The sequence below is a fragment of the Seriola dumerili genome, unplaced genomic scaffold (assembly GCF_002260705.1).
Source record: "Seriola dumerili isolate Sdu_G_001 unplaced genomic scaffold, Sdu_1.0 BDQW01000538.1, whole genome shotgun sequence".
Lineage (NCBI taxonomy): Eukaryota > Metazoa > Chordata > Actinopteri > Carangiformes > Carangidae > Seriola > Seriola dumerili.
This window is the reverse complement of record NW_019174793.1, coordinates 832,548-904,636: the sequence shown is the minus strand read 5'-3', so window position 1 is coordinate 904,636 and position 72,089 is coordinate 832,548. Positions and strand designations below refer to the sequence as shown.

At 42.0% G+C, this 72,089-nt stretch overlaps 1 protein-coding gene across 1 annotated transcript; it reads left to right on the top strand.

Annotated features, from left to right (window-relative positions):
- The first annotated feature begins 37,142 nt into the window (after positions 1–37,142).
- On the top strand, positions 37,143–42,107 carry LOC111235870 (protein phosphatase 1 regulatory subunit 29-like). The gene is made up of 6 exons (XM_022764440.1): positions 37,143–37,346; positions 38,365–38,514; positions 39,035–40,026; positions 40,514–41,150; positions 41,256–41,627; positions 41,697–42,107. The coding sequence occupies exons 1-6, from the start codon at positions 37,143–37,145 to the stop codon at positions 42,105–42,107; spliced, it is 2,766 nt and encodes a 921-aa protein (XP_022620161.1).
- Positions 42,108–72,089: the final 29,982 nt, after the last annotated feature.

Here is a 72,089-nt window from a genome sequence, read left to right as displayed (position 1 = left end):
GAGAATCCTTAAGGTTCCATCTCTGTTCCCTCTGTTTCTTTATCTCCCCCATCCATCTGTCTGTGCTTCCACTCTCCCTCCCTTTCACTTTCTCTTTCTCAAGGGCAGCTAGCAAACACAGGTAAACACATGTACTATGAGCTACTACAGAATTTGGCTGCCACGTCGTCCATGCTGGGATATTCCCAGATGGCACTCGCTCGTATTTAAAGATGAACATGTTCCACTCCAAAGCTTTTCACACTTCTACCACTTTGTCCAAGGTGAGAGAGAAAGGGAAGCTGAGCAGAGATCGTGGGAGGGAAACACAAAGCAGAGCGAAGGTTCAAGTGAAACCTAACATCACTGAACTTGTGAGTGTCTGTTTTCACATACGGTTGTCATCGGGTGAAAACCTTTGTTTGTCCAGAATGTCATCTGTTCAGGAAACAACTCCTGAGACCACATGGCTCAGTTAAAACACAACCCTCCCAAAAAAATAAGGTTTTGAAAGTGTTGTTTGATCCTCAGCATGCACGTTCTCACAAATTATACATCACACCTTTCATCATCATACATTGGGTTAAAAACAGGATTTTCAGCTCTTTTTAAGTTATGATAAAGCCTCATCTCATGTCAGCAAAAAAGCAGATGCAGCTGAAAATATTTGCTGTGTAGCATAATTTTTTCATCTTAGTTTTTGTATTTTACCCTGGGATTAGAAAGCAATATTTGCCCTTGTGCAAAACAGTTACTGAAAATCCAGATTAAGGTGATATAAAATTAATGAACCCTAATGAAGCCGCTGCTTAAATTGTTTTGATAAGCCTGACTTGGAGCTGTACTAACAATCTGTTCCTTGCACACGAAAACATTCCCTCGTGTTTCACTTCTGTGGATGATTCACACCACTAGCCTGTGTTTTTTTTTCTTTTTTTTTTCTTTCATTATCTTGCATCATGCTTTGAATCATCTGCAGAAATTAAACACCAGAGATTGCCAGTCAGCTCAAGTAGAACTGATGTGCGTTGTGTATTGGATGAGCGGTGAAGTGTCTTCAGGCTTTTCCTGTGCCTTAAAGACAGGTTCCAGCCGTGTTTCCCTGGATGGTTCACAGTCTGCAGGTTTTAATTCTGACTGATCACGTTAGCAGGTGATTTCCACTGATGAGGTCCTGCCCTCTACTTGTGAAGGAGTATTAAGCAGTAAAACCACATGGTGGGGGTTCTGGTTGGATGAAACCCTGCAGATTGTTGGCTCTCCATGGTGTATGCATGCCCCTATCTGACTTAAAGGGACACCCACATTGCAAATGCCTTGCTTCCCCAATGGCGTCGTCAATATGCTGCAGCCCTTTCTCTTAGACCCGTGGCTCCCAACCTTGTCTGACTCATAGCCATCTTGAAAATCTCAAAAATGTTTGCAGCCCACATCCCACCATGTAACAATACAGAGGCCACGTAATGTGTTCTCAAAGCACTTTTTATTCAAATGATAATGATTGAATATTCAGGACTGAGCTGAAAGCAGGGGAAGCTCTATCCGCATGGATCAGCGGTATATGTGCTGTGCAGGTGTTGTATGTGCAAAAGATGATACCAAAAATAACAGAAATGAGCAGTTGGAAGAGGAGAGCAAGTGAACACCTTTACAGTGTCGAAGGCCCAGGTGAACTGCATCAGCTCACCACCCTCTAATGTCAACCAGTCTCTCCTGAGGTTGGCCAGGACAACCTCCAAGACAGTGGGAGGGGCGTCACACCTCCTGTTGCTAACTAGCTATCCTTTTTTGATACTCCAGATGGATGTAATCTTTCCGCGTGCTATCAGACTGAGATAGCAAACAATAAAAGTTCCTATCATTCATTTATCACAGTGATAGCCCTCAATACAAGAGAGAGAAAAAAAGAGAGACAGTTAAATTTGGGGGGGGGGGGTGACATACTACATACAGCAGTGGTTTGTACTCGAACCCAGGCCACTGCAGTAAGGACTGAGTCCCAGTGGTACATGCTCTACCAGCTGAGCCTCCGAGGTGCCCCCCCAAAATTGTAGGCCTGCTGTTTTGCAAAATATTGGTATCAGCAAAATATTCATTGTCTATGTATTTCATTTGTTTTCCTACCAAGCAGCACCTGGTCGGGCAGGTACAAAGCCCTGCAGCACAGCGGCTCTCGAGGCCCGGCGGGACGCAGAATGCAACACCGACACCAACACAGGCGCCAGTCGGAAAAACTTCACAGCTCCCTCTCGAACGATTTTCTCCTCGTGAATGCGTGTTTGATCGGAGTGCTGGATTCGCCCACTTCTCTCTCCCCCGTCATGTTGTCTGAGAGCTCATTAATGACTGAGGCGCTCATTAGCAGACACTTGTGCTCTGTATACAGAAAAGACAGCGTTACTTTCAAACAGCAAAATCATTTATTTTCGCCTCATTAAACCAGGGTCCAAGTCTGTTATCTCAAATCTGATTATCCACCCATCCCTGCTGACTATTAGAAAATTAGGTAATCAGGTTGGGTTATAAAATGAAAACATAAAAGGATTAGACTTTGTTTTCAAAAATGCTTCTATGACATCCATAGTGATGTAGCTGTTTATTAAAGCTTCTTAAAGAAAGCTTTCCAGCGTTTCATGACTGCGAAGCTGTCAAGAGAAATGAAGATATGACATCTTTTTCTCTTTTTTTTTTTTTTTATTGCATAATTTGAGATTGCTGGGAGAATAGTTGTACAAAGTCTCTCCGACATGCTCTGCACGCCTTTCAGAATAAAGAATATGACGCTTTAATTATCTGGAGACTATTTCAGAACACACTTACCTCATGTCCTCAGCATGATTTTTGATTTGTAAGTAGCGGTCTAAAGTGGCCAAAACTCAGTGACTGCAACCTCTGACGCACATCAGCTGACAAGCTTATTTGAAACTTTTGTGGCTCACTGCAGGTGACGGATTTGAAGCCTCAGAACCGGAGCACTCGCAGAGGAAAGCAATATCCTGAAATAAGGTCGCCTCCTCCCTTTTTTCTTTTACTCTCGTAGAGCAGTTTTTATTTGGAAACCAGCGTGTGACGGTCGAGTTCTGAGCATTGAGTTGTGGTTCGGAACGTTTCACGTTGCGTTTCAGTTTTGTCTCCTCAAATGAATCTCTGTTGTTGTTTGGTTTTTGATGTTCTGACAGCACAGTGTGAGTGCAGCGCCACTCAGCAGTCGCAGATATGGGAGGTAATGCCCCTGAAATCAAACCAAGAGAGACGCATCAAACCCTCCACCGGACACTCCTGCATGCATTTCACCACTGCGTTAAACACAAATGTCTGACTTTATTGCACGTTTCTGGCTGAAACAACCTGACGATATCTGGTACCTCATTCTACTCAACCTCCCTTCGGTCGCCCTCATCCTGTCCCAGAGGAGTGAGCCGAGACGCCGCGAAGGAAACTCATTTCAGCTCCTCTGTTCTTTTTTTTTTTTGTTCCACACCCAGAGATCATTTCTGTGGATCAGCAGCAGAACATGGATTGACTTGTAAACACAGAGCGCGATCTAAAGGCAGAAGTCTCGGTTGAGTTATGAATATGACGCTATTTAAAATCTGCTTCAGTCTCACTATTGTATCTGTCTTAAAACAACATTCACATCCATATACATTCACTGAAATAGTTTTTGCTTGCTGTAATTATTACTCCTGTTCATATTGGCCATGAAAGGAACTGTACGTCCAATGAAAAAGATGGGGGGCTGAAAATCGAAAAAAAAGTTCTGGTTTTGTGCAAAAATGTAAAGTTTATTCTGAAGGTATCAACATTTCAGCAGTTTGAGATCATTAGCTACTTGTGTTTCTGTTTACGTAGCTGAAGAAACAACCTAAATGACTTTTCCTAAAAAAAAATCAATGTGGTTTGAAAATATTATCGATTAGAATTGGTTTTAATTAAACCTACAAGAGTGCAGGAGTTTCAGCCCAATATAACCCTGATTCATCCATGTTTAATGTTCAGGATTTTAAATCGGAAAGGTTACAATTGTGATTACCAGTCCCGGAGCAGCTGATGGTGTTGCCGAGCAACGGTAAACATTCTAGCCCTTCAGGCTAATGTTAGCTAGCATACTACTGTTGACAGGTTTTTAAAATCTCATCTCCAGTTCTCGCTGAAGAAGAGACAACCCATGTTGGTGACGTCTCCCTAAACATTTTTTCTCATCCAGGCTTCGTTTACGCTCCTGCTTTTTGTCTTTTGTCACTGTAAAATATTAATACCCCTTACAGGAAGTTGTTGCACTACAGGCTCCATTTTTGTTTACATCTGCTTCCCTGTGAAAGCACGCAAGGCGGTGCATCGCTGATTGCTTCCACGATAATCTTAATATCCTGTAGTGTGTGATGGGCCATTATTTTTCAAATCTCCAAAGTCATGTGTTCATGTTTGGGGTGAGTTTTTGATTTCTCCTTATGTGTGTGATGCAGCCTGATTTCAAAATCAGTCAGGATTTTTTAAAACTGACCCCGGCCTCAACAACAACAGCAGCAGATGTTTGTGCGCGCACCTGTTGAGCAGTCACGTGTTTGTGGGTACACTGCTGTGCAGTATGTGTTGATAACTACGTCTGTAGATCCATTAGTGCTCGCCGAGTGGGTGTCTGCGCATATGGAGGCATTGATGTGGACTGTACATGCGTAAAACTGTAACACACGACTAAAATAGTATGTGTGTCAGAATAGCTGATTTGATGCAGTTGCGGTTTCACTGAATGTGACAAAAACTCCTGTGGAAATATGGATGAGAGTGAGAAATTTAGAGTGAGTAAATGAAAGCACAAGTGCCTGTGCTTTTGTGCGAGTGCGTGCGCAGGCAGGCGAGCCTGGGGAAGGGTGGATGAATGAATGGATGGATGTGTGGGTGACTGATGAATTGTAAATATGGAAACTGACAGAGATACATGGAGATTTAATAGGCTACTGAGATGGATGGATAAACAGATGTTTAGCTCACCGCAGGGATGAAAGATGGATGGTTGAATGCAGGGACAGATAGATGGCTGTGTGATGATGCTGAGACAGACGCATATGGTGTTTTTGAGTTTGAATTTACAGTAGAGGAGAGTTTGTGTGACATGAAAAGAGGTGTGTAGTTTTGTGTGTGTGTGTGTGTGTGTGTATGTTGACAAGAAATCTAAAAACTTATGATGCAAGATGTTTTGAGATGAAGTTGAGGAAGACATGGACGAAGTATCAAAGAGCAAGGTAAAAAAAAAAAAGCATGAATGTTGCAAGATAAAGTGAGACTAGTAGAAGAGACCGTTGGTTTAAAGGAGGAGGTTAGCACTGTTGGTAAACCTGCAGCGGATTAACTGCAATTCAGTTTTACCTTTGTCTCTTGCAGCCAGACTCATAAAAACGAGCACAAATATACAAAAGAATATTAAACAGAGAACAGGATGCCAAGTCATAACTTTAAAAAACATCATCATCCATACGAACATATTAAAATGAATAACTGGCATCTTCTCTATACTCTAATAAATAAATTAATCAGAGTGAATTGAGTTAATGGCACTGGAAATAAACAGGTTCCTGGTCTTTTAGCTGCCAAAAGCACAAACCTCAAGTTTCCCATTAAGTTAATGAAGGAAAAAACTCATCATGCCCTGGCTTTGCTGACTTGTCAGTATAAATTGACCGTCAACAATTTTAAGAAGTAGTTGGCTTGACATTATACAAGTTCATCTACAATGAGCCCACCCTGCAACAGATTCGCAACTTTTTAAAATCTATATATAGGCACTGTGACCTTGATTCCCGAAGGCCAAACCAACCGACGGAGCTCTGCCCGCCCTTCTCGCTGTGTTGCAAAGCACCGCTCCTGTCGCCTTGAAAACACCTAACTTTTTTTTTCACTTGAGGTTTTAAGGCCTTTGGTTTTAACAGTTGTACTGTTAGCTTTTGAACTGAGCTGAAACCCAACACTTACATTTAAACGTGTAATCCTCAGGCTCTCTCTCTCTCTCTCTCTCTCTCTCGGTTGCTTGCTGCCATGTTTTCATTACCAATGTGCAATGAATCTTGGGATAGGTTGGGCCATGAAGGATCAACCCATCGGAGCCTTTGTTGCCCAGGAAAAATGAAGGCTACATTTTCCTCCACGTTTGAAGGGGCCTTCGAAATGCGACAGCAATCGGTCTCCCCCCCCCAATCGATTTTATTCATCGATGCTTCAAATAAAGTTTATCAAAACAAAAGGACCGCCTCAAAATTAGCTTGTGGTAGTTAATTAGGTGTTTAAATCGGGCTTTAAAAATAAGACCGAAAGGGAGCAGAAAGGCAGACGGGAGGGAGGGAGGGACGGAGAGTAATGGAGCAAGATGAAATGGTGACAGAGTTGAGGTATGCAGGCTGTACAGCAGCGGGAGCAGAGTGATGTGCACAGGGCATTAATGTTGGAGGAAAGCTAACAAGAGAGTAAGAGTGAGAAGAATGAAGAGCAGAGTACCACCTTTCTCTAAGCCTCTCAGCGTGTCTCTCTCTCCTGAAACCATATTCATGCAAAATAGATTTGATGTTCAGGCTTGATGGTGGGGAAAAATAAATTGGCGGCGAGAGGTGACTAGAAACACAGCAGGCTCATTTTTACCAACCTGGATTCAAATCACTCGGTAAACACATTTTCTGATTACACTTTTATTCTTTGATTTGTCACTCACTGGTTTTAATTGGGAAAATTATGAATTTATGGCATATCAATTAGACGGCACAGGTTTTTCTTTTTTCAGATTTCATTTGACAGGATAGTTTTAAGAAAAAATAATTCCCTTCTACGCTTCTAAAACAAACGTTGCCATTCACTGTCTGTATTTGCATATGATATGTATATATCATGATATATATCATATACTGTATATGATATATATGATATATCATATGATATATATATATATCATATATATCTTATGCCAATACACACACAGTGAATGGCAACGTTTGTTGTAGAAGTGCAGACGGGAATTATTTCTTCTTAAAACTATATAGTATATATATATGTGTGTGTGTGTGTGTGTGTGTGTGTGTGTGTGTGTGTGTGTGTGTGTGTGTGTGAAAAAGACTGTGACACACAGCTTCCTGGTCGCTCGTTCACATCTCCTTTAATGAGCCAGATAAAAGCGTACATGGAGCCTGATGAATTCTACCCTCCCCGTCACATGTGTCTCTCCATGAGCATGTAGTATTACAGGGTCACTGAGTGGTTAGATGTCAGAGTGGCTGCACTGGCACGCAAAGCCAAGTGTAAGTGCATCTTAAGTTCAGCTATCATATCCTATTACTCTACTGGGTGAAAACATTCATGGGTATAAATCTGCAACATTTCCACTGTCTGCTTTGAACTGTATTTTTCTTTATATCTTAATAGATCCAGGGAGCGTTGCTGGGCATCACTCAAAGTTGGCCACACCCCTTAATTATGCTTAATTTAAAATAAAAGATAAAATTAGGATTATATGAAAATTCACCCCAAACGTACCAGAAAACTGCCCAGTTCTTCTATCGTAGGATGACGTTTTAGCAGAGTATCTTTCACTCTCTTATTGCCCCCTGATTTTTTGCAGGTTTTCTGGGTTTTTTTTTTTTGCAACCACCATATTTTGAAACTTCCCTTTCAAACTTCAGACTGTGGTATATTTTATTTGTTTCTTTTTGAGGAGAGGCGAGTTGTGTATTTACTTGCTGGCGGAAGAGGCTACTGACGCACACCGCTGCAGGGTGTGATCACTCAATCCACGGTGGAAAACGAGAGCCACACGTTCCTTTCAACAATCAGATTTATGCTTCTAAAAGTGACGAGTGACATCGGCGATAAGCTATAAGCTAAGCTACATGTGGCGACCAAGAGCTGCAGCGCGTGGACACTGCAGGGAACAGAGGCAGCTAAGAGCGAGTGATGAAGAGGATAGAGGAAGGGATGGCGAGGGAGATTAAATACACGAGAGAGCCCACAAACAGAAAAGCAGATTTGTAGCTCCACAAAAAATTCATTGATGCATTCAGAATCAATAAGCGCACCAAGAAACACTCAAACAAATTCCTCCTTCCTCCTTGGTAATTGGCCAGCAAGATGGTGATGAGCACTTATACTGGAAGAGGTTTTGTCCTAATTAGCTTGATAGCCAAATCAAAACGACACTTTACTCCTTAATTATGTGTCAGGCTCCAAAATATGTCTTAAAGCAGAAAGGGGAAACAAAAGAAAGGCAACAGAAGAGGCAGGAAAGGAGACGACGAGCCCTTCACAGAGCATGTTGAGATTGGTTTCCGCCTCACAGCGTAGCAAGTGTTCCCTTTTTGTGCCGCTCAAGAAAACAATGGTTGAGTGACCTTGCGTCTAAGCTCACCTGCCTTTTATAAATCCAAAAGCCTTCTTTTTTGCAGAAGTTGGAGAATGGAATTTGAAAAGTAATTAATTTATATAAGTTATGAAAAGCATATTATAAAAAAGTTTCATCTGCACCTAAAGGTTAAAAAAAAAGCTGATAATGACAAAAAAAAAACAGAATGATAAGAAGTGGGGGGAAAAGTCAAAGAACAAGATTAACTATAATAATATTTCTCCACTGTATAAAATATATTACACAGTGGATAAATATTACAGTAGGTTACAGGATAAAGGTCCTGTACACTCATACAGCCTGTTCCCCTTATTCTGGCTGATTAGACCTCTGCTCAGTTAGACATTACACTGAAGTAATCAAATCCTGTTTTTGGTGCTGTTTAACTTACGCAATAGCCACTCAATGTACTTCTTTTCCTTACTTCGCCTTCTTTTATGTAGTTGTTTTCATTGTTAGTGTCCTGGATTCAACTCGCCTTCACGTGCAGCAGGGATTCACAGGAAATGATGTGTGCATTTAATTATCTCAATTCCCTGAACTGCCTCCACATTTCCCTCACTTGCGTCATTTACTTGGCATCGTAGTCCCTCCCACTAAAGAATGAAGGAAAAAGATGTGAGGGGAGAAGACTCAAAGAGATGAAGACGTCTCTTCCTATACCGTCATCTAAGCCCACATCCATTTCTGATGATGATGGTGCAGCTGGATCTTTTTAATGAAAATGTTAATGGTTTTAGAATGCCCATACATAAAAAGAAGGGTTTTATACTGTGTAATGATTAGTCAAACCACATGTATGGAAATTCACTGCTCAGAGTCTGAATACATATGAAAGATTTCTACTAGCAGCATATTTCAATTTCCATCAGCATTTCCAATGGTTGCAGGCCAACATGCCCTCTTGGACGTGATTGGACAGACGTACAACCAATCAGAGCAATGAAACACATTGACGTAGTGCAGTGATGGAAAAATGCAAACAGACTACAGTGTACAGAGAAGAGCTGTGATGTGTGGCATTTGATATGTCATTGATATGATATGGGTTTTCTCTGTTGTCCCATCTTTTAGTAGACGAGTGGGGCCAGTTGGTAAATTAAGTAGTACCGCAAAAATGTGTCTTTCTTATCAACAAACGCTTTGTGTTTTTTTTTTTTTGGTTTTATTCAATCAATCAGACCTTCAGATCCTCTGTTTAATTGATGATTTTATGGTGAATCTGTAAAGCAAAATCTAAAATGTTGGCGTACCATACTCAATAGATTCAACAGAAGCTATTATTTGTCTGTCTGCGCTGCAGTGATGTTGCGATGCGATCACCTGCTGAGTCACTCAGATTTCTTGTAAAGAGGTGTGTCTCTCTTTAAAAAAAAAAAAAAAACGTAGTCCCTCAGTCTCTCCTCGCTTCTCAGAGCACAAACAAGAGAGAAGGGAGTTTTGGGATGGTGTTGAAGATGGAGGACCAGAACGTTAACAAGTGGCAGAAGAGAAAGACAAATAGCAAGGAAAGCTCTAATAAGGGAAATGTAATGCGCCCATGGTCACATTATATTAACATCCGCTCCGTCTCCCATTCACACAGGAAACAAGAGTGCTTTCCCCACCTGTTAAATGAGTACATCAAGACATAGCAAAAGACAAACAACTCTTTACGTTTAAAATATTAACCACAGAGAGGGAAGAGGATCTGGTTCCCTCCCACTGAGCCAGCTGCAGCACCTGTAGTGAGTCAGGTTGATTGGTTTGGGAAACAGCCAGTCATGGACACAAGAAGGTCTGTGGTGGGGCGTCGAGTAGCTCAGTTGGTTGAGCATCCGCCCCATGTGCAGAGGCTAAGGTCCTCGCTGCAGTTGGCCCCGGTTCGAGTCCCACATCGGACACTCCTTTGCTGCATGTCATTCCCCCTCTCTCTGCCTCCCCATTTCCTGTCTCTCTCTACTGCACTGTCAATAAAGACATAAAAGGCCCAAAAAATAATCTAAAAAAAAAAAAAAAAGAAGGGCTGTGGTGAACTGAAAGAGCAAGGGGAAACTAGATTCTGTTCCTTAGTCTATATTAAATGAGCCTATGTAAATGTGTTGTCTGAGCACATCCAAAGCCGTCTAACAAAACATTCTGACATTTTTAGCCTGGCACTGAGATGACAGCTTGCTAGAGCTGTCACAACTGAGTGTCGTTCAAACTACTGTACTTAACCTGTTTGTTCATAGTGACATGTGAGTCAATGCATTCACTGATGCAAAGACACACAATCTGTTAAGAAAATATGTTTGCATGAAATATCACACGTCAGTATGTTCTTCTATAACAGTCTATTTGGTGCCAGAGTAATAAAACGGGAGATTTCACATGTTGCCAGGGAGCTACATATCTTTTTTTCATAAGATGAATTTTCACAATTTATTCATCAATTTTCTAAACTTCAAGAATAAATTCCCTCCGCAGTATTTCAGTAAGAAATGAGTCTGCATCGCTGCATCTATGGGTATCTTATCAGAAAAGATGGCTGTCCCTGCAGGTATTTGCTTAAATAAAAGTTAGAAAAAAGAAAAAACAATTTTGAGACACCAGACACAAATTGAATATTATGTTGCATAAGCATGAAGAAATGGGTTTTGGCATTTTATTCACTGCTAGATTATTAAAAAGGTTAGCTGCACCTGGTGAATCACACAGGGTTGGGAGAAGGCAGCGAGAGAGTAAAGAATCGAGGGAAAGATGAAATCCGTCTTTATTAGTCGTGCTCTGTCTTCCTCGCAACTTGTCATCCAGTGTCTTGGGAATGTGTTCTCTACGTCTGCCCCCTCCTCCTTTTACTTACAAAATCCATCCACTGCAATTGACATGGAACCTCAAACTCTGTTCCCTCTCTGTCACCCAGCCTCGTTCATCTTGTCCAATAATGAGACGGGGGAGTGCCGTCAGGCAGAAAGCCCAGATCCTGAGACCTTGGCTGGGGATAGTATTCCCACTGGTCGCCGTTTCTTCTGTCATCTTCATTACGACAGAACCGATCTCCCTCTGTCTTTCTCCCAAGTGTATGTCACGTTCGCCTTAATCAGATTTACCATTAAATATGAGCTGCAGATGGGGGCCGGGGTAAATATCTCCAAGTTGGTTTTGGCAGTTTGCAAGAAAATGTTGAATAATCGAATCATCTCTTACCTATGTCAACCTCTATAATTAACTTTTCTCTCATTCCTCCTCTTTTTTCCGGTAAGTGAAACTTGACTTTTGCCTCTTTCTTTGATCGGCTTCCTTCATGTTATATCTAGATGTATCACTTGCAACCCAAACCTGTTTAATAGCTTATTTCTCTCTTACCCACCATCAACCTCTTAAAATATTACTCTCATTTCCCCTTCTTTCATTGTCATTATCTCTCCTTGAGACAAATCTCTTGCACTTCATGTGCTTCTATTTCCCAATCACTCTCTTTGACTTTACTCTCTCCGTGGCCATTTCATTCTGGAGCCATTTGATTAGCTGTTACTACGTCTCGCTTTTCTAACAGCATTTTTCCCTTCCTATACCTCTCCCTCTCTCTCCCTCTTTCTCCTTCACTCTGCCTATTAGTTTGGTGTGGCTGAGATGGCCCTGGCTAGTGGAGCGTTCAGAAGTCAATCTTGATCTGCTGAAGGCAGCCCACACACCCCTGGGATTTCGAGAAAGGGGACAAGGGTTGCTTACTTTTAGATGAAGTTGTTCATGGTTAATCTCTGATGTCTAGCAACTGACCATAAGAGATGGCAGTTAAATGAGACCACAGCTAAATTAAGTGCAATAAGCTCTGAAATTAATAACTCCCTCCAAGAGTCAGAAAACCAAAGACTAACATTCAATCTCTGTATCATCTATGATAAAGTAAATGACGTGCAACAAAGGCCCTCTGCCTTTGGGGTGATGTGGTTCAGGGATCAGCTCCTTAACTCATGGGCCACAACAGTATCAATCAGTTCTGACCATGATAAATGACTATCCAGGACTGAGACAAGCAGTGTTGCCCTTTAAACTAGAGTCAGTAGAGTCAGTTTGCTGTTGCTATTTTTATTGTTCACTTTTCACTTTCAAAGTATTGGCAGCACAATGAATTATAGCATCATCTATATATAACGTTATCCATACGAATTTATTGCATCATCTGGATATAACGTTATCCATATGTTCTTTGCAGCAAAAGGCAATTCATTCATAAATATTGAATAGAGATGTAGTCCCAGAAAGCCTCCCTGTGGAGCTCCATATTCGGGGGAACATGTGTCAGAATCTCTCATTATGATCCTTTTGTGTAGCCTTTTTGGTCATTTTCTGAGCACCAGAGGTAAGCAAAGCCCTATTGGTATCCAATTTTTATCTCAGTTTTTCTGTCAAGCTTACTACATTCACATTGAAAAACAACCTGCTTACTGGTGGAACAATATGGCCACCACATGATGTCAGTTGGGTCTTTTTCCTTTACGCATTTAATACAACACATGAAATCAAAATATACACATCAACATATATCACTAAAAGATGAGACCTTTTCCGACAACGTATCTGCTGCCACCAAAGCACACTATACTCAGTGCACAGGGGGTTTCCTGGACCTTTTGATTGTTTGCAATGCTCAATGTTCATATCAAATAGCACAAAAGTAGTACAGTACAAAGAAATGTTGATACCTGAAAAGCAGCAGTTTCATACTCTTACACTCTGTTTAAACTTTATTTTACTGTTATTAAAACCAGAGCACCACCACAAGGAAAAAATCAGACACAGCATTAAGCTCATGCTCATCTGAAGTTAATGAGAGACACAAGTTGTATTTTTGCCTCGTTCAATACCAGAGACTTTATCTGGCTGAACGCTGGGTTGTCAAAGCTGCACCCAAATTACATATTTGACATACAGTATGTTTAATTGACTACTAGTTAACTTACAGTTGGATAGTGTGAAACAAACCAAGCAAATGTCCTCTGAAGCTGCATGCGATCTGGAAACCTGATCACGAACAGTCGCCTTAAATAAGTTTGCGGGTGACATTGACATTGCCATTAGGACAGAACCCAAACTGACACAAACTTGCGGCAGTGTATGTCAGCTCCCCATCGTCACTGTCTGTCTCTTGGTCCGGATTCATTGCTTAGCTGTGATTTCTATGCTGCTGCTGTCTGTTTATCGCTCTGAGAATATTCATTATGCCGGCATGAATATTCAACACCACCCTCTATCCTTGGAGTGCTTGGATTATTGATAGGCTGCTCATCGGGTTTTCTCTTTCTAGTGTGACAGCTCCATAACAGCCTTACCTGAGTTCTCTGTCAGAGAGAAAAAAAAAACTCAGTTTGCTGGAGACTTGTGCTGAAGTATATGGGAGGAATGTGTAGTCTGTGCAGAGGTTGCCAAAAGACCACACGTTTTATTTAATTCCTACCTTTGCTTGAGTAATTGATCCCCCTGAGGAGACATTTATTGCTGCAGTATTTAGCTCACAAGATAAACTATGCATCAGCAGAGTCAAATGCCCTTTACACAACCTAATGATCCTTTATGAATATGACAATTAGCCTAATTCACTGTTAGCATGAATGGAGCTGGAGTATTGTCCACCTGTTGTGTCAGGCACATTTGCTTGTGCTTCCAGTATCAGGTCGACTTTGTAAAATTCACGCTGGGTAGATTGGATTTTAAACTTGTGACTGTTCCATCTATGATTCACTTTCAGAGCTCTGGGGCGCGTGTGTGTGTGTGTGTGTGTGTGTGTGTGTGTGTGTGTGTGTGTGTTTGTGTGTGTGATCATGTATGTGTGTGCCTGCTTTTAAATGTATTTGTGTGTATATGTTTTTTTTTTGTGTTGATTTAAACATAAACAAGATCATCTGCCACGTGGCTAATGTCTCCGTCTGTAGTACACACAAGCAGTGAATCATTGCCACAGTAATGATGGTGCTTGGAGGGATAGCCCGACTCTTGTATAAAGCACATCCGGCGAGAGAGGAATTCAGATCATAACATTCACTCGATGGGTACTCATCTCTACCACAGCACAGACTTCGATTGATATTTGTCCATAACACTGGAAACCAACATTACTCTACGCGCGTTAAGTACATATTGTGCAAAATGCATTTCCTTGGACACAGACAGCAACATGCATGCATACTGAAACACATTCTCACACACTGTAGTCACATACTATCGCAATTAAGTGTGTGCATCTGTAAAATCTAAGATCATGTTCCATCATGGTAAATGGTAAATCTGAAAACAACTCAGAACAACTCGCAGTGTGGTTACATGTTTTGCCAGATTTGAAGAGCTGAGGGGAAATAGAAGAGGCTCAGAGCCTCCTCACCAACATGTTTGAGGTGGTTTTTTTTGGTTCTTAAAACCACAAATATATCTTCTTATTGGATATCAACGCTCAAAATAAAACACAGGAAAAAAAGACATTTCAGATTCAAATATAAGAACCAATCAAAACTCTCTCACAGTGGGGAGAATATTTCTTTTTGAACAGCTGACTAAAACGTGCAGTCGACTTAAACGTGAATTATACCTTCATTTTAAGAACATCACGAGAGGCTACACGTCTGCCATACAGCAGCTGAGGAATTTTGAATTGTGCATGTGCGAATTGTAAACTGCAAGAAATATAACATCAGCACAGTCCCTGGCTTGTGTGTCATCACATGTGCTGCCAACTCAACCCTCAGCAGTGATATTTTCCGTAATCAGATGTGCGGCGAAAAAACTTCCCCCAGTGCTCTGACATTTGAATGGCTGGTTTATACAGAGAGAGCCCACCTCAGGCGATCCAGGCGGCAGCAGCCCTTCAACTGGTATGTCCTAGAATACAAACTCACATTGATACGCATACGTAAACATGTGCACACACACACACACACACACACACACACGCCGGTTCTCTTGATGCAGTGAAACAAACACACTGACACATGGAGAACAGGCATAATCAAGCATCAGCTTCCTGTTGTTTCACACTTATACTAACAACATACATTCTAATAGATGCAGTAATGCAGGCATATTCACACACAGGGACACACATCTAACGCACATTCAGTCCATACATATACATCATCTGTATAGTGGCCGAAACACACTGTCACAGATGCGATCGCACAGTACAGCATGTAATGATTGTGATTTATCAACGATCAAATAACATCACATGTCTTTCATCAGCTTGTACATGTTGTGGAATCAAATGCAACAACATTGCAAATGTAACCAACATAATATTCACACATGATTTCATGATAAATAAAAGCTGTAGCTGTAAATCTGGTGTAGGATATTGGCAATGACTTGCCGGTGGGCTTGAAAACTGCACACATCTGTGAATAATCAATAATCAAAAAGAGTTAACCTAAAAAAACAAACTGCATAGGAAAAGAATATTCAAAGCACATACAAAACGTATAGAACCCCCTTCATGTATTCACTGCTGCGGCACATGCAGTTTAAGATTTCGTTAGTCTTCTTTACTCCCTCATGGCTTTCATGGATCATTTTATACCCAAAGAAAACATGAAAATTGGCCAACATTACACAGCATTTGTTCACTCAGCAATTTCATGTGGAAGTTGTTGTTATTTACTAAGTTCTCGTGGCTTTTGGGATTGAATTGGCACAAATTAATACAATTGCAATGTTGCCAATTCCTGGGAAGTTTGTAATTTTTTTTTCCCCAGCTTGCACGATTTTGTGTAAATGTCAGTTCATTACGGGCAAAGATGAAGAAGCACAGCGCAGGGTATTGACATTCTCTGTAGGCAGGAACACACCGTTCATGCATTTTGTATATGCAGCAGGATGAACAGACATACCACTTTAAATTCTTTCTCATGTGTGCTTGCCCTCAACCACCCCACCCCCACCCCCCCAACGCCACACACACACACACACACACACACACACACACACACAGACACATACACACACACACTCTTAGCCTATGTCTCTCCATATTCATGACGACTGGGGAAAGTAATGCAAATCAGTGTTTATGGTGCAGTTCACACATGGCTCACAGATAAATCTGTAGCCTCTAAACACACACACACACACACACACATTCAGAGTGCACGTATGCAAATTCAAATATGCATTACTCATCACAAATCCACAGGAGACACGGGCTGATACTTTTCACACACACACGTTTCACACAACTTTTCATTCTGACATTTTCATGCATATTGGTGCTTGAAAAAAAACTTGGATCCTGCACTAAAGCGATGCCCGTGCTAAGCAGCTGTTTTGTTCCTCTTATTCCTGTCTGCTCATTCCACTGTGATAAGCAGGGGGTCGCATTATTATTATAATTTAATTTTTTTTTCAGTTGATTTCAAACGTAGAGACCTCACACTGCCCTCCTGTGTGGATGCAGATGTTCGGCAGAAGTTTGTGATGCTGTTTTGGCAAAAAAAGAAAAGAAATAAGTTCCAAAGTTTTAAGCTCCATTTTTTTTTTTTGGTCCTTTTTTGTTCTTTAGATGAAAATGATAATCAGCAATTATCATCACTCAAACTCACTTGTTTTTTTTTCCTTTCTGAGCCCGCTTTGAGGACGATAATTAAGGTTGTCCTGATTACGTCTCTCACCCTCATCTCAGTCATTTTAATTGTGAGGATCTTTATAATAGAGGCTGATTTTTGCAAAGTATGTAATCATCACATAATGTCACTGTCCGATTGTCTCAAAGTCAGCAATTTAGATGTGCTTGATAGATGAACGGCTCTCGGAGAGAAATAAACAGTTATTTATGTGTTATGTTTGTGCTGCGCAATTGTGTTCACTCACTCCCGTTGCTCTGTCAGCAATAGATTTCCACTCTTTTACATACTGGCACGCACAAATGATACAAATACTCACACTCAGCCATGTGTATACCAATATATATTTATTCACAGCACACATTCACATACCGCATTACTGGCGTCCTACTTGAGTGAACAGGTTTATTTTACTGCGCTACAGTAGAAAACAAACTGCAAATGGAGGCGGAGAGGCCGAGAAAAAGGAAGAGACGGTAGAACGTAGGATTAGATGGGGTAGAAAAGAGGAGATGTAAGAAAGGAAGAGACAGAATGAATGCGGTAAAGCGGTGTAGATGTGTGTGTGTGTGTGTGTGTGTGTGTGTGTGGGGGGGGGGGTAAAAAACAGAAGTGTCAGGGTAAGTAATCTTCAGGTCCACTTCACAGCTCCTGAGCTTCACTTGTTTGCTGTCATTTCCTTCTGTCACTCACTCCCTCCCACTCTCCATCTTTCCATGTCCCTCCACCTGCTTCTCCGTGTCCCTTTCTATTTTCCCGACAGCTGGTCATTGTTAGGCATGACACCTCTCAGGCCATATTTGTGAGCGAGGAAGGGAGAGAGGGAATTACCTATTAAACGTAAATTCTGAGAACTGGTACCTGCATTGATTTGCAAAAATCACCCTTTCTGCTTACCTTTCACATCCCTACCCACCCACCCACACACACACAGACTGGTATTGAGCCGAACATAGAAGCTGAGAGTTGATAGTTCATCTCCTCCGGTTCCCCATCAAACCACAAAGGTCTCCAGGTTATCAGTTAGTTCATAATAAGCATGTCCCCTCCTGAGATGAGCAGCAAGCAGCCCCTCCACGTTCATGACAACCTCTGTCCTCCCATGGCCCCCCTATCTGTTTCTCATCTATCTATGAGCAGCTCGTGATGTACAATTAATTAACCCTGGACAAATCCTGACTGTGGCTTCTGATCTTTTGGCCCTAAAATGAAGAACGTAATGAGAAGGAATTCTCCTTCAGTCTGGCAGCAGCTGCGTAGCTCTGTAAATGTCTCCTCTCACCCTCTCACCGGGGACAGTGGACCGATAAGCGAGCCTGGGTGTCAGTCTGTGAAAAGACAGCTCGGGTCCAGGTGTGATCCAGATGTGTTCTGTCACTGTAGCTATCAAACTACCACATTTTGGGGTTCCCAGGTGGTATACAGAGGTTTTAAAGCACTGACCTCAAGTTGCAACATCCCCAGTGTAGTGTCTGACGGAGGCATTTTGTTGCATGCTGTCCCCCTCACTCCTCTCATCTCAAGCATGTTAAGTAAGAGTTTGCTTTACAGAAAAGCCTAGAAAAAGATGTACACCTACATATGCACCGTATACGTCACAGCTGGTCCAAGCAGGGTTAAAACAACACAGGGTAAAGGAACCAAATGCAGATGCAGAGGCAAAGGTTCTGCAGTTCAGTGCTTTATTTGAAAGAGGGAGAAACAAAGGCTTACTGGATGATCAGGCTGGCAATGGTCAAAAGAACAGAGAGAATTGTCCAAAAAGGGCAAAAGCAAGAATTTAAAATCCTGAAAAAACACATGGAACCAGGGCAAGAAGCTTTAATCAAAGACAAAGACAAGGCTGTATATATTCAGGCTAATTGGCTAATGAGAAATGGGTGACACAGAAAACTGGCAGGAAAAACACAAAGGCAGGAAGTAAAAACAACAATGGACTCAAAGTACGTGATTTCAATATAAAACAGGAAATACAACAAAGTCCTGGCGGGATGTAACGACATACTGACAACTAAAACAATTACGGCGTCTTACAAACACAATCACAACAAATTATGTTGTGGGCCAATGTTGAATCACACTTAATTATCCACCAGCTGGGAACAATCAGAAAGAATGTGGCAGATGACCTTTACATGTCAGACAGATTTGGAGAATCTAGAGGTAAAATTGTTGAATTATAACTGAGAATAGGTGTAAAATAATCAATTTTGCTCTCTTTCTCACTAAGACTGTGTTAGTCATTTTGAATTCAGTTTAGTTTGCAAAGTACAGTCCTCTGTATCACTATCATTTCATGTACAATCCTCAGCTAAAAGCCATTTATCTCTTAGTGGGCGCCTCATTAAAGGACCACCAGCAGCATTAAGACAGCAGGTAAGGGCAAAAACCTTCAGCCCACCTTGACTCTTACCTCCCGGTAAAAAGCTTTGGTGTGACATCTTACTGCAATTATGCTACTGTACAGCTGTTTCTTTCCAGCAGAGCTCAACTAGTCCAGTAAGAGTAGAGGCCACTTTACTTCCTGGCACCTCTCAAAGGCTGCGGTGACATTCAGGAATGAGAAAAACAATGGTCGACAGTCCATCGTTCGACTAGAGCACACACGAAACAGTGGTGCAGACAGGGACTCGGGCAGGGTGCTGGCAGGACCTTGATGTCGGGGACGTCCTTCAGCATGTCATCACAACCAGTCTCTCACTGGCAGAGGACGGGGGTTACAGTCTCCAGGAAACCGCTGTAAAGCAGCGATTCCTCAAAGCGCCCCATGCTGGGATTGATGTCAGACTGCGTGTGTGGCCTTCAGAGTCTGCTAGGCCTCAGTAATAGACTTAAAAAATGGTACACCTCCAGTCAGGTCTGCCTCCTGTGACTGCAGGAGCAGCTGTTCATTCTTTCCCCAGATGTTCAGCTTTCCTCGAGGGGTAGCAAAGCTGTATCCAACCAGCATGGCGCACAACTGTACAGCAACATCTGGATTGCAGGCATCTGATTTAATGTCCATCCAGGACTCTTTAAGGGCTGGAGTCCTCCCTCCGCCAATTGATGAAACTCAGTTTATATGGATTCCTGTCTCGGCTTCAGTCAGCAGAAATCAGAATCTATAAAGTCTGCCTCCAAAATATGTCAAAATAGAGAAGCCATCCATTTTTAGCAGATTTGAACTGCATCCAACAAATACATACATAAATGGAATAAACTGCAGTATTCTGTAATTTCCCCCCTACCTTGCATAGCTTGATGAAGCACCCTCAAATCTCTGTTAGCAATCGGGGAACATTAGTACAGGTACAAGATCTGTTTTAGATATTATAGGGATGATTAATAAAAATAGTCATCATTAGCAGACAAAAGCATAAATGTGAAAGATGAGTTTGTATATTTCGTGAAGTTTTGGCCATGCTTTTACAAAAATACCTCCTGTCCTCGCTGTTGCAAGCACACAAACATGCGTAACCTTCGACAAAGGCTGCTCCAAACTCTGCTTTCTGGAATCAATAAGCTGAACTAAAAAGCATGTTTTCCAAATAATTAACTGAATCCGATTTTGGAACCTTTTCTCAAGAGAGGACAAGATAAAGGGAAGTCTAAGTGTGCTGTACCTCCTCACCTATACCTGCTGGTGCTTCTACCTTACCACATCCAATTTTTTGGCAGAGAATCAAGGTACCTAGGTTACTGACAGCCAGGACCTAGAGCTGCAATTTTCGTTTTGTATAAAGTTCTTTTTCTAAAAATCCTTTGTACCTGGTGAATTCCAACAACTTTGGTGTCTCTCTCTCGCCCCATCGGAGCTCAGCAGACTGGGGACTGCTGCCATACACCCTTTGCCACCCCACTAACAAGGCTTCAGCCTCCTGTTTCAGTTTGCCAAATGAGGCTTTTTCATACACACCCAGACTATCAATTAAACACTGACGGGAGAGGAAAGGCGGGGAAGAGAGTAGGAGGGAAAAGAGCACAGGGGAAGTGTACCTGCAGTGTGTACTGAGCCCTGCGAGAGAAGAGGGAGGCGAGAGAGTTGCACTTCAGTGTAAGTGTGTAACAGACAGAGAGAGAGAGCTGAGTGTATGATACATCCAGGCAGCCGTGTAGACAGGCTGAATAAGGGTTTTTAGAGATGAATGTCACATGAAGTGTACAAAGGATAAAACAGACAAGAATGCAAAGCACAGAAGCTGTTTGACAGCATGACAGCAGTTCAGCTACTGATGGTCAATTGGGAGGAGAGATGAAGGGAGAAGAAGTAAAGGGAAATCTTGATGCCAATGCAAAGAGAGTAAAGCCTTCAAGAGGAGTCACGGAAGAAAATGAAATACTCAGGAAAATAAAAGGGGGAACAGCAGAACAGAGGAGGTGTCCCGAATGTTTGGGTGGTGGATGTGAGGTAGAAAAGGTTTGCGTGGAAACTGAAAAGGGATGAAAGGAAGAAATAAGAGAAGGAGTAGACAGTCACTAGGGTGAGATGTGAGGACAGTGGGAGGAGCTAGAGGGGTGAAAAAAAGTAAGAAGCAGGAGAATTTGAGTCACCTAATTTGCGGCTGAGATGAAAAGAGTGGTTTTTTCGGATGCTTTGAGGGAATCAAAGAAAAAGAAGAGAAGAGGAGGGAAGAGTCATGAATTGTGAGACTAAGATACAGACACGGGGGTAATTATGGAAGCTGTAGAGGAATGGAGGAGAAAAAAAGCAAAAAGGAGGAGAAGTGAAGAAGTCTTCAGGCCAAGATGAGGGATGCTGTAGAGAACTAAAAAAAAAAAAAAAAGAAGAAGAAGGGAGGAGCAGTGAATCTTGAGGCCAAGATGAAGAACAGTGGGGTGTTTATGGAAAATTACAGAGGGATAAAGAAGTGAGGAACACTGAGGTGAACTAAAATGAACCAAAAACTGTAGTGCCGAGTTTAGACGACACAAAACGAACCGGGGAATAATCTGACCCCACAGATGAAAGGACTGAAAATAAGAGTGGGATGTGACAGTTAATAAGTTATATATCATATAGTGCATCATAGAGGACAACAACCAGCATTCTATCATGACATCCTGACACAAAGACCAGTGTGTGTTCTTCAGAAGAGAGAGGGTGTTGTCGCTACTCGTGTTAGCAGATGGCATTGTGAAACAGAGGAAAGGTTCGTGGAGCTATGACAACAACATCCTTCGGAGGACGTGGACGATGAAGGTGTGGTCCTTCATAGCCGCTGTAGACCACAAGGGCTGAACCGAAAATGAGACGATCTGGTTTTCACAGTTGAGCTGAAACCAAATACTTCAAAAAAGTGTAACCCTAACCTTCTCTGTTCTGTTTTTGTCTTGATATTATTTTCATTACCCCTGCACAATGAATCTTGGGATAGGCCAGGAGCCTGCAAAATGCGACAGTCTAGATGCGCCGCTGTGATGCTATCAGTCTTCAAATGCAGCCTCCAAAGCTTGTGTTTAGAGGTCCGACCCTGGGACCTTCTTCTGATGACTTCACGCAAGTCATGAAAGATGCCAAGCTTTGATTTGTCGGCTCCCCTTTGGTCAAGTCACTGCAAGAATTTATGACTATACAGTCACCTAATTTGACATAGTGACCATCTTATCAGACAAAAATATCATGTTGGCTGAACCTGTTGGGACAGAATAACTTTGGACATCTCGCTCTGCTTACATTTTATACTGTGCTGCTTAAAATTCAGTTTTTGACCTTTGGCCGAACATTTCTGTTTTTAAGTCACATGTCCAAATGACTATTGGATGAATTTACATCAAATCTGGTACAGATCTTAATTTTTCCCTTTCTAGCACCATCATCATGTCCACATTTGTCGAATACTTTGTTTTCTTAACACGTTTCTGCAAAGCTAATGACATTCCCATCAGCCTCAGCTGTACTTTATTTTCAATTCTAAGTAGTAAATGTTAGCACTCGAACGTGCAAAACTACAATGATTATCATGGGAAACCTACCTGCTGAACATCAGCATGTTAGTATTGCCATTGTACGCGTGTTGTTAGCATCCTGACGGTAGCTCAAAGCACCACCACACTCTGTGTGTGCAGACGCGTAGTCTTGTCATCAAGTAGTCTTCTTACTTTTAATGTCATCTTTAAAGTATTCAGAACTCTTCCAGTCACTAGAGGTCTCGTGTTTCACCATCTATTGACAGATTTCTGTTTGTTCATATTCATGAGTAGAGCTAACAGTAGAGTAATATAATATGGATCAAATCTACTTCATTAAAAAGTTTGACTTTATTTCCCTTACCATTCAATTTCCTGTTCTCTCTTATCTTGTGCTGCCAATCTGTTGTTTCATCACTTTCATTAGCAATGTTCAAACAAACACAGTCTGACTTTTTGCCAGCATCTTTATTGTTTTGGCTTCCACTCTCGCCTTTAAGGAAGTTTGTGTTCGCTTTAAAAGTTTCACTTTCCGAAACCCGCAGATGCTGCGCTTGTCTGTCTGTCTCTGTACCTTTCCTCTCCTGCAGTCACTTTCCAATTAAATTCACTTCAGTTCAAAGCTTCTGCACTGGCATGAAAAAAAAAAAAACTAAAAAAACCCACAGTATGCTGAAAAGGTTTGCAATCATAAAAACAGCCGAGCATGAGTGTTATGTCTCTCAGCTGCCAACAACATGCATGGCTTCCAGTCAAATGTGACCTATGTCGCATCACAGTGGGACCTTGACTTAAGCAGCAAACGGTGCTTAACTCAATTTTCTATGCAAATCACACCTCAGCACGGATGCACAATCTTTTGCGACCTTCAGGTTATGAATCTGTAAATCAAAGCTTGTCCACTGTCACATAATTAACTGAACCACCTTCTGGTTACTCTTATCCTTTCTGCACCTGTGTAGCCCAAGCTTTGCAACATTGCCTGCTTCTCTGTCCGTCTGTTTCCTGGTGGAAAACAAAGTTCATTTCTGATACATGCTAAAAGAACAAAAAAATGAAAACTTAATTTGCAAGAATTTGAAAGAGAGGGCATTAGACTGCTTTGTGATTTGACCATGAATCATTAGTGTGGTGCTGCAATGTCAAAGAACTCTCAAACCAAATTATTAATGAGTCAAGGTCTCAAGAGAACATCGAAGCAGCCAGGGCTTGGCAAGAGTGACGAGACACAGCCAACGTTATTATTCTTCTGTTAATCAGTCACATTCAGTTTTTCAGAGGGACTAAACCCAGAGACTGATCGGTGGCAATGGGTAGACAAACCGAGGAATATGTGAATCCAGTATCACGCATGTGAGGTTGAAATCTCGTGCGCTGGAGGATAAGACGATCACCAGGAGAGCGGATGTACTGTATGTGTTGAAAGCTTGGCACCAAGGAGAAAAAGATGAGCAGTGCAGACAGTAAAGTCAGCATGTGAATCAGACCAAGTTCTGAAGATGTCTTGTCTCCAGGACGTGTGTATTTGTAGGTATCACACTTTGCAACACTTTTCCACACTTTACCCAAATAAGGCTAAGCTGTAGTCTACAGTTTAACCCTAAATGTGTGAAGACTATATTGGACACTAAAGCCTTGTCATTGCCACGTGTTCTTACCTATTTAATATTATATGTTCCTTGTCCTTACCCCTACTTAACTCATCCGTGACTAGAACTGTGTTCGGGCAGTTTATTAAGTTTAAGCTTTTCTCTACATCCTCATCTATACAACCTCGGATGCAGCAGCTACAGAGGATAAAGATGGCTCCATCTAGACACTAAGAGTGAACCGCTGTCTAACAGTGTGAGGTTGTTATGATCCGAACTCTTGTGGAGTGTTATAGCATGGGCCTACAAAACACAATGATATGACCGAAGAGATTCCATCATGATGCTGTCTTATGGATGTGACCATCTGGGAGTTGGATGCACAATATGTATCAATTGAAGCAGCTCTTTGTTATACAACTGTATCCATAACAACTGGTAGTTTCAGTGGAATGAGAAACACAATAAGACATCAGCTAGTTTGTGAATCAGTGAATCACATCTGTTTCTAATATAAAAAAAAACAACCTTGTTGACTCATCCTTGTCTTTGTGAGTGGGAGAGCATTTCTCTGGGTTATGTGTTGGAAAAACACAGAATACGTCTTAAAAGCTGGAAGACCTCAAATACGCTTTTACATCTTTGTTTCTCTTTCTCACCAAACCAAAGAGAAGGACGCACAAAACAAGATTTCGAATGAGTTTTTCTTGAAGAGAAAGCATGCCACTTGAGCACGGTTCAACACTGAGTAGGAAACTAAAATGCACATTTCAAACGAGAGCTGAGAGCTGATTAGTAACTGTAAGCTAGTACACGGTAACCTTCAAGCACCTGATACACATTCGACAGCGGAGATGAACCTCGCAGGTGAACAAACACAAATGCCGTTTGATTGTTTCAGGTAGAATTTCACAAACTGTGAAAGAGACAGTCCAGCATCCAGAATTCTGTTTGTGCTGATGGGGACGGAAAATCTGATGGATAACTGCATCTTTGTTAGAAGCTGCCAATGTCCTTGATTATACTAAACACTCCTGGAAACACCAGAGCTTCTGTCTGACACTCTGTGCTGTGTCAGGCTGATTTTTTACTGCTGCTCTCTTTTTTGCTTTCACTTCTTCCTGTGAACGTTGTGTTGGGTTTCTGCTTCCACAGCTGATTTGTTTTGGTTCCTCTCTCGATCTGTCTGCTTATCTTTTGGCTCTCTTTGGCTCTGTTGTTCACACAAAGGCACAGGCATGGACACACACGACCACTGCTCTCTCACTTTGTGCCACTTCAGCTCACACACGCTGCACATTCATATGAAATCATAGGAAATATGCAAAGCATGAGTTGCATGTTTTCACAGCTCTATATCCTGTTGCTGTCTCTTTCTTCTCTATTACTCTCTATCACAGATCCATGGAAATTCGACTGAGCATTGACTCTTTTTCAGCAGAATTTCACTTTGCTTTCATTCTTACTTCAGCACATACTCAAAAGCTGCCTAGTGCTACCACATCCCTCAGCTGGCTGGCTTTGAGAACAGCTGGTGCCTTGTTGAGTGAAGGAAAGTAGTTGAGTGCACAACACCATACTGCCAAGTATTACAGGTCAGATCAGAGGTCCCTGTTGTTCTCTGTGAGTAACTCTACAAAAGCTGTGGAGAAGTGTGTGAGCCCGCTACTCAAATAATTTGAGCTGTTGATGCTCCTGAAAATCAGCACTTTTTGCTTCAGAACTCACTGATTTTGTGTATAATCTGAGTTTGAATGGTTAGGTTTTCACTCATTATCTTTAGACTGCTAAGAGTAAGGTTCGGGAAAGATTGCCTTCATGCTTAAACACTGATATTTTGCTCATGTAGTCACAATGACTTTTTTTAGATTCAAAAGCCAAAGTGAAAAGAGAAGACCTAACATGGAGGATTTACCTACATGCTTCAAAGAGGGAAAAAAACAGACTGTATATGAAGATGGACGTAGCCCCTGTGAAGTCACCCATAGGTTTCTAAAGAGCAGTCTTGAAGTTCGGCGTGAGCTGCTCCGCTGTCGTCATCTTGGCAGAGCCTGACTCTGCCCATAACTCCCTGCTAATCCAAAAATGGACAAAGAGGTGGGGCATGAAGCACCAAAGAGCTGAGACTTTGGTGAATTGCAGGCATGCGCTCACCCACCTGTCACTGAAAGCGGCCCCACCCTCAGTAAATAACTTAAATTTAAACAAGTGAGTTATATAAAAATCACCCAGTTGCCACGAAGGAGGAAATTAGCTACAGAGACCAAAACCGTTTTTTATAACAGGCCGTAAACATGTTTATTTCAGCTGTAAAGTTGGACATTTTAACATGGGAGTCTATGAGGATTGACTCGCTTCTGGAGCCAGCCCCAAGTGGCCATTCAAAGAATGCAGTTTTTGGTAAAACATGGTCAGATGAAGTTCTTTGAAAGGTCTTCTTCCTCAGTGTGTGTTGATATGAATCTTGCACCATTTCCCACAAGGTAGTCACCCTGTAGCACTGCTAACATGCATATAGCAAATGGTGCCTGATTGGTTGAATCACTTCTGTTGGGAGGCAGGTTTGAAACATGCAAGTGTGTAATGCAAATAGTAAAAACAAGAATAAATGAAACAGCCATGCCAACATCTCAGATTGACCCCAGTGCCTGTTCATGTACGTGCAGCCTGGAGAAGCATAATTCCACTTTAACAGGGGCCAGTGCAGGGGAGGCACACTCTCTCCAGCTGGCACCACTGAGTATTCTTGAGACTCCATTTTGGAGGAGCTGCCAGGAAGATGAGGCTGAATGACTTACTCCTCTATAGAGATGGCTCCAAAATTCAAGACACACAGATAAAAGCATGTAAAAATGTAAAATAGATCCCTAAAAAGATCCCCAGATCCCTAAAAAAGAGACTTTAATTTTGCAGTACATTCAAAATAAGAACTACTTAAAAAAATATGATTTAATCATATACCTAAACTTCCCCTCTCCCTCTCTTTCTCTCTCTCTGTTTTGTGAAGAATGATGTGTTTGCATTTGTCCATGCTGCACATTTAGCAGGGCAACACAAAACACCTCAGTCTTTTTAAATGCAATTACAGTGACTGATGAGTCTGAGCATGCTCCCCATCGTGTCTCTTGTCTCCCAGTATATCTGAGTCTCTTCTTCCTGTGCACCGCACTTCACGTGTGTGTGTGTGTGTGTGTAGTAGATGAAGCTTTTATATCTATCTGTGCATGTAACCTCATGATTGGATTGTATGTGCCAACATTTTCCTAATAATTTCAACCATTATCTGTAGATGGTTAAAATAACCTTGATCTGTGACAGTTTGTGGAGAACGCTCGGTTCTACAGTGTGAGCTGCTTGTGTGTTGTCAAAATAATCTTTTTGCTGACAGATGATTGTGTAGAGTTGCCAGTACTGTACTTACACAGTGTGGGAGTCAGGTGGCAACGGAGCAAACTTTGTCGACAGTCTCGAATATTTTGTCTTGTCTTTCGCCTCCGTGATGCTTCAGCTTTGTCACAGATATTTTCAAGTGTGTGTATACAGTATACCCTCAAGTTTTTATACAGTAACTTATGAACAACGTTGTTTGTAATTGCCTTACAGCACATATTGGCAAGATGAGATCATTGTTAGAGACTTGCAAAACTACTGTGTCTCAAATTGTGTACTTCCATTCTCACACTGTTTTCACATTGACAAGTACAGCAACATATACGTAAGTACCCGGTCAAAAACGGTCAAAAACTTATCACCCTCAATGGTCGCCATCTTGGCTACATTGTGGAAGGGGAGGGACCGCCAAACAAAGGGAGGCGGACGTGGACTTTGTCCTATATAACAGTGTCACACTACTTCCTACTTTGGTCCTGATGGATAAGAGTCATAATTCCTAGACTTGCTGGAACGTTTTGTCTCGTTTTTGTGGTATTACTGAAATGGCTGCGGTTGTTTGGACATGAACCACTGTTGTCAGGGTTTACATCAGGTGCCTTCATCACCCAGAACCCCCACCTTTATTCACACGTCTTGAGTTGAGCCTTTAAACTAGTTTCTGGTGTGGAGAGTCTTTTCGATACCACCGGGTATCAGTGGTATTTCCGATTTGGGTGAAATTACTCTTTTTAATTGGCAGCCAGGAAAGATAAAAGTGTCCGTTTTCAGCACATCTCAACACCAATTTCTACATACTCATAAATAAGCTTCTCTAGTGCTAGACACATGGTTCCTGAGCCAATCCAGTTGCCAGCGATGAAAAGGATTGCACTTATACTGGACTGCTCCCATGTGTGAATGTGTGCATATGCGCAGCCATTTATTGTTGACTAGCACTGATCTGAACAAAGAATCTCCAGGATTTCAGTCTGTGGGGTTTTTGCAAGAAAACGTATTTTTCTTCTCAACTTGCTTCGTTAAATAAAGGTTAACAACTGCTCTCTCCACCTCCCCTTCATCATCCTCTTCTCCTCATCTCTCATTTCCATGTAAAGGTCAACCTTGAAAAAGAGATTCAATCCCCAGTGGGGTTAACCTGTTGGAATGACTGAGAGGCGGAATTAAAAACGAAGAATTAATTAATGCCACAATCCCTCTTCTATTCCTCCTTCTTCTTGTTTTCAATCCCCTCTTCGTCTCACTCTCTCCTTCCTTGTGTGTCTCACTCACTTCCTCCTCTCGCCGCTCCCATAGAGGGCTGTTACTTGAGCGTACCTGCTGTGTAGAGCTAGAGGGGAGAGTTTCATGGGTTTTAAAAAGTAATTAAGACACAGAGGTATAGCAAACATGTATGCGCACGTGCACGAGGGCACATCGAGCACAGAAACCCACTCTAACAAAGGCAGCTGTGTTAAATGTGTACATTTTGAATTTAATATATTAACTGCCACGCAGAAGAACGTGAATAATGAAATTCTTTTCATACTTATATGCACATATTAGTACCTGTATACATATGAAGGTAGACCTCACAAGTGTGTAAGTCATATGGAAACAGTTTTCATCAGGATTATTGTTTTTAGAATGAAGGAAAAACTGTTGTTTGATTTGGTAAATTTCATTTTTCAGCATGACCACCACAAACAAACTCCATTCACCTCTATTGATCTGAGCTGGGGACAGAAATTAACGAGAGCAATATCTCAAAAATCTATGCCAGTATCAGACTTGATGATGTTTGTGTTTTATTGGACTGACTGTGCTTATATAGGACTTAGCACTTCTCATTGGCCCAAACAGACACACCTGGATTAATGGAAAAAACAAAATTCTACATCCTGATGTACATCCATCTTTTTGCCTACACAGGAGAGTGGTGTTCAATTCCCCTGTGAAACTAGCATTTACGTTGTTTCTTCTATCCATGACCATTCAACAAACTTTTAACTAAATGTTGTTATTATTGTAACCATGACAATAAAGATTGTCTAATCTTACGGAAGTACTTATTTAAACCCAAACCAATATCTTTTCCTAAACCGAAACCAGGTAGTTTTTGCGCCTAAACCTAACCAAGCCATGACTGTTTATGATTGTAACCATGGCAACAAAGATCCGGTACGCCTGCCGCCATAGGGGCGCGATTTCAGGAGACGCTCCTATGGGTGGTATCAGAGGGTTGGAGGACTGGTTGATATGGCTAGAAACCGCTGGTGATAGGTGGGAAAATATAGAACTTTGTGATTTGGGTGAAAAGACCCTTTAACTTCAAAACCTTGATCACATATTGATGCTAAAATCAAGTTGTTATCCTTAAGTAGCCCTTTAAAAAGGCATGTCTGGACTGGTCTTTGCTATTTCCAAGGTTTCCTTACAGTCCACACAAAGATAGACGTACAAGGCCAAACACGCATTGTAGAGTGGGCTCGCTCTTCCGTTTTTCATTTTTAATTGTGTGTGGTTTTAGATCCAATAAAATAATTCCAGCCACCTGCATAATATTTGGGTGGTGGCACAAATCTCACGAGTTGATATCTCAAGACCTCAGCAAATAAAACCCAAGATATTTGGAGAGGAAAATGTGTTTTTCTAATTTGGGTGAAGTGACCCTAAAGAATTTCAACACCTCGCCATTAAACCGGGTGGATGTGGCTTTATTAGACTGTGTGTGTGGGAAGGAGTACAGTCATGTTTAGAAAGGAAAAACATGTTAAACTGACTCTTGACACTGAGAAAGACTAAGAAAAGCGTTAACATTATATGCGTGGTCGTTGGAACTGAACTGAACCCACAACTTCCCTGCCTCTCTACCTAACAGCCCGCTCTGCCGTCCCATGATGCTCCTGTTTTTGAACAGCTTATATTGGCAAAATCCACCAAGTTTTCACAGAACACAGCAAGTGGCTGAAAGCACTCAGCCTTCTCTGGTTTGCTCTCCCTGCGGGAGTTTGTATAGTAGACAGCAGCAGATCTGACATACACTCTAAACAAAAGCAGAGAGAATTTGATGTACAGGAAAGAGACGCAGGATCGGTTGAGCTGAGATGGAGGAGAGAGCGAGCTCGGGAGAGAGGAAATGAAAGAAAAGCAAGAAGAATATTGATTAAAGTTGCCATTGTATCAGTTGTAAACATCATTGTATGGCTGTTTTTTAATTTTAATACGGTTTTTATTGACCACAAAGACACCAGAGTTGAAAAATTCATAACATTTCTTTTGGAGTATTTTAGAGGATCTTTCTAAATGAACCTGCTGTACATTTGCTTAACTTGTCATTAACTTCAGTGTGAAAATAAGCTTTAAAGTAGGGATGGAAAGGGAGAGGGGAACAATGCAGACCAAAGGAAATAAAGAGATGCAAGCTGGAGACTGACAGAAAGACACCAAATAAATGTAACCTTAGAGAAAAAGCTGGGGACATGGGAAGAGAGGGAATACACTGTATGCACGGGATTTGAAGAAACAGTGCAGCAGCAGCAGCTTCGTGAAAGGTTGAAAGGAATAGAGAGGGGAGAGAGGAGCGAGAAAAATGGATTTGAAGGAACAGTGCAGCAGCGGCTTTGAAGGTAAAGCAGGCGGACCGGCTGGATGGCAGGCTGGGACTCACAGATAGCACTAATAGGCATCACTCTCAGCTTCGCCTCCATGGCGCTTCCCACACTGGTACCTGGCTGGATGACTGGCTAGCCAACTGACTGACTGGCTGGCTGGCTGAGCCACTGAGATGAGCCTGCTGTCTGGCTAACTGGCTGGGTTCTTGATTGGCTGGCTGTTGGGCCTAGCAGACTGGATTGATCGACTGGCTGACAAACTCAGAAGCTGGCTGGCTGGCTGGCTGATCCACATATTGGCTTGCTGTCTGGCTAGCTGGCTGATCTTTGGTTCTGTCTATCTGACTGACTGATGACAAATTTCCTTTCCATGGTCTGTTGGATTTCTGAATCATTTGCTGACCGCTTGGCTGGTTTACTGACAAACTGTCGAAAAATCTGTTTAGTGGCATGTCACTGTGTCTGTACTGTCTGTCTGTCTGTTTGTCTGTCTGTCTGTCTGTCTGTCTGTCTGTCTGTCTGTCTGTCTGTCTGGCTGTCTTTTTTCTCAGTCAGTGGACAGGTTCCTGACCTGGTCTCCAACGGGCTCTTACTGTTGTCTTCCTTGTTATTGTCCTCTCCTCTGGTTTTGAGATAGGTTTTCAGTGAACAACTTCACTTGTGAGGACATTGGATTGACTTTTATTCTTATATCAACCATAACCACTAACTTGGTGAACCTAACCCTTCACTAACGTCGATCTTTAGGTTTGGGTTAGGTTGGGGTTAGGGTTACATCTTCATGATATTTAGAAAAAAAATGGATAACCCTTTGAGGACCAGATATTTGTCTCCAAATGGGAGTCCCCAAATTGCAACCCCTGGTCCCCCTCCCCCCTCACACTTACAGTAAACACTCATGATAATACCTTAAAGCAAATGCAAATCCCCTTTCACATTTTTTCCCCCACTAGCAGTCAGTTGAAAACACTTTTCTGTATTTTTCAGCTTTCACTTTATCTTAAAATCCCTCAGGAAACTTAACAAAGTTGTCCCAGTTTTCTTTAAGATTGTGCTGTCAATCAGGCCCACGATGGTTGTGTCATGAATGGACGGGTGGATAGAATATAAGGAGAAGATAAGAAGTTGGTTTGCTTGTCATCAGAGTACAGATGACAGTCACTCCTCTGTTCCAGGGATTTACTTCCCAATCATTTGCTAATATTTACTGTTACCTTTCACCCTTGGGCTGAAAATGGAGCATCCAATCATTTTAATGTTTAACATAAAAAAAAATTATTTGGAAGGTAATTGTGGCTCAGATTCCTCACAGTTCTTGCTTAATGGAAACTTAAGTGTTTAGTTTGAAACTTGAAGATGGCTTATATCTTGAAAGTTGCTTTGTTTTGTAGGGGACAGTCAAAAGTAGCACACACTGGAGCCAGTGTAGCTAATTAATGATGAATCAGTTAACTGTGGGATGTTATATGTGTAACTGTATACAGGGTAACATGTTTTAGCCAAGTGGCTTTAGGAATGGCAATATCAGTCTGATATTTGTGCAGTCAGTCCACCACTTTTGTCCAGACTGAAATATGTCAACAACTATTGGATGGATTGCTATGAAAGTTTGTCCAGACATCCGTGGTCCCCAGAGGATGGGACATGGTGGCTTTGGTGGCTCAGCTGTTCTCTGTGTTCTGTGCTAATTAGCAGATGGTAACTGACAACATGCTAAACTAAGATGGGCATGGTAAACATTGCACCTGCTTTGCATCAGCGTGTTAGCATTTAGTTCAGAGCACTGCTAGCATGGCTGTAGTTGTATTGTTGAAGAGCAGGCATCCTCAGGTAGTGTAATAAAAATGTAAAAGTAATAAAGGAAGCGCTGTCTTTCAGCTTGATTACAATTTATCTGAGCAGAACCTGTGTTATCAGTTCTGGCAGTCAAGGGAAATTGGAAATTTAGTCTGTACAGTTTGGAGTTTGAAGCTTTGAAAAGAGACCAAATTGAGAAGTGTTCATTGGAGTGATATTGTGAAGGAGCTGGCAAGCATCCCCCTCACTAAGGTGAAAAACAATACACATTGGCTAATACAGGAAGTTCATTTTTGTTATGTTGTGTTTTTATTTTGGGAACCCCTACTAACCAGACTCAGCAGGTGTCAATTACCTTTTCAGGCTGTACCAAGTGGGCAGGAAAGAGAGAGGGGAGTGGGTAGAGGGTTTGGCTTTTGTTGGGTATTTCTTTAGTTTATTATGTATTTTATTTCATCTGTGTTAGGCCAAAAGTCAGTGTATGTAAATATCAATATGGTTAAATTGTAAATAGGTATTCTAAATGTATGGTGGTAGTGTTTAGGGTCCCTTCACTACGTTATGTTTTGGTAGAGACTAGGGGTAGTTATGCCAGGTGGGAAAGCAGGGTAGGGTGTCAGAGAAGGGGGGTCAGGTTGAATGTCACCGTTGCTGCTGCTGCTATCCTCTGCGCCCTGCTGCACCAGCCAGACTGCTTTTGTTGTCCAGCCATTCTGCTACATATATGTAAGAGCTGTTGGACTTTTTTGTTTTGTGTAATTTGCCTATGGTCGCCAGTAAACCAAACTCAGAGCTCTGAAATCAATCCTTGTGTGACTGATTTTGTTCTCCATCACGCTTGCACCTCAATCCTGCTGGCCTTCATCCTGGTTGTAAGGGTTCACCACCATCCAAACATTACAGATGCTTTTTGCACTGATTGACTGCAACAAGGTTTTTGGTGTTACCATCAGTTGATAATATAAAGGTGAAACGTGAAAGCTTTCATTAGCCATGCAAACTGAATCACTGTAACAACTATTGATTGAAACAAGCATTTAGTCATCAAACACTGCAGATCATTATTTTCAGCATCACTCTGAAATGTGAAATCCATCTTTATCCTGTGATTTCACTTCTTTTTCTCAGGGGCCCTCAACCCCTACCGGCTTTATTTTGGGAAGTTTCCATTTGCTTCTGTGACCTGACATCATTAGTGTTGTTTGTCAGATGCAAAGCTTTAATTAAAGCGCAGCTATCAGGGACAATAATTAAACACAAGACAGTCTGGTTTCGAGAAGAAAGGGGGGGTTGGGGGGGGGCTCTACGGCTGTCTCTTCCTCTGGCTTTTTGTCAAAACAAAACCAATGGCAAGAATGCGATAAAAGCATCGAGGAGGGGATGTGATAGCACACAAAAGGTGTCAGGTTGTGTTTTGGCAATGAAGTATATTCATTTGTGTCTCTAGTTGAAAGGCAGCAGAGATAAGCAGGCTTAAAACAATTCAGGCAGAAGGAAGGAGGGGTCAGGAATGAGTGGAAAGAAGGAGAGAGACACATAAAAAGAAATAAAGATACAAAGATGGAGAGAGAGGCAGGAGACTGACCCAGATGATAGTGTGGTCAGGATCATTACACGAATATAAATAAAAAAAGTACCTCGCTGATCTTGGTTGTTGTGACTGGACTTGGCAGTAAACAAATACCTTTCAAGTGAGTCTTGACTGACTAGTCTTTCATGTTTGCCGAGCTCAGTAAAAACCATGTCAGGCTAGCAGTCATGTTGGATCAGATATGCTGTAAATATGAGTTTCCCGTCGGGGTAAAAACAGCCTTACAGTAATCACAAACACGACACAGTCATTTTTTTTCCTGCCCCCTCCCCCCCGAAATCTTCTTAAATTGCAGAAAGTGTGCCAGAGACTTTTGTCGGTACACTCCCTCAAAGCTTGTAGTGGAAACAAGGAGGTGGAGGATTGTATCGCTACGTTGTGACACTAGACTTGGAGCTGTCTTCAAAGAGTGTGAAGAGAAGGAATTCAGAGACAGGATCAAAGGAGGTGGATGATATCCGTGTCAGTGCCAGCGTGGCCGTTATGATCAATGTCCAAATCGTTGTTTGATGAAGAATTCCATTTGCCTGCCTCTTTTCATCACAGCGTGCCACGAGCTAATGCACGCATTCACACACGTGTGCAGGAGTTAAATCAGTGAAATCAGTCCGCGTCAAAAGCTGAATACATAACAAATGATTAATAAATGAGTTTCATAATTAGACAGGTGAAAACTCGAGCTCTTGTTCCACTGTGCTAAAGCTGCAAATTGCTCTTCTGTGGAACATTTTTTATTTTATTTTACACACACATGAAGATGACGACGGTGCTGTGGGTCAAAGGCAAATTGAAAGCCCGGGATGGAGGAATTGAATTTGTAATTGAATTGTCAATATCAATTTCATGGAAAAATTTGAAGAGAGGACTGAGAGCTGCTCGGGGTGTGGCATCACAGAAATGAGAAGTGACTAGAGGCCAAAAAGAGGTGCAGGGTGGGACGGAGGAGGAGATGAAGAGGAGGGGGAGGAGGAAGACAGGCTATTAGAGATGGGACAGTTTAACAGAAGCATCTAAAGTTGGCTTCCATTATTCCAGAGCAGATTGGGTTGCACCATGTCATTGCCTCATTCCTTGCAGCAGGTTATATTCTCGGCGTAGACCTGGCCTAAAAAAAAAAAGTACTGAGGGGAAATTTATTTGGAGGATACTTAAGAAGAGTCTATTACTCAGTTGTTCTTATTATCAATTCCCTGTCATTCATGTCGTGGCGAGATAACTTTTCCCTGGGAGGGAATCAAAAACTTTGGAAACAAATTAAAAGAGTCGGAGCTGTGGTGATGAGATACATAATATTTTACGCTGGATTAGAGTTTAATCCACGGTTAATCCCCTGAGAAAGGTAAATAGCTAAATGTCAGCTAGTATCCTGTTAAAACATGCAAATTACAACAGCCCTCCTCTGTTTCCCCACTTAGCCAATCTCCCCTGTTTTCACCCCTATATATCTGCAGCTATTAAATTTTTTATTGTTTCATTATGTACCTCAAAGTTGAAATAATAGAAGTTGCAGCTGCAAGCTGGCGAACCTTGTAAACAGTGACAAAAAACACCAAAGAAAAGCAAGCGTTGCTTTCATAGTCTCTGCAATTTCCATTTTTATTGGTGCATCATATGCTAATGTCGGAACAGAAGAGCTGCAATTTATTCTCATAGCAGGCCGTTATTTTCATGAACATGAATAATTACAGAACATAAAAAGCCTGGTCTCATTTGAAAAGTCAAAATATATTTCTCTGGGCTTTATTAAGACTTAATGAAATAATCATGTCAGTTAACAGATTTATTACTGTGGTGCATTACCTTGAAGGGATTGGGTAGCATGGGTATTAGATTCATATACCTTTTTTTTTTTTTTTACACAGTGCTTTTAGAATTGAGAACTAAACTCAATTAATTCAAAACCATCTGGGGATATGTGAACTGTAGTACAATTTTCTGCCACCTCTTAATCATTTTGTCATTATCACTATTAATGTTAATATTCTCCCCCCTCCCTCTCGCTCTTTCTCTCTCACTCTCTCTCTGTTATATATAGGCCTTCTGACTGAGAGGGAGTGCCTCCTCATCTGTGTTGTCAAGACGTACGGTTGTCGGAGGCCATGAGTAGCTGCTGGGGTGACAGTCTCCAAAACCCGTTGATGTGGAACACCTAAAATGGGGACAGGACTTTCTGCCATGCTGCAAGCTCAGCTCTAATCACCGTGAAGACGCCCTTCCGCTCACCTTTCTCTCTACCTACTTCGATTTGGCCTGCTTGCGCCTGACCTGCAGCCCTCTCTGATTTGAAACCGCTACTCGCCGCCTTCCTCCCTGCAACTCCTTTCTTTTCCGTCTTTTCTACTGAGGCAACCTCAAACACTCCTTATCCAAACTATGGCCAGCAGACTCCGTTTGTCCTCCCTGCCTCCCTCCCTGTGTCTGTCCCTCCTGCTTCCTGCACTGTTGCTCCTCCGCCTGCCTGGCGAGGTGAAAGGGGACTGCTGGCTGATAGAGGGGGATAAAGGCTACGTTTGGCTGGCTATCTGCAGTCAGAACCAGCCTCCATACGAGACCATCCCCCAGCACATCAACAGCACGGTCAGTATGAACCTATCTATCTGTAGGCCTTTTACACCACCGCCTCTGTAAAACCGGATGCCTCCATGCACTTTCAGCTATGATGGTGTCGGCTAAATTAATCATGACAGTGACTACTGCAAAGCTACAAGTGAATCTAATCTTCTCTCCACTCAGTGTAATGCTTGTGGTTTCTTGTGATTATATTTTGGTTGGATTGATAATGTAATTTAATAATTTTTTGATAGTAAAAATGCACATTGCATATTCTTATTCAAAAGTTACATTTATGTGTCCAATGGCGGTGGCAATACTAGTAGTAATGGCTAAATTGCTACGTGGCTGTGATGATGTTAGTGAGAAAGAAGAGACCAAAACAAACAGTCAGTTTGTGTAATTGCTGGCTACGTACCTCTTATTGGCTGACAGCCAAATGTGTGTATAAATAGAGCTGTAGCCCTTTACCACTTAAATGAGTCATTGTGACACCACTACACTCAAAGAAACATCTCACTAGAGCAAGAGCTGCAACATATTCTAAATCTAAATCCCATACATCTCCAACATGCTCAGACAACTTTAATCAGCTAATGTTTTGTGCTAATGCTAATCATTTATGTGCCGGCTCAATGTTGTCTACATTTTAAACTATTACTTCCAAGTATTTCAATTAGTGTAACCATCTGCAATTTGCAGCATAAATGATGTAAAACTGGAAAACTTTAGATAATTTATTTAAGCACCCAACGGTAATGTTAACACGCAACTGCATTCCACTCGTAGCATCAACATCTACCTCTGCTTGATATCTCAGGAGGGATGCGTAGCTGCTTGCAAGCAGGGCTGTGATTAACTATACACAAATTTTGATCAGATGTATAATTGGGGAAAGTGCTCATTAGGTAGCAAACTTGGACATGTAGAGGTGCAATATGCTCTTGGCAGCTAATTTATTTTTTGGCGAGGAGTGTCCTCCTCTATGGCTGCCAGAAGGTGCAATACATCACCTGAAAGTCATCCACTCTCTTGTCTCCCTTAGGTTCATGACCTGAGGCTGAATGAGAACAAACTGAAGGCTGTGCTCTTTATCTCCATGTATCGCTTCACAAACCTCACTGACCTCAATCTAACCAAGAATGAGATCAGCTACATCGAGGACGGGGCCTTTGCTGGACAGGCTAACCTACAGGTCTGCAAGGACACAACTCTGTTTTTATGTTTTTGTTTATCTCTTATATGAAGTTGTTGTTCCTCCATTTACATTTCCTTAGTTGTATATAAGGTAAAAGGTGAGGATTTCAACAAAAGTGTTCCCTCTACAGCCATCTTTTTAAATTGTTCTCATACGTTCATACAAATGTGTTTGAATAATTTGTGTTGTGTTTATGCTATAAATTTTAATTTTCTATTTAGTATACCTTCCTAAATGGGGGTGGTCATCCATCAACCAAAAACTCCATGCTTTTATTGCTGTCCTGCAGTAAGCGTATTGTCCCAACTCAGTGACGAGGCATTCGGTTGAGCGATGGTGGAAATATGATCACCCACTCAGTCAGTCAGTCAGTCAGTCAGTCAGTCAGGGACATTCCAGATTACAGGGCTGGCCGAACTGTTGTGGTCCAGCCAAAAACATCACTGAATCACTGACGGCCTTGTTGTATCATGTTTTATTAAAAAGTTCAAAGGGCTACTCTCTCTATCTGTCTCAGGTTCTCCAGCTGGGCTACAACAAGCTGACCAACCTGACTGAGGGCATGTTAAGAGGCCTGGGTCGAATGCAGTGCCTCTTCTTGCAACACAATCTCATTGAGGTCATTGCCACCAACGCCTTCTGGGAGTGCCCCAGCCTCAGCAGCCTGGACTTATCTTCCAATAAATTGGCACGTCTCGACCCGTCTACCTTCACGGTCCTCAACAGGCTGATGGTATGTGAACTAGCAGGAAATCCGTTCCACTGTGGCTGTGAACTCTACAGCTTTCTCTCCTGGCTGGAAGCATTTAACAATGTCACCCACACCTATGACCGCCTCCAGTGCGAAACCCCTGCGGAAATGAACGGTTATCCACTCCTGAGCCCGCTGCCCGGACACGGACGAAATGCCCTCTACAAACTTGTATCCAAGTGTCACGAAGGTGCGATAGGGATGACCTCCCAGATACCAGATCAAGATCAAGGCTCAGGGATGGGTTTTGACAACCCAGACCAAGGTCTTTACCACCAGCCAACCATATCGTCCACTGCTGACCCCACCTATAACCATCAGATTTCTATGAAGCTTCAAACTGTCTCCCTCTACACCGCTTCGCTAATGGTGCAAATCCCACGACCATACAGTAAGATGTACATACTTTCCCAGTACAATCTCACTTTTGTTGCAGACATTATGCCCCTGAAAAACAAGAAGGAGATCATCCCTTTGGACAAGCTGAAACCACACACCAACTACACCTTTTGTGTGGCATCTATGAGCAAATCTCAACGCTACAACCACACCTGTCTGTCCTTTACCACACGAGCCATGGGGCCAGAGGACCAGCGAACGAATCAATCCACAACTACCCACTACATCATGACTATCCTGGGATGTCTGTTTGGCATGGTCATTGTGCTTGGATTCGTCTATTACTGTCTCAGACGGCGACGTATCCAGGAGGAGAAGGAGAAAGCTATAAGCGTGAAGAAAACTATTTTGGAGATGAGGTACTAGACAAGTTTTTTAAGTTAGGTTATAGTTTAGTTTGCTAATAAAAGTCTTAAGGACCACATTCCAAACCTTATTCATGGCAATGAATTATTGAATAGCCATTACCTAGATACTGACTACAGCTGTTGTAGCCACAACAGAAATGACAACCATTATGTGTGTCCCTTGGGTGTAATTGAATTCTTTGAAATAATTCGTGCTATGGTTTGGCTTCACTGCTTTGATTTGCTTTGAATTCTGGAAAAGCCTCAGTTTTACTTACTACAAACAACAGAATAATTTTTCCCACCATACCCTTTATTGAGGTTTTGCACGATTATATTTTTCAGAATTTCTTTGAGCTTTAATTAAAACAGCAAGGATTCCGTCATACCACAGCATCACTGAGAGGACATATTAAATCTAATTAACTTTGATGTCCACAATATGACAACAGATAATAAAATGAAATGCTTATTCTAAAGTAAATGTGTCATTCCCCAGGTATGGCCCAGAGGCAGCTGCGGCAGTGACCAATGACCCAGGTGCCATGCAGCGTCTCCAGGAGCAGGCACACCACCCGCACCATCATTCAGGAGGGTCAGGAGGCAAGCTGCCCCAGTCTGCCTCATCTAGCACAGGCATGCTCCACGGCTCAGCCAACACCAGTTCTTCCCGTCTCTCCACCTTGCCGCAGGTAGAAAAAATGGCCACTGCCTTCTCTGAGGCAATGGGCAGCAAGGGCAACTATATGGATGTGAGGACGGCGGGAGTGACAGGGGAAGGCAGGGAGGGAGGGGTGGCAGCTGGAGGAGTAGGCGTAGGAGGGGAAGTAGTTGTGGATATGCGAGGTGGGGCTGAGAATGGGACGGAGGCTGGGGAGGATTCGGATGACGATGGCCGTGGCTCAGCATCAGAGATCTCCACCATCGCCAAGGAGGTGGACAAGGTGAACCAGATCATCAACAACTGCATTGATGCCCTGAAGCTGGATGCCTCTGCTAATGTTGTGACCACAGCTGACAATGCCAACTCTGTGTCCTCCTCCCAGCCTCCAGCTTGCATCACGTCCCTTCCCCGCAACCTCCTGCCCCTCTCTCCAGGCCACCCCGGAGATCAGATCATGGCCTCCTCTCCAAAGGTGCATCCAAAGTCTCACCCCCAGCCTCACCCTCAGCCTCATCCTCAGCCTCATCCTCAGCCACATCCTCAACAACATCCTCAGCCACATCCTCAGTTGCATCAGCCGCCTCATCCACCCTCTATGGCCCCAGTGCCCCTGGTCATGCCCCTGTCTGAGCGGCCGGGTATCAGCGGTGGGGGGTTCCTCTCCCCTCCTTACCGTGACCCACCCCCAGCCAATGCAGTGCGGCCCCTTCAGAGGCAGTTGAGCGCTGACACTGCTGTGGTGAAGAACCGTTGTGGGGCCCCTCCTGTGGGATCTGTCAAGAGCACCAGGCTGTTCAGTGTGGATATCCCTGAGCAGCGTAGTGATCCTCCCAAGTACCCAACAGAAAAGAGCAGCCCTGTGGGTTGTGCTGGAGGGGGTGGAAGTGGAGGAGGTGGTGGAATAGGGGGCTGCAATGGGAATGGAATGGGAAACATAAATGGTGGCGGGGTGAGCTTGAATGGGAGTGGGATGGGATGTAATAATGGGAGTGGAGGTGGGGTGGTTGGTCCTGGACAGCAACAGCACCACTTGGAGGTTCAGCCAGACTACCATAGCTCTGAGCACCGCCACTCCTTTCCTGCACTCTACTATGAGGGCGGCAACGAATCCCCCTCACCAGCCCAAAAGGCCTCATTCCTCAAGCCACTGGGGCGCACTAAGAGGGATGCCACAGCCGCCTACTCCCAGCTCTCACCTTCTCGTCACCACAACTACAACTCTGGCTACTCCTCCAGTCCAGAGTATTCATCTGAGAGCACACTGCGGATCTGGGAGCGATTCCGGCCTTACAAGAAAAGCCCCAGAGAGGAAGCATCCTATATAGCGGCAGGACATGCCCTGCGTAAGAAGGTGCAGTTTGCCAAGGACGAGGACCTTCACGACATTTTGGACTACTGGAAGGGAGTTTCTGCCCAGCAGAAGCTGTGAGATGAAGAAGCAAAGTCAGATTCCATAAGGGAGATTGTAAAGTTGGATGCCAACAGCAGACTAACGAAGGGAATAGATGTTAATGTAGCAAGAGGATGACATGTCCGATGACATGGATCACATGGATCTGCAGGATCCAGAGTTAAAGAGGTTTTCTCTCTGGGTGATTTTTCTGGAATTGGTTCTCTGATAATTCATTGACATTTTAAGAGGTTGTTTCTGATGTTGGCTGTTTTCACCACAATACAGAGTGATAATTAACAAGAATCAAGCTGTTCACCAGACTGCCTCATACTGGGCACTTTGGTCCTCACAGGCTTCTATAGACCCGCTGAATCCCCACTAATGAGCAAAGCAAAGGTGGTGATAAGCAAGTGTCTTCTACCTCATTACTGGCACACTGTAGCTCAGCTATCTCACCAGAAGCAGCCCCATTCATGACTTAAGCCCCGTCCCTCTTTTCTCTAATCCCATCAAACCACCATTCACAAAACAATCATTCCACGGCACAGCCAACACCTGCTCTCCTATAGAAGCATCATTTAGGGAGATAATGAGGGAGCAGGATGAGGAATTAGGTGCGTTTGTTTTAGAATAGCCTGAATCTCCCTCTTTGGGGAAGACATTAAGTGATACTTATCAGGCTAATTGTTCTTCCTGGCAATTAGCCAGCATAAGAGTAGGTCGGGGGAGGCTGTCTGTTGAGCATGCTTATCGATTCGAAACACCTAACTACATATGTTCAATCGTGTGTGGGCATGTGGGAGAGTAGGGCTGGGGTTGGGGCTGAGTCGTCCATTACTCTCAGTCTGCTCTATGGTAGCAAAGTGAATAGCTTAGTGGAGATGCTTTGCATATAGATAACAACCCAGTTGGGGAGTTGTGTCCGTATATATGTGTATGCATACATTAATGTGTGTGTTTTGCCCAGCCTGTCTATCTCGATAGCATGAAGTAAACCTTCTCAAGACCAGCAGACATTTTTTTGTCTGCTACAGCCCATTTCTCATTTAAAGGTGTAGCATATTTCTTGTGATAAGGGAAGCTTATGTAGTATAAATTTACATTTCAATAGTGTGAGTCATGCAGAAATTACTTTAGGGTAGGTTATGCAGGTTAGCAAGACAGGTGTTGGCTCCTATATTAAAGAACCTCAGTAATCACATTTAGTAATAAAAGCAGTTTGAGTGCAGGTTAGAGGTTTACAGTGGCTGCATCTCATTTTTGAACATGCCAGTGTTGAGGCGACAAGATAGAGTTCAGAGTATTTTCAGGTGGAGATGGATCAGCTCAAGGCAAGGCGGCGTAAACTTAAAATATGTCAAATCCTCCCCGCACTACACAGTGAGATAAAACGGATGGCAAGAGGAAGTGAAGGCCTGAGGGATATACTCTGCCTCAGTCTGGATGACTCTCCACTCAGTATATATATGACCCTGCTCTGCTCTGAGCGGGAGCTTGCTATGGACCAAAGTGCCCTTGGGAGGTATGATTCCACAAGTTTCTTTTTTCTGTTCTGTTCCAAAGTTGTTAATGGAGCATGAGGTAGTTCCAACGAGCAAGAAAGTAATTCACTTTTTGTTTATTTTTATTCAGAATTGGGTTTGAATTTCTGGGTGTTATATAATGAAGTCTGTTGAAACAAATAGGAGCAAGGCTTGGTACATACATGAAACACATGCTGATAATTGTAACTGTGCAAATCTTCATGCTCCATATAAATTATCTTAATGCTCTCCTCCTGCATCAGCATCCATGCTGTCGAAATATTAATTTCACCATCGTCTTTATTTCTTTTTCTGCCCATTCTTTCTCGCCTCACCACTGACACCCTGACCTCTCTTTCTCTGCTGTGATACATCTCAATTGAAACGCTATAAATTCCCTTTTAAAATGTCTAATTAATTCATTCTCCTCCGTTTTTTTTACTCTGCCCGCCACCTCTGTCCAACTTAATGGGGTAAATTAATGAGTAATTTGCGGAGGTTGATGTCGTACCATCATCGGAGGTCAGAAGAGTGTGCTGATATTATTAACTCTGCCAGACTGGGAACCTGATTGAAATTAATGGTGGCTGCCTTCGTCTGCCTATCTTTCTTTCTTTCTTTTTTTTTGTCCCTGCCTCCCTCATCACCGTGTCCTCAAACAAACAGTCTGGATATACTATGGTCAGATTTATGCTTCACTATGACTGTGCAGGTTATGAGCAGGCCAAGGTGAGCCAGTCTGGGATCTAACCACCTCCTGGGTGTTATTCTTCCTCTTTTTTTGAGTCTGATCGGTCGGGAAGGACCAGTCTGTCAGGCCCGGAAGTTATGCATTCCTATTAGATTTTCCACTGGTTTAACCCTGATGTCATCGTTTTGACAGGGCTTGAATTCACTCGCTATTTGAAGTGCGAGTTTGATGGGGAAAGTGAGAGCGGAGTGTGGCGAATACTCTTTCACCTATAATGACCTCTTGTCTACAGACTCAGCTCTATACAAAAGGTCAGCTACAAAGAGATAAACCTTTTGTGAAATGAAATAATGAGATTTACGTTAATACGCGTAAACTGCATGCCTTATTAGATTTAAACTGCACACTCTATTTCTGCAGAAAAAAAGTAGTTCCAACAAACACCGTTCGCAGCAACGACTGTCACACTTTAGAACCCGGATAAATCTTTAATTGCAATATGTCAGTGCTGTGAGAAAACCAAACAAAATTCTCCTAACTTCCACTGTATTGGTGTGGGGGCAGAACTCTCAGACAGACATCTGAAAAACTGTCTGAACGGCTAGCTGCCTCCAGGGCTAAGAGAGGAAATATGTTTCATTACCTGGGTGAACCAACTATTTAATTATGCTGTAACGAAAAGCTGTTAACTGTTTTTATTCTTCCACTCGTTTTGGCTCTTGACACTCCATTGTTTCATATTGAGTAATGGCTTTCCCTCTACCTCTCTATGTCATCTGTGGCAGCCAATCCAATAACCCCACTAGCATTCACAATGGGACGTCAAAGGCGTGTCATTACTCTGCTATCAGATCAATAGAACTTAATTTTGGCAGGTGGGACCAAATAAAAAAACACAGAGCAAATTCCCTTGGGGCGCTTGCTTGGACAACCTCCATTTTTTATAAAAGGGCCCAGTTTTCTATTTTGGCCATTTGTTCAAATTCCACTGGCAGGGCCCCTCCCAGTTAGATCCAAGGAATCACCAGTCAATTAGTTATAGATTAGTACCACAGGCTATGCAGAGGTGGAAGCTTTTTAAAAAATAATGACTTCATTTGGAAGAACGGGGGGGAATCGAGCTGAGGTTACCTGCATATACCCTCAAGGCATTTGTCTAGATGTAAGGAAAAACGTTAGCTCAGTTATTCATAAGCACAGTGTGTGCAATTGTCACAGTTTACATATAAGAACATTACTCATTTCTGTCCAACAGTCCAGTGTTTTTCATGCTTTTATGTAGATCTTTATACTTACTCTGTAGAAGTGTTGTTCTCCAAACAGGCACACATAATACATTTCAATCAGTCCAAGCCTTGCTCCTCTTTCTCAGTTAATGTACTTCCTTCCTGTCCACAAGATGTATTCATCTATAGCGGTTATTTTCAGTTGACAGCAAGGTTTTCACAATTAGGGTTGACTCCAGTCCTCAGGGGCCAGAATCCACAAGTTGAGACTGACGGATGTACAGATACTGTACCTTAGGGATCGTCTGTGTGTCTTCTCTCCAGACTGCCCAATTAACAACAATGATGAATCAATGTGAGGCAATCGCTGACAGTCTCAGGCTTCTAGAAGAAAAAAAAAAAAAAACATAGCAGGGAACAATTGAGACAGCACCACTTGTGGCAGTTTCTGAGGAATGGAGTCAAACCCTCTCTGTCCAGAGCTGTGAATCCCAGAAGTACATTGGACTTGGTAATCAGGCATGGCATCTGCTCGGAACGAAACAATAAAAACCATTCCACTTTTGTTTTCCCATGTTGGGTGTGGCAAAGAGTGGATGTGCCAAGAACTCTGACGCAACGTCAAGATTATAGTCTTTCTGATTAACATGTACTTTGGATGGAACAGCTCTGGTGAATAAGCAACAAGGTTTTTATTAATCGAAGAACTGGAGGGGTAGTTTCTATACACCTCGGACTAATTCAAGGGGGTTTTACACTGTTCTAGACAATTTTGCAGGCTGCCTCGGGGACTCATTGCTACACAAGTTTTGGTTTCTCATTTCAGTTTTGTAAGTTTTCGAAGTTCGGGCTTATTGAAAAACACAAATCAATAGTCATGGAAAATAATGGAGCAACCCTCCTGATTGCCTCCCTTTGGAGTTGTAGTTGCTCTCAGTGTGAACCTCTGGTAGAGAAACCGTAGACTTGCAATGGCTCCCTGGGAATGGCACTGAGGTCTCTTTGCTCCTGTTTAATTAAATTTTTTTGAAATCCACACAACAAGGTCTGCAGTGGAAACATGGACTTTGTTTTAATGCTGTAAACATTAAAACATTGTACAGATATAGGTTGGCTCCACACTTGCAGGAGTAAACCCAGAAGCATTCCTCTTCCAATCCCCTTACGCCCCTTCCTCCTTCACCATTAACGTGTTAATGGACCATAAGAACCAGTGCTGTGAATATAACTTTTTGTTACTTCTCCAGGCATTTAATATCAGTATAGAAAATGGGAGTCTTGGGACAGATAAAGGGAATTCAACAAAATGTCCCTTGAATTTCATCTCCAACTTTTCCCGGATACATTTATCTCCCTTTACAACAATTGTGCATTCTGCGAAACAGAATAATATATTTATGTTGTAAACATGTAAAATATAATACCTTTTTACATCATATATATTTCGAAGCTGCAGTTTGGTGAAATTTGAAGATAAGTATTTTTGTGCTATAGTGTGACAGGGTGGAACAGTCCTGTTTTCCACTATAGGGCTCAACAGGGCTAGCCAGGGCTTAATTCACAATTCATTACAAGTACTTCTTTCAGAACTTTCTCTTAGATCCTGTTGCTTTCTTTATAAATATCCTTTCTATCGTTTAATTTATCTGATGCCACAATAACAAGGCAACCTTTGGGCGTGTTATTCCAAATGCGCTACACGGCCATTAGTGACACAACCGTATCATCAGTTTTTAGCAGCGTGGTGCCCATTTAATACCGATAATTACCAACATGAAGTGTTAAGTTTTGAGCCAAACAAATATGTATGCAGAGCTGCTGTACTTCAGTTGGGCTGTCAGGAATCTTGGAAAGCAGCGCCAAAAGAATAACTCCAGGAGGCTTCTTTACATTGTCTCAAAGGTAAACCTTTATCTCAGGATGTAAACATTGTCTTCTTGGACTGGCAGACCTTCACCCTGTGGCCCATGATCTGAATCTCAATTACTGAGATCACTTGATTGACAGATATTGCTGGAAGCAGTGGGAAGACTTGGAGAAAGTACTGCTAGAAAGGCTCAAGTCAGAGCACAAGTAACCCCCCCTCCATTCAAGAAGCACATTGCCTGGCTAAGCTCCATTCAACTGAAGCCCAATGAACAAGGCACGAAATTACAGAGAAGGTTGTTTAATATAATGATGAGTTTGGTTTGTTTGAGAGCCAAACTTGCTGCAGGGTAGTTACCTGACCTTGTCATTCTGTTCGCATTAATGTAAATCTACGAATGGTCAGTGCCTACCTCTGCCAAGGACTATACGTTTTCAGTTCTGTATTTCTATTTCTGTTTGGCAAATCAGTTAGTTAGACATGGTCACAGATCACAGTAAATTTTGTTGGATTTTTTATTTATTTATTGTAATTAATATTATAATATTGACGAGGCATTTTTAAACATTTGTATTATTTTTTTAAAGAAATCTTTTGCACAGCACTTGAATGAAAAATGCATTTTATGTCCATCAATGTGCTGCAGATTTGGGTCCAGACACTGAATACAAAAATCACATTTTCTATTATTCAAATAAGAGATTTGGGGTATTACACAGCCTTGACAGAGGTATGCTCTCACTGAGAACACTTTAATGTAGATTTCAACTGCAGAAACTCTATCGCTAGTTGGCATTGCCTAAAGACATTACAGTGAAGGTTGTTAAATAAAACGTCTAGTTTGATTTGTTTGAGAGCCAAACTACAGATAAGGTAGTTAGCTGACCTGTCACTCTGTTCGTATTAATGTTACGGCCATAAATCGATGAACGGTCAGCGCCTCTCTCTGCCAAGGAGTGTAGGTTTTCAGTTCTGTATCAGTTAGTTAGACGTGTTCACAGATTCCAGTGGATTTTGTAGGTTAGGCTGAGAAACGTGCGATGTGAAGATCCAGGAATTCATCTTTAATTATTTCATGGGGCTTTTTGAAAACATTTGTGTTATTTTCTAAGAAATTCCTGCGCAGCATTTGAACGACAGACATGCATTCCTATCTACAACCATCAGCGCGGTCCAGACGATGAATACAAAAGTCTGCCGTGTTTTCTATTATTAAAATAATAGATGTTGATTTTTACACAGCCTTGGCAGAGGTATGCCCTCACTTTAATGTAGATTTCAACTATTGAAACTCTTTAGTTACTTGACTCTGCCTGAAGAAATTACAGTTATTCTTTTCTCTTCGGAGATGCTCTGCCCCTGAGCGACATGTTTTGTATCTAACAGTAAAAAAACTACAACAGCAATTTCAACCTGTTGACCTTTGTTGACCTCGGCCCTGGCTAGTTTAACTGGCTCTAAAGAGAAAGCAGGACTGTGGTTTAACTGCATACAGTGTTGTCTGTCTGCTGTTGAGGTTGAGTTGCTAATCTGTTGATTCCTTTGTGGGTTGAGGTGATCCGCTGATCATTCGACTCATCCTCAAGCAAATGAGAAAAGACTGACCGAGGGGGGGAGGGGGTTGGGGTTCCGTCGCGAAACCAACACACAACAAAAAGTGGAGGAGTATCTACCGGTGGCCAACTGTGACAAACACACACACACACACACACACTCACACAACCATATATACACACACACACACACACACACACACACTAATGTAGAGAATCAATGAATATACTGTACGTGTTTGAATAGATTAGAGTTACACTATATGGACATGAAATGTGAGAACACACAGCATATACCTTCCCACAAATAACTGAATCTACATAACACACACACACACACACACACACACACACACACGCATTTAAACACACAAACACCTTCCCACACAGACACACACACACACAAAACATACCATATTCACACCTGCCTACACAAAATATGGACTGAATATTTCTATCCACGTTTACAAACACAAATGGTCTTAAAAAAGTGCCCAAACGGCGAGTTTTATGCGCAGGAGGAGCGGAACCAAACATCTGTAGAAAACCTAACAGCTGTTTTGTTTAATTATCTGTGTAACTGATGCATTTTTATTTTCCCAACTGTTTGTATTTTTTTTGTGTTAGTGTCATAGTTCTCATGATCTAACCTGTGATAATAATGTCCTAATGTTTGTGAGTGTTCGAATGAAAATGCTTATTGTGAATGTCAGATGTGGAGTTCTCATGGGTCCTTCTGATCTGTCTCTGGCTTTAAAAAAATCACAACTCAGAGTATAATCACATGTGTTCGATTACATATTATAATTTCCCCACAACCAATGAAGCCCCTCGCTTTGAACAGACACTCGAGAGCACAATTTTTAATCAGCTAATCGAGCTGTATTCGCGTGTGAATAGTTGGGATCAGAGTCAGTTTTTGGCCGAAGTTTTTTTGCAGATTGTAGATTTTAAGATTCTTTTCGTCTTCAGCTTTATGGATAGAGGCACATCCATCCACACACACACACACACCCTGAGAGCTGTGTTGAGGAGCTGATAATATGCCTGTCACACTAAAGCTGTTGTCACCACTGGCCTTTTCAAGGACCTTGTTTCTTGGAGAGACACAGAAAAAAAAAAAAGAAAACAGCGGGAGTGTCTGAGTGTGTCCTTTTGGAAGATTAAACTGGCACTGCTGCAGGAATTAGTATCATCCTTTGTGCATATATATGTGTGTGTGTGTGTGTGTGTATGTGACAGTATGCATGTGTGTACATGCATTTTTCATCTGCTTCCAAATAACCTGCCGTATCTGGCTGTGTAGCTCTGCATGAGTGCATCCTCAACATGAGACCGGGTAGCAATCATAACGGTATAAGTGTGTGTGTGTGTGTGTGTGTGTGTGTGTGTGTGTGAGAGTGAGCGAGTTAGTGTGTTTGAGGGATTTTGTTATGAAGGTCTGCTCTGTCGAGGGAGTGACGGCTGAGGCTGGGTATCTGAGGCTTTTTTAATTAATCTGCCTTTCACTCTGCAGGACTCTACAATAAGGCTGTGCCCGTTCACTCGCCCGCTGTCACTCTCTCTCTCTCACACACACACACACACACACACACACACACACACTCACACTCTCTCTCACTCTGTCACACAAGCATCGATTGTAATTGCATGTTGCCCGTTCCATACGTACTCTTCATTTGTGCGTACGTCCTCAGAATCAGTCAAACATATGGATTTCATGTCTCACAGAAGCACAGATGTTAATAACACACTGCCACTCCTGCACACACACACTTTTCATATCGTCTCTTACACCACAATTACACACTTACCCATGCATGCACCGCACATAGTTGCACACAGCTAATGTTCTCCCACACGTCAGCATCATCTCTTCATCCTCCTGTTGAGTGAATCCCCTCCACACCCTTCCTGTAATGCTCTCACACCTGACTCCTCCTGCCCCCTTGTCACCTGATTAGCATTAACACAGCAGATTAGCTTGCGCTCTGACAACTAGCATGGCATGCTAGTTGCCCCAGAACCCCTGCCATAGCAGCAAGGAGCAGTGGCAAAATAAATGTTGTCTGACTCCACACAGATAGCTGGGTTGAGTAAGCTTTGAACTATGGCTTTTAAACCCTAGTGTTGCTGCAGTTCCGTCACAGTTGTTGACTGACTTTGGGTTCAGTGAGTCAAGAGGAGAAAAAAGGAGAGAGGAAGAAAAATAAAAAGTGACGACATGTACTGTGAGACAACAAATAAAACAGAGAAATGGAGTTTCGAGAAGATTATCTAGTACCACGAGACCCTGACATAAGTCCACAAAGTAAACTGGAGCATCTTAGCATCTGTGCCGCTAGATGCTCTATAGGTCGCCTTAGCCTCCCGCTGTTAAATCCCCTTTGTGTAAATGACCTTGTCACACAGCGCTGCAGAAGAGAGGCAGGATTGTGCATAGAGAGAATCGGCTGGCAGAGAGCTGACTGTCAAAAACATCCCTGAGCAAGGCACCGAAGCTGAAAGCATCTGTGACGCACTTTCTCATTGGTCAGACAGTGGCTGTTCTCTGCAGCTCCCGGATATGAATTCACGTGAAAACGTACGTTTAAAGGATAATGATGGTGCTATTTAAGCAAAGCTACTTCAGCAAATCCCACCATGAGACTAAAGCAATGTGTAAGGCTGTCAATACTCTTCGACTTTCCCACCCTGCCTGTGGCCCTATGCTCACTGGTTCCTATTGAGGACATAGATTTTTTAAAATCAGGTCGCAAATATATAGTTTTTACAAAAAGAGAAATGATTTCCTAAAACAGCAGGGAGCTGTGGGTTTTAGCAAAGTACGAGTAAAAATTGAATGTGTGGGACTCTGCTTTCGGTGGAGTACTGATCCACATTTGTTAGACTGTCCTCCTGTAAAACAACAACCCTATAATTCGTCCATGCAAAGAGCTTATTACCATCCATAATTACGTTTTATATTTAGCCAACCTCTGACAATGGAGCTCTGTGGCACATGTTAACGATATCAAGCTTTGGCTTCACTGACGATATTTGTTACAAGGGTTGGTTCGTTGTTGATTCTGGTCTTGGTCTTTGGTCATCATGCAATTTGTTGACAATAACAAAAATACAGAATTTCCTTTATATAAGAGCAGAGTTTGAAATAAAAGCTTGGTTTTCATCAGTTTGAAGAAATAAGAGACCCTCCAAAATAAAAGAGGAAAATTGTGATACAAAACACAAATACATGTACAACAATGGCTGTCATAATAAATTCAGAATTATGTACATTTTTGCAGCATTATTTCCATCATATAACATATATGCCATATACCTATTAATAGGTGATTAAATATACCTAAAATAAAAAGAAAATTAGACTGGTGATATCCTTCTATACTGGTGATGTGCTTCTCTATATCATCTGGTGTTTAATCACAGAACCAGTGCCAATGCTGCACAGCAACCCACCGCCACCGAGTGTATTATCACTGAAATTACTGCCATTTACCATTAGATGTTGAGTTAATTTAGCTAAATGAAAACGTCTATTTAAGCGTACTTACGATTCATATCATCTCCAACACGTCTTACTGATGTCCACCTAAACCGTAGGTGGACATCAGTAAGTTGTTTCCAGTGCAGCGTCAGAAACTGTAGAGGGTGCAGACGCTCGGTTGATGTTTCGCAACACACACGGAGGTGTATTCAGATACAGAAAGCCGTTTGAATGGATTTCAGTAATGTTTACACAACAACATTTTGTTCCTTGTTTTCCTTGTTTTTTCACTGAATAACAACGTCTTGGTTGTGATAGTGTCCTGGTAAATTAATAGCAACATGCAAAGTAACAATTCCCAGCCAGATCCTTGTTAGCTAGAGGAATATCCATGCGGTGGAAACTTCAGAGACATGCCAAAATACTAACAAAGAGACAGTATTATCCAATTGTCTGACAACACCGGAGTCATTCAATTCCCTGCAGAATGAAGTGCAGCGCATTAAAATATTAACAATAGTGGAGAACAACAGCAGTACGCCACTCCTTGTTCCTTGAGCATCACTTAAATAACAACTCCAGAACATGATCTGAGGGAAATGCGTTTATGCTACTGGTCGCTCCCTGGGGCGAACAAACACTGCAAATTTAATAAAAGGCATCCAAATAGAGCGAGCAGTGGAAGGCAGCTTACAGACCAAGCAGTTGTCAGGAGATGTTAGGAAGCAGGGGTGGGTGCTGTGACTGCTCTGTACAGTATATTGTGGATTTTGTGCATGTGTGTCCTTCCAGGAGCTGACTACACTGATATTCCTCAGATAACCGTGAGTCTAAATTTAGTGGACACTAGTTTGTCTCTTCATTTCTAGGTGCACTCTCTTTCCTTAAGCCTTGCTCATCTTCTTCTTATATCAGTTTGCAATTTCCTGCCTTTCCACTGAATTACCTTTTCACCCCTCCTAGAAATTGCCCGCACTTGTTGGGTATTCATCTGGCACTCGCAACAAGTCTCACAACATGAGAGAAAGAGTTTCCGATTGAAAGAAAGGTGTGCTGACATCTGATAGATGTTTATCCTCATATGGTTGTTTGGGGTTTCCCTCAGGAAATTTGTCGGCAGAAGTTGTTAGTGAATGTACAGTGTGATCAATCACTGTCGCCTGATGAGCTCAGTCTGACAGAACTTGACAGATTTTGTCTCAGGATCAATTTAGTTACGATATAATCTAATAAGTAGTTACTACACTCCCTAGATATGTGACTTTTGCTGTGTGATCTAGTGTCCTCTGCTAATTTTTCATGAAAGGTTAATTCAATTTTATAAATGTGTAATAATTTTATCTGACATTATGGAGACCGTTTTTATTTCTGGCGAGGAGATCCGCCCCTGGTTGTTGAATGTTGGTGCAAAATGGCAGCGCTTAGAAAAAGGCCCTTGCTCTTAGATTATAGGCACTGACTCCAAACCTGACATTTACCGTCAACCTTTTACAGTAAATCCTTTTAAATATTCTTTGTTGTTCTCTGCATAGCTGAAAAATATCATAACATCGTATCTGTTGATTACACCAGAGATATTTTACCTCTCCGTCCCTCGCAGCGCCGCGGGTCAGCGGTTCAGTGTGATGTCATGCCGTGGTCCCTGGTTGCCAAGCAGTCAATTACAGGCAGCAGCAGCGGTTGCCAGGGGTGTCGGGCGGAACAGTCATGGTTGCTAGGTAGCAGATAAGAACACAGGCCGTCATTAATTGGCTTCTGATACTATGGCAAAGAGAGTACAGGAAGGTGGATATTGCCGCAGGATGCAGGCAAACGCACAGTTAAACATATCCAAATGCACATACAGTATATGTGTACCTACAGGCACACACACGTTTAATAATCTAACTGTCTTTCTACACCAGCATCTCTCAGCTGGACAGTATGATAGGAGAGAGTAGGAGTGGAGATACAGAGCGAGAAAGAGAGAGAGAGAGAGAGAGAACAACGCTTTTACATTCTGCACACAGAACAATTTAAAAATAATGGAGGTGTATTTTCAATGAGGTAAAAGTAGTGAGTTTTGGCTCTAGTGGGACAAAAGCGTGATGCAGCATCCTTCTGAGCTAGACATGCAGAGCAGGCATTATTAAATGGGGGATGCTTCAAAAAACCTTAGTCACAGATCCAGTGTATGATATTAAGAATATCTGATGTGAGGTTTACTTGTGAGGCTGTCTGGTGTTGACCTGTCTGGACAGCCGTGAAAATGTCAGATCAGAACCTCAAAGAGGTAAACATCAAAGATTTAATGCCAGAGGGAATCCTATCTTTTTTTTGAAATCCCTCCCTAAGTAATGAAATATGAACGTCATTACTTTTCAAGTTGAGGGCTGATTCGGGTGATTTTCTAGAAAATTGCAGCCTCCGGGCAGTGATGTCATCCACATCATCAGATGTAAAATCTGCATGCTGCTCTGATAACCAAGCTGTGAATCATTTGATTTGATAAGATGAGTCTTTGTGCTGGTGCACCGTGATGACTTTCATTAAAGCCCGTGAAAGCACTGTGAAAAACATCGCAACACCACTGCCGCTCTTTGTTTGTACAGGGATCTAATGTGAGAACGCTACCTCATTAAGCAGGCAACGGTATACATCTGTTATCTCTTAAGCCCATACCATGTGAAAGGCTGCCTGATTAAACGGGCAACTGTCTTTTCTTTTCCAACCCTCTAATGTATAAACCTGCCTGGTTAGGCGCAGAGTAATATACCGGCAATTCTCTCACGTACAAACCACCTGATTAAAAGTGGAACACTGTACTTGTCTTTCTCACCGTCCTCCAGAGTTTCGTGCAGAACCAGGTGTCAGTTTTCCAAGTCTACCCCAACCTTACCCCGACAACTAAACGGCTCTAAAGTCCAGAATAGCTGAAAATGAATCATCGGTTCATGGTCCTTGCATCGCTTATTTAAGATACAGTTGTCTCAAACAGCCTGGTGTTACTTTGTGACTGTGTAAAAGCTCAATAAAACCTTTTAGCTTGAGCTCAGAGGGAGGACGTTAAGCTCCCAAGACTCGTGTTCTCAGCTTACAGAGGGGGGATAGCAGAGTGAGCACGGAGTGTGCTGAGCATGTTGTGGACCAGTACACCAGCACACGCTCACAAGCATGTTTTTACTTGAGCAATGCTGTTAAATACTGTTGGGCTCCGCTGTCTTTCAGCCTGTCTCACTAACTCAACTTCATTAAAGCTTCTCAATTAATTCAATCTCAAATCCCACCAGTTACGAAATGCGATCATTGGAGCATGTGTGTAGGTTTATATATGGATGGCAGGAACATGTCTCCACCAATATTTTGGGAGGACAGAATTGTCCCTACCAACTGAGTGAAGTCCTTCGCACTATGTTTAGTGTCAAGTCATATTAGACCATTCTGATGTGCCCTCCTTAGAGGCTATGTCTCTAAGACTTATATTGAGAAACCAGCATTAATAAGTCCTCTTTGTTTTAGATGGGCGGTTGGTTAAAAGTAGTAAAGGTGTCTAGGGGTTGGGAGAAGGAAATGACAGAAACCACAGATAGTGCGGGTGAGCTCAGAGGAAGAGATAGAGAGAAGAAGCATTTGGATTGAAAAAAATAAGGTTAAGGTTACAGACATTCACCTGATGGAGGGTTGAGAGTGAAGGGGGAGGGGGGCACAAAGCTGAAAACATCATGCAACCAACTGTGGTGGTTATACCTGTTCCCAATGGCCGCACTCAAAGGTGGGACGAGCAACCAGCTGTAATCGACAGGGTGAGGGACAATGAATTGCACAAATGAGGATAATGGGGCACACATTTGGAGAGCCTCTCCTGAGGGTCATCAGTGCTGTTACACTCATTTCTAAACATGAAAACTGTTAAGAGCTTGAGAGAGAGGTGGTCAGTCGCTGCTTCAATTGGTGTGCTTGTTGGATTGTCAGGTTTGGAAAGCAGGCTCTCCAAATGCCAATGTGAAAAAGTGTGAAGGGCTTTTAGATGCTTTTGATGATCCACAATGTAGTGATGCCTTTATTCACACCGAGCATGTTTGATGCTTGCTATCAGGTGTCACCCAGTATCTGCACATGTGGAGATGATGGAAGCTTTCCCAGTAAATGAGCTACATGTGAGTCCCTAAAACTTTTATTTACAAGGCTTCCTTGGCTTGTAACAGATCAAATACAAAAATTCAAAGAGAGTCAACTTTTTCTACTGTACTTTAGATCAAAGACAACAAAAAACAGTAGGTGTGTTGCATCCTCAACGCAAAGGGAAGGGAAGATGAAGGGTGTAAAAGTGATGGGGAAGTGGAAATGGAGAGGTAACGACAAAGGGAGTGGCTGAGAGAGAGACTGAATGAGGAAGAAGACAGAAACTTTGATAGAATGGCTGAGAGGAAAAAGAGGGGGACTGAGTTTAGGAGGACAGAACGATTGCAAAGGAAGATACTAAAAGAGTAGCATCAGAGACAAGGCTGCATGCTTGGAAATTGCTCTTTTAAAGATAAGGGAGGCAGAGAGAGTGGAGGGAGGGGGATGAGGTGAATGAAATCATGGAAAGAAATGTCTGGAGGATAGTGCGAAAGGAGATGATTTAATTGATATCATGTTGGATATCTATTTAGAGATGATTACTGACAGGAAGTAGGCGAACAAAGGGTTATGGGAAGCTGCATCAACAAAGACCAACAATCCTGCTTTTATAACTTTTGAGCAAGAAGGTGGCAGAGTGCGGAAATCTGCAATATACTGCATGAATGTAGCGATCAAGAGTGAAAGCAGAGTGGAGGAGGATTGGTGGCTGGAATGTAAAGGATTGGGAACATATTGGAGTATCTCGGTTCCTCAATGAGGCTGAGGTTCACACCATCCTTTGTCACTGCTGTGACTAAAGAGATTGAAATGTTTGAGTAGCTGTGACATTTTCGTATAAATCCTTGCCCATTTTGCTGCTCACTATCTATACAGAGGTTATAAAAAAAGACAGTTGTTTGGGCATGTAGGACCTTGAGTTCGGCAGTTCTGTTAGCTGCAACAGAAGAAGCAAAGAAAAGAGTAACAGACAGAAAATCCAACTTTATCAACAGAAAATCTTGATAGCTTAAGCACAACAGTCACTGGCGGCGTTGGGTAGTGTCTTGTTATTGTACAGGTTATCGGTAGCACACGGCAGAATGTACTGTATCTTAGAGACAAAAGTAGTTATAGTACAATACCTGAGACGAATCTTGAGAGAAAATGTTATAAAACTGCAGCTTTTGGACACTCGAAACTACCTGTGTTTTCATTTTCCTGACACACAAGCCCTTCTGGTTGTTTTCTTCCAGAAGCAAAGGCAGGAGCAGCATGACTTTGTTTCACTGTTGCTAAACGTCTTTTGAAGGAGACTGGACTGAATGGTTCACACCTGAGACCTGATTTCTTTTACCATGAGCACAGTCTTTCTCTCTGCCCAACCAAACGGGTTTAGTTGTCTTAATTTAACCAAACCTCAACCATAGAGGTTACAGAAAACAGGAAGTGTGCTTACTTTTGTCAGTACTGGGGAGAGGATGGGATTATTGATTAAAATGCAGTTAATACATCACAGATGCTTATCCCAGTTATTCTGTGTTTGGCATTTCGGGATTTACTTATTTACTATCTACTCTACTGTTTGTGCAGTGTAATGTAATGTATCTAATTACTCTTCCATCGTTAGTAAAGTAATGGAATTTCAATGGGTAATATGTACTGAGTAATCAATTATAACACTATAACAACACCATAAAACTGGAACCCTTGATGTAGGTATGAAGATTTGTTGGAAAATAGGCACATAGAGGCCACACTTTGACTTAACCCTGACTTAAGATGTGTGAAACATACCTTTAATTTTTTCGGATCAAAATAAGATTTCATTACATCCTCATCAAAGGCCTATAAAATACAATAAAATACATTTTGATCATTTTAAAACCTCTGTTTAAAAAAAGTTAAATCTGTGGTGTTATGGGTTAAATTTGACCTGGTAGAGTATTTATGGTGAGAAATATCAAAGTAAGTATGTATATATATTATAGTTATGGATGGATAATATGTTACTTAAGCTGATAAAACGTTTAACCGGATGATGATTAGTGTTTTTTTCATAGCTTGTTAATGAATTCAAACAAGTGTAAACCCATTTTTTTAACACATAAGAAGGGTTAAGTGCTCTTTTGATGATGGATTTTGTCAGAATCAAAGACATCACTCTGATTAATAAATCCACTGTTCCACTGCAGAGCAGGAGGAGGAGGAACAGAGTCAAAGGTTTGGACGGACAGGAAAAGAAGCGTTCGGGAATTCCAAAAAGGAAAAGCGTGTAGCGTATTATGAAATATGAGGCGGCTTGTTGTGCTCCAGGCAGAATAGTATACACTTAGCATGCAGAGGGGTGGTGTGTTGAAGCCAGTGAGAGAGTGAGTGAGAGAGGACAGGACACTTATTTGGAGACGATGGAATGAGATTGGACGAGCATCAACCTCCCCCACTTTTTTTTTTCCACTCTCCCCCCTTTTTCTAAACACCTGTCCCATCTCTCTCTCTCTCTCTCTTCGTCTCTGTCACTCTCACAACCTCTCTCCAATTTCCCTCCCTCTGGCAACACCCCCCCCCCACACACACACACACACACACACACACACTTTAGCAGCTGAAATGACACCATGTTCCTGGAGTTTCATCAGAATGTGCCTGGCACCTCTGAGGCGATGAGGAACTGTGTGTGTGTGTGTGTGTGTGTGTGTGTAAAACTGCATGTGTGTCCATAGAAACGACAAGAACACATGGACTGATCGTGGACACACGTGTTTATATTGTATGTTTCTATGTTTTTGTTCCTTTAATTTGTGTCCTGTGGTTTCCTCTTTGTGGTTGTCTCCTTGTGGTCCCCCAAAGTCCCCCTGCACGTCACAGGGGGATCAGCTGTACATGTTTGTGTGTGCATGCATTAGAAGTTTCCTCCTTTTTACAAGTGTGTGTGTGTGTGTGTTTCATTTTATCCGCCCCCGATACAGGGCTTGTTTCGAGAGCCACTTACCCAGATTGGGCTAAATGAAGGGAACAAGAGAGAAAAAGAGGGTGGGAGAGCAGGAGGGAGAGGGGCTTGCAGTAGGAAACACTGATTAAACCGCAGGGCGGCGTGCTGTGGACTGCAGGCCGATCCATCAATAGACGTCTTCAGAACAAGACGCACACACACACACACACACACACACACACGACAAAAACTGGAACCTTGAGGTCTGGGAAAGATTGAGATAATTTATTTTTGTGTGTAATTTGCCTTTTATGAAGATTAGACAGGAATAAGGTGCAACTAAAGTCTTGTGAATAATGAAAATAAGTGTTGACTGTTCATACTTTGTCCATGCTCCTGGACATCTCCCCCCAGGTGAGGACACCCTACATACTGTAGTCAACTTTATCGTTTTGCACCTACATGGATTTCATTGCAGGGATGGTATGAGCATCTATTGAATTTTTATGTTATTTATTTATTAGTTAACGAATGTCACAGATCACAAGTTTGCCTCAAAGGGCATTATAATCTCTCCAGTATACGACAACCTCTATCTTTAGATTTGATAATACATCTTTAGATTGTATTATCCATCCATTCCATTAACCATACCACTTATCCTTGAGGGTCACGGTGGAGGGTGGGGGGGGCTGGAACCAGTCCCAGCTGACATTGTGTTGGAGGCAAGGTTCAGCCTGGGCAGGTCGCCAGTCTATCACCGGGCTGACACATAAACACAAACAACAACTCACACTCACATTCACACCTTCGGGCAATTTACAGTTGCTAAGTAACCTGCAGGACGAAACTTACACAGTCACAGGGAGGAGAAGCAAACTTATTTTACTTTTTATTTAGTGCAGTTTAAAAAAAAAAACAACAAAAAAAAACTCTATCTTATAAAACTACTGTATTTGAAGTATTGTAAATAACAAGCAATTGCAATAATAAGCATCTGTCTCGGTCCTCATTAACAGTTTTATCAGCCACAGCTGTTACTCATGTGAATGTGATCTCTCCGGGATCACAGCGCGAGTGACGTGTTTCTCACTGTCACCTCCGCCTCTGACAAGTGTGAAATTACATTTTGGCAAAGTGACAGTCAGCATAACAGAATGCCATGTCTCAAGTGTCTCAAATGACCGTGGAGCGCCTGGGCTGTATTGTGGAAATATACGGGCGAACATCATATAATCAGGAACAGGAGCGGTGGCGAGCTGAGGGGGGCGTGACATCTTTGTTGTTATTGGAATAATCATCTGTTTGGATAAAATCTTTGATTTATTCTTTTCTATTTTATTTGAATAGGCTCAGCCAGTCGTCATCCCACTGCTTTATCATCCAATGACAAACAGCCACATGTAAATGTAGCCTATCCTCAGATTACGATGTATTTCTTTGTACTGAAACTTTGAAGTGAAATTTAAGTGCAGGAGAGGTTGCAATGACTGTGAGACATTTCAGGCATTTCAACCAGACAAGAAAATGTTACACCAGTGGCTTCAGGGCCATAAAACGATGGTTATGAATTAAAATATGGTAGTAATTTCCTCAATTTTAATTTTGGTTTTGAGTGCTTTTCTTTTTGGGAAATGAAAAAAAGGCTTCATTCAATATTAAATTCAGCTACACAATCTCAGAGAAGAGAAAAAAAAATGACGGGTTCCACTTCAGTGGTGTGCTCTTTTAGATTTGCTTGAGAAAATATTTCCTTATAATAGAGCGTAATGTAACGGTCTTTACATCCAGGTGTTACTCCTAACCACCGCACACCTTCACAGTTACAGCAGACCCCTTCGAGAAGAAAGCGCCTCTCACAACACAATCACATAATTGTGTTTCATGACTTGTATGGCCTTAATCACGTCAGCCTAATCAGCCCTCTTAGCCCACATCTCCTGCCGTTGCCATGGCAATAGCCCCAGGCGGCACGCCGGTGTACTCCAGATCCGCCGCATTTTCTCACGCTGAGCTGAGCTATCGTCCCCATCTCAATTAGTGGCCAACAATAGTCTCTCTGAAGTGATCATTTGCCGAACGAACCAGTCAACACGTTTCCCGCCCTTTTGTCTCAAAGGAGAATTGTCTCTTTACCACCAGCTATTCATGGCTAAGTCTGCTTTTTGGAGGGACCAAGATAGATGTTGCCCCCCCCCTCGCATCTGCCCCCCCGCTGCTGTTCTCCAGCAGCGTGTCAAACTCCAGCCTCCCCCTTCATTTCCTCTCTTGTACTTTTTTGCCATTGCACTTCATTTCTGTTCCTCAACTGTGGGAAAGGCAAATCACTGCCGGTCTACTCTACTGCCATTTTAAACCTAAGAAATGTAATATTTCAGCTTTCAGAATGCCTTCAGTATCCATCCAGCTTTTGGCTTATTTACAATAGGGACAGTGAGAAAGAGGCAGTAAAGTCAGGTTAAGTTAAAAACACGTGAAAAAAAAACAAAAAACCAGTCCCAGCCCAATGAGAGGGCCTGTCATGCAGTGTAAAAAAGGGCTGATAATTAAGAAAAAAACTGAAGCAGCAATGTGCGACTCCCTTCAGCGGTAACACTCTATCGCTACTTAACCACCACATCCTGTGTTTGAACCTTTTCTATCTGTCTCTCACTTTGGCTTTTATGTTGCTTTTTTTGTTTTGTTTTGTTTTTTTCTTCATTTTCTTTCATCCTCTTGCAGTATGTGTTGATAAAAGGCAGCCGGGCTCCTGGTGGAAGAAGTGACAGGCAAATAAGAAAAACACCAGCTCAGTTGGTTTGTGCTGCGTTACCTGGGAGTGTGGCAGACGGAGGAGACGGAGGAGAGGGTGTCAACAGAGAGAGGAGTAGATTTTTAATCATCTGTGTGATGACGGTAATGTGTCTGTGTGTGGACGACAGGAGGAGAGAGGGGTGGGGGTTATTACGTGAAGGCGCATTACCTTAATGGTGTAGGTGTGTGTGTTTGGTTTAATTGCGCTAATCATGGTAACTGTATGTAACTGCATGGGAGAGTCATTTCGTGTGCGGCTCTGTGTCCGCACCTGTGGCCTTTTTTTACACACTGTACTGTGACTTTGCTGTGACCTCATATCGGTGACATTAGTGTCAGACTTCCCCACCGAGGAATAACTCACACACAATCAGAATCGCACATGCACATTAATGTACTCCAGGTGAGAGAGCCACGGTGCGCAGCGCGGTGCAGCCTTGCCACGGGAGACGGACCAGTTAATTGCTCATTGTTGTCAAGCAAAAGAAGATTGAGATACACACACACACATTTTTCATGCACACTCATGGCTGTATGTCTCACTTCATTAACATCAGAGTCCCTGTGTGAACAGATTCAGAAGTGTTAATCATCCAACACTAGGGATTGGAATTGATAAGACTGTATTGATACCAGTGCCATCATCGACTCCTGATCAGTTTTCTGTGCAGGCCTGCACGGGTTTTCAGCATCGACACAACTCTGAGTCTGAACAAAGTGTAGAAACATGCATGTGACTCAGGTGTGGATGAGCTGGGAGAATATTTGTACAGCATTTGTTTTCACCTAGGTTTGCTAAACCTGCACAGCACTAATGTTATAAAACAGGAAATTTACCCTCGATATCAGATGCTGTGTTTCCTGCAGGTTGAGAATTTACTTGTGGTGGTGGATGGCACAGTGTGTGACTGATGTCCAAGCAGAGACTCAGAGTGTAACCCAGGTTATTTTGTGTAGCTACAATTTACCCAGTCCCCTAATATCCCCTAAACGTCTCACATGCAGGCTATCGCTACACGCTAGCTAGGTGGCTGCACACAGTGAGCCCTCTGGTCCCCACTCAGTTACATGCAGCGCACACAACTAAGACAGGTGTCTGGCCCAAAATGAGTTTGTTTAAAAAGTGTGAAATAATACATAGTAGAGCCTATGTGTGGGAAATGCTGTGGACGTGCTGCTCGGGTGGGAGGAAGTGGCAATTGTGCGTGAGTGTTAAATACATCATGTTCCAGGAATCTAAACTCATGCTGTGTAGAAAGATGTTTTAAGCATATTTCTGGTATTTCCAGTTCTCAGCTGGAACTGGTTCTAGATTCTCATCCATCAAATGTTTAGCTGTTTGTTCATCCAGTGAGGCAGTTAAAGGTGGGGGGTGTAAACGTACTGTAGCTCTTGAATGTAACACAGCAAAAAAAATTTGAACGAAGTAGTCCAGAGCAACATGTTCAAGAACACTTGTTGCTGAGGTTCTTGTTATCCAGAAGATGAGCCTTTACTTTTTTTTTTTTGACTCCTGACCGTTCCACTGGTGCCACCATCATTTCTACTTGGAAAACATGAATATCAAAATATATCAGACCGTCAGATTTACATCTAATTTACTGAGCACACATATGCTCCCCAGAGGATGAAGCCCTGAGTGTTTGGACAATCAATGATTTTTCCTCTGGCACCAGCCTGAGACCAAAATATGAACTCTGAAATATGTGCTGTAATATAATTAGCAGGTTGCCAGTAAATTTGCTGATGACATTTGTGCTCCCGTGGGGATAAACCTGAGTGATACTTTGACCCTTAGCACCAACCTTTTCATCACATTTTCATCTGTAGGACCGGAGAGAACGGTAGACTCATCAGATTGTTGTTGATTATGCGGAACAGGTTCTTATGGTTTAGTGGGATGAACACCGCAGCCTGAAGGGACCATTAGTGGGATGTTAAAGTCTTGTTAATAATATTTACTTTCATAATCACTGCCTGCAGAGGAGGGATCTGATACCAAAATGTTATGAAGCTTCTTTGTTACGACGCCGCTTCGTCTAATGCAATTGTTTCGTGAGCAGAGGTGAATGATTCAATGATTTAATCATGTGTCATTTTCTCAAAGCTGATCTAATTTTGAAATGAAACTCTCAACAGCAACAGCCTCATTTCCCAGCATCTTCTCACATCGGCCGTCCACTGTCAGCAGATATTTGGACTTTGATCTAAATTCAGTTTTAATATACAAATCTTTCTTTGTAGAAAAGATTAATCCAGAAGCTTGGCAGAGTTTTTTCTGCATCATTGGGCTAAAGAATACTGACAATACTATATCAGCAGACTCTCATGATATACACCAGCTGAAGGTGTGACTTTATCATTTGTCACTGCCGCCCTGTCCTGACCTGACTACTGTGGATCACAGTCCAGATCTCCAAAATATTACCAATTCTTAAAGCATTTCCTGAAGTTGCAACATGCACCTTTCTTACCTTTAGACATGGATTTTAACGTTAGTCCCGCCCAGGCAGTCGGCCAAGTTCAGTCCCCTAACAATTACTGTCTTTCATTGTGATGAGCTGTCAACAGGCTGAGTTGGAACAAGTCCAGTGGTGACGTACGTTTAGCGTTAGTGAACTTTCTCTCTTTATGACTCGCTGTCCGTTGGTCAATGCTGAGCACATTTATAGCAAATTTAGAAAGAGATCCTAATTAACACTGAAAACGGAAAGATTTAAGCCTCTGAACACAGATAAAAATGTAATTAAAATGTATAATAAATCTTATTTATTACAATTTCAACTTCAAGAAAAGTAGTATATTGTTGTCTACAGTATTTGTCTATTTCTATCAAATACATAACGAGTACAAAAAAAAGATGTTCTATTGAATATGTTAGTGTTTGTATTTTTTTCTCTTCTCGCTCTTCACTGTTCTTCATTCAGTTTAAATTTTTATAAACCCACTATTCCCAGGGAGCAAAATAAAACTCTGATACATCTGCAAAATAAAAGAGCCGCAGTCGACACTAATAAAGCCTTTTTTTATTAACGTGCCAGTTGTTATTAGCTCAGCTTGTTATGCCAGGCGACAGATCAGAAGGAAACCATGACACTGTGGTGCGACACGCATGGAGATGGATGAAATTCAGACAATGAGCTGAAACGTGAATACCATCCGTCTTCCCACTATTACAGCAGACTGCTGCACTGTAACGCTCACAGACCCACATCATGCAGTGGTAGCTATTTCTATCCCTGTCTGTGTTCATTTTTGTTCACTTGTTGTTTGCTTTATTTTGTGTACTTTGATCTATTTCTGGTGTGATTTTTATTTATTTTCTTTTTTTCTTTTTTTTCTTTTTCTTTTTTTTTTTTACAGCAGTTTGGTTGCCTGTTTGGAAGACGGTGTGTAAACTAAACAAAGAAGGCAAACAAACAAGATAAATCTGTGAATTTTGTACAAACTGTAGGAACAAATGACTGTTTTTCTACTGAGCCTGTTATCTCTCTATGTTTCTCGGGTGGAGGGGGAGGGCGGGAACAGTGGGAAGATGCTCTATGTGTTGAGGGCGGTGGGTGGGGGGGGTGGTTTTCTGTAAGCGGTCGGGGACTGTGCAATGAATACTTGTAATTATTAAGAGAATCCAGAGTATAGAGGTGGAAAAAATGTCCCTTATGACAAATGAAATAAAGTGTTATATTTGCATGATTTCCTGTATTTTCATCGAGCAGATATTTATGGTTGTGTATACTGATTGTATGTACGTCACATTAATAGCTGTTTAACTATGAAAATGAAAAAAAAAACTGTCACTTTTCTTCTGTGAATATAAATATACAGATTTCTTAGCTCTTTTATGACTAACTTAACTGCTGCTGAATGTTTTCTTGTCGCCTTGCACTCTCCGTTATTCTGCTTTCGTTCCTGTCACGCTGCCGCCGCTGCACTATCTGATCTTTCCATCAGCAAATGCGATATCTTTGATAATCCCAAAACATGCAGAACTCTTTCAAAGTACATTTATTCTCCAAGGCGCAGGAAAAAGCCGGTTCCTCTGAGTTTTCAAATTACACCCTAACAAATCCCCCTTTCAACCCTTCTCCCATGAGAGACAGATTTACATTTCTAAATCAAAGCCTCAAACGCCACCTCCTCACAGAAAAAAACACTAAATGCGTTACACCAGACCTTTTCCTTTTTAAAACGGCTGCCACTGGGGAGGAGTCCTTCCGTAATATCATTCAGCTCCTGCATCCTAAGTGGAACTGGTATACAAATTAGTCTGACAGTGTTCTGCTTTTGTTAAAGATCCCAAAAAATGTAAAGACAACCGTGGAAGGTGAAAGAAGAGTCAAAACAAGTGGCCTTCAATATAATTTAAATACATTGTTTTGTCAGTTTGAAGTTTGAACCATCATTTTTATACTGCGATGTCAAAACTTTCAAATTTCACGACAACATCTATGTCTAGATGCAGACCAAAGAAGAATAAAAATGACTAAATAAGCACAGAGATGTGAGGGTAGAATCTGTAGTATATTGCTAATATTTATAAGTAATAACAGGAGCACTGATGATATTTCGGAGCAGGGGACGAGGCACACGTTGAATCTCGTGGATTTTTTTGTTTTTGTTTTCATCAAAAGAGCAAGTGTAAACAAATTCTTCAGGCAAATACAAGGTTATCATTTTTTAAATTGATGCCACATGAAGTTATTTTTCCACAACTGACGCACATTTCTCTTTTGATTGAAATGGTGACCATGCCATTCGCGATATTACTTGTAAACTCACTGAGCGTGAAGATGAGGAGGATGAAGGGATTGGGGGCGAGAGGGATGAAACAAGAACTGAGACTCCTGGTGAAGGTTTTGTTGATTGATGATTCACATTATTTCTTGTATGTGGATCATGTACCCAGGGAAAATAAAAAGATGTATGGAGAAGCAATACAGAGAGTAAAGAAAGGGAGAAAACAGACCTCCTGAAACAGCTGGTCATGATTAACTTCACTAATGCAAAAGTCCTCAACAGCACCCAGGGCAAGGACACTGGCATATTGTTTGTAGAGGTGAGAATGTGTCGCTAGCCTTGAACTTCAATACATGACTAAACTAAAGCAAACAAAGCAGTGAAACTAATTCATTTCCTCTCATATATCTGTATAAAATTTAATTTGCTGACCAAAAAATACATTCAGAAAACAAAAGGGACTTTATTGCTTCAGGCATCCTTTGTCCTCATAATTGCAAATACAATGCGCTGCATTGTTGCCTAAGTTGAGCCAGGTTCAACTCTTCTTTTTTTTTTTTTTTTTTACAAATGAACTTTATGCTTGTTGAAATAAAGTGGAAGCTAAATTTTTCACTATAAATGAATCAGTCCATATACCCATCTTGTTAATCAATGACTAAAGTTGCCAGTCCTTAAATGACCCACTGTCTACACTTTGTGCCATCAGTCATTTCAGTGTCATTTCTGAATTTTTACAAAATTGCTTGGCAGGACCCAGGTGCAGATAATGCACCACGTGTGTAATTTGGGACCTCAAAGACAGTAAAAGCCAACACACAAAAGAAAATCTACTAACTGAACTGCTATTGTATGAATTGAGATTTGCATGTCTTTATTAATTGTGAAGCAGGTCTAGGTTCAATATTAATACTGTGAAAGTATCAAAATGCTCAATCCACAGACAAAATGCACACAGCCTGTATTCAACAATTGTGTCTTAAAACAAGCTGTCAGGATTTCTGTAACTTTGTGATGTCACAAACAAAGCAGTCACTGCACTCTGCCATGCCCCAAGCCCCGCCCACCTGGATCCACCTTCCAACCTTGCAGGATTTGGTTTCTCTGAGTGTTTTACCTGAAATTAATATAATATATATTAAATATTTTTATTTGATCATTCAGAAAACAGTCAGCCATTCAGAAGAGAGGCTCAGAGCCTCCTCTTGTCTTATTGGCTCTGCGACCTGTTGTTGCTAGCGCTCCAGAGCGAAGCCTGAGAGAGGAGGTGTAAATCTACACTGAGATTGTTTTTGGTATACTTTAAAACCACTAATATATCCTTTTATGGATCAACACTTCAAATAAAAGACCAGAAAAGAGTAAAATATGGGACCTTTAAGAAACTAAATAAGTCTTAAACAAAGCAGAACTGACTGTAACAAAGGCAGCTTGGCACTGCGTCTTCAAGACTAAGCAATTAGAATCTGAAAAAACATGGCATATATTGTTTGCTTAACAGAACAGGCAAATGATGAGGCTCATCAGTCAAGGCAAACTACTGGGCATCATTCGACACCAGCAGGATTCAAGCCCCCGGCTCTCGGCTCCAGATTCAGCACCCTGGACAGCAGCCGCGACAAATGGCTTACATCTAATTTTGGAAAACACAGTTTGAATATAATTGAAAAGTAATGGGTTGATAAAGCACCATTTGATATTGCCAAATTTGCACCAGTTAAAATATAAGCACCAACAGTGGCCTCACTAGTTTAATTGCCTTCATATTAAACAGCATTAAAACTGGACTGTAGCTGGAAATTTAACTAAACATCCTGCTTTACCAAGCTTTCCCCAAAGGAACGAACAGTCCCAGTGTCATCTTGCAAATTATTATTTTTTTAATATGTTGAAATATGTGGCTCATGTACTGCAGCAATCTGACTTTCACTTTGAACAGCCATGAGGCTTTGAGGGTTTTGTTTTGCTGGCGTGAAGCCGCCTGGGCTGGAAACAACACCGGTGGCCTGCAGCATTAAACAGATATCGGCTGGTAGATGCGAGCACTTGACTCTGCCCTCCTCCTTGATGGGAACTCATTGTCTTCTGACCTTTAAGTTCCCTCGATATCTCCCTTCATGTCTCTCTCGCTGTTTTCATCCCTCCTGCTATCTCGCTGTGAGGGCCGCCGACTTGACAGCTGACTTAAAGCACTGCAGCGGCACCAGCGTTTTGTTTAATGACCCCCCCCCCATCTCCCTTTCTTAGCTGACTCTGTCTTAATATGTTTCGTCTTTCACCTCCCTCTCTCTCTTTCCATCTTGCTGCCACCTATCTCCCTCCGTCCCTCCTTTGTTTTAATGAGAGTGAGAGTTGCGTATCAGTATGCAGAGCGTCCACCCCCTCTCTCAGCAGAAACCTGGTATCTGGGCCACAGAAACAATGGATGCTCAGGGCGATGGGACTAAGGATTGGAGACAGAGACAGTCCACTGACATTTTGTATCAGTTCCTCATAAAATGGCAGAAACAGAAAGAGAAGGAGACAGCAAAAGAATGATACAGTCATGGAGCGATTCTGAAATATCACTATTATATAATGCCATTTAATTTCTTTATTTTCATTCCTGTAACACCTAGTGGGCTATCACTTTCTTCACGTCAAGATCAAGTCAAATTTACATGTTTTAATTCATGCATTATGCTACTTTTTTATTTTAATGGTCAGTTTTGGGGCTTGGTGGGATTAAAGTGTAAAAAGTCCTGTGTTTAAATGTTTGCATGGCCTAAACTGACATGTTCACATGGGCCCCACTTGGGCTTTTTTGTCCATCTGTTCCACATAACGCCCATGTGGCTCCATGTCCATTCTGCCTGTATCAGCGGGGAAGTAATGGTGCAAAGGTGGGTCACGAGTGGGGCTCTCTGTTTATGCCATCTGAAACTGAACTGGGACAAGACAGGACGAATGTGCAGCTTTTACATGTGAGGAAAAACATGTTACCCAAGGCAATGGTGCAGATTTATATAATTAGGTAAAGCAATGGGGGGAAACAGTATTTTTGATCAGTGTTTTTCTGCATACACTGAGGTGAAACTGGAACTTCTGGGATCTGTTCCAGAAGTAAGAAAATCATTCATAAAATCAATCATATTTCATGTAAGACCAATAATTTAAAATATTTCATTGGAAAATAACCTCATTCCACAGTATATTGTGGGGTTCACTCCATATGTCCAGATAAGGATGGTAATGTTGTGTGTTCAATATCTCAGTTTTATAGCGGCTTTTAACGAACACCATTTCCCATAAGTCCAACAACATTGCAGGTAAAACGTCCTGGCTCGACATTTAAGGTATGTCCATTGACGAGTCCATGAGTTCATGTCTGTTACAACAGCAGGACAGAGAGGACTGAAAGGTGTAGATGTTTTTAGACAGTAGAGCGCTAAAGTTTTGGGAATTCTGGGTATGGACTAAACCTAGTTACAATTACATAAGTATTTTCACTGATGCACCGCTGCAAAGTAGTATTTTGTATGCTCACAAATTGTTTAATTTTATTAAAATAACAAAAGATTTAGTGTCTTCTAGCACATGCTGTAGCAAATGCCNGTTTTGTATGCTTAGATTATGCTAAAGATTTAGTGTCTTCTAGCACATGCTGTAGCAAATGCCAAGTTATCTTAGAATATGGACAGTAAACTCCAGGTACACTGTTTTTTTCAGACAGATGAGGGTTGCAATAAAGTCCAGAATAAAGTACCAACTTCATATGCGAGCTACTATTTCTACCTGTTCCACATTCATGTACTACTTCCCAGCTGTCTCTCCTTACGTAACACTCGAGCTTCATAGGGCCCACGTTCCCATTTGTGTATAAAAATTAAAGTAGTAGAATATCTACTGTAGAAGTATAAATCAAAGGCCACTGGATTTGCTTTTTTTTTATTATTGTTTTATGTTTTTAGCACTTGCCCAGGGCCCTTCTTTAGTTCAGGGAATCTGGCAGTAGACATTCCCATTTGGCATTTCTATCTCCCAACCCACCAACCTTATCATCTGCCTCTACTTTGAACTACAAATAACACACCAGGCTATCTACCCTGCAAAAGGGTAAAAAAAAAAATGCGCAAAAACCAATGCTATATCTTTAGTCTCTTGTATTATTTGATTGGTAAACACACATTCACCGTACTGATTCCACCTCAAATGACTTCTGAATCTAAAGTTACGACTTTTCTTGCCAGTGCCACATGCAGTCGCTAACTTGCCAGTTGCTTTATACTGCTCTAAAGTTTATGTTGTGCTACAGCATCACGTTGCAATTCAAACCTACATTGCACCTCAGTTTGGTGAAGCAGTGAATACCACAGGCACTTTTCCAAACACACTTAGGGTTCAGTCTTTTCAGTGGCTGCAGTCCTTTACCTTAAAGGTCTAGAAGGCCTCCTACCTCTAGATAAACTGTTTGCAATTACTATATTTTGCTGTGTCTGGGTTGCCTTCTTGGCCTGGCACAAATTGGTCCTTTTATAGCCCCCTTCAGAGAGCTAACAATATCCAAAGATGCACAGGGGAGCCAGAAAGCTCCAAATCCTGTATCCTTACACTGTCATCATCATGCTACCTGCGAAAAAATATAGTCCCCACATCTTAGTTTGCGCAATGGGAGGCCAAGCAGAACGGGTCTTTCAGCGACAATTTCTATAAAAGGACCATTTATTCCTTTATTCATTTATTCCTCTTTAGGGGGGCCACAGTATGTCCTCATCATGAAGCCAACAAATTATTAGGGAAAGAAGAGGAAGTGCTTTCTTGGTGTCTTATAGGCCCCATATTGTATAAAATGAGATTTCCATGTGTAGTTTGATTATAAAGCAGGTCTAGGTTCTATAATAATACTGTGAAAGTATCAAAGCGCTTACTCTACAGAGAAATGCACACAGCCCGTATTCAGAAACTGACCCTTAAAACGAAATGTCAGGACTTCCGGAACTTTGTGATGTCACAACAAAGCAGTCACCGCTAACAGCTACCCCATACTCCAGTGTTTACCTGAAATCTGCTGTTTCTATTCAATCACTAAGGAAAGAAGAAGTTGTGCCAATTGATTGCAGGCTAGTGCTCAATCTCAGACTTAGCTCCTG

Excerpts from the sequence above, each read along its gene's own strand:
- LOC111235870 (XM_022764440.1), top strand. The coding sequence starts at position 37,143 with ATGGCCAGCAGACTCCGTTTGTCCTCCCTGCCTCCCTCCCTGTGTCTG. Across the intron at positions 38,515-39,034 it reads CTGGACAGGCTAACCTACAG|GTTCTCCAGCTGGGCTACAA; the intron begins GTCTGCAAGGAC and ends TATCTGTCTCAG. Across the intron at positions 41,628-41,696 it reads GAAACATAAATGGTGGCGGG|CAACAGCACCACTTGGAGGT; the intron begins GTGAGCTTGAAT and ends GGTCCTGGACAG.